Here is a 72089-nt window from a genome sequence, read left to right as displayed (position 1 = left end):
CCTTACCACCTACATCTTCGTCACTGCCGGCTACCTCTATGGTACTTTCACAATCTATATTTTTTTGTCATTTGCTATTCACATTCTTATAAGATTTGGTAATTGTTGATTATTTTTCTTTATTCCATTTTGGCATGAATAAAACTTGGGATTATGAGGCTATCAATGCTAGCAGAAGATTTATTTTGGCTCATGGGTTAGTTCATGTACGAGTGTTAGAATACTGCAGGTATATTATGGATTTTTTTCCCCATCGGAGAAGGTAGGTAGCTAAGTACAGTAAATAATTGTTTATAATTTGGTTTTGGTTTTTTTAGTTTGGCATTTGTTTGATGCTCATTTTGTAATAAGAGGAGTATGAGTTTATTTCTTATTCGTTTGTTTTTACTGAATTGCTAGTGATCTAGTTTGATTTGAATTCATTTGTTTAGACAATATTACTTTTGGTGTTTGCTCCTATAGAACTAACTTAAGAAGCCTATGAAGTGTTTGATAAAATGTCATATAGAAATATTGTCGCTTGGACAATAATGACTTATATATGGTATTTTACAAGTAGTATTTTCAATTGTTAAAAGATGATAAATCAATTTTAGACATTCGTAGGTTGAAAATCTTTAATGTTTTTCATCATGGGTTAAATTAGAGTCGTTTCAAATGTTAAACTTCGAAGAACAATAGAAGTATTTCTGAGCTAATGAGGCTTCTAAGTTGTGATGTTACTCGTTATCAATGTTTTATTTGAAAATGAAGATATTATGTGGAGGATATTTAAACTAGTTTAAAGATTCTAAAATAACATGTTTAGTAAAAAAATGAAGAATATTGGATATGTATTCTCTGTTCTTCTAGGGCCAATGTATTATCTAGTTTTGACTTAAATTACATAAATTTATTGCTCCGGCATTTTTTGATTAGAAATATCTAATTCAAGTTTATTAGAATAAGAAATGGAGTATTGATGGTTCTTAAAATTAGACGAGCTGGGGAGGTGATCTACAGATGAAAAGTAGAACTGCATCTAATGTATATGGCAAGAATTAAATGAACTTTTAATATTTGTGATCTCCATAAGTAGCTAAGCTTATTTTTCACCATTAAAGACAAATGTGAATTCTATTGTATTAATAAGATGTTCAAACATTCATCTTTTTCATTTATACTTGTAGTTGGATCGAGCATGGTTAAGTAGGTGAAAATATTGCTTTCACAACTAGCAGTAAGTATTCTGCGTTGCAACTCTACAAGCAAACTTGCAAGAACAAAAGATTTACAGCCATTTTTAGTAGAAATTCACTGAACTTGAGGAGAAAAAAAATTTATTACTGAGGAGAAGGGTACATTTGAACTGGAAAGGTTTCAAATGGTTTTATATGTTTGTCTAGTATTTTCCAAAAACCAAATCCAAGTTTACTTGTCTGAATGTATGTTTTACTTACTAACAGGAAGTTAGGAACTAGCATGTGAGCAAAGAGCTAGAAATGAGAATTTGACTAAAGAATCAAGGTTCATTTTATCCTTCATTTTTTACATTACAACTATAGATAAACTAATCCCATTTCATGAGTATATGCCTAAGTTTTATGCAACTTTATTCTGCAGTTTTAATTTAAATCTATAATCCACAAATTACATGGCTGCAGAATTAAAAGGAACAATCGACCAAGGACTCATATTCTATGATTTCTCTTTGCAACAACTGTCTATCATGTCTGGGCAGAGAGAAATGCAAGAAGATTTCAACAAAGGAAGCAAGAGGCTAGACAGAGAGTGAAGGAAATTGTAATACAGTTACATATTAAAGGACAGAGCAATTGCAAAATGGAAGAGTATACTAGATAGGTTAAATTATTACCCAACATAGATAGATTATAGCATAGTTTTAATTTTCCTAGAGAACTAACTCTTGGGTCCAAAAGAGTTAGCTGTGTATAAATCTTTACTTGGTTGAATAAAAAAGTTTATTTTGACAAAAAAAAAAACTTTTGTTCTGCAGTTCAATTTAAATCTACAATCCACAAATTACATGGCTGCAGAACTAGTATCCAATGGATGAAACTTGCTGGAGTCAACAAGAACTGACTTTCTACAGTCAATGAAGATGCTTTGTTCTAACTCATCTAATTATGATATCCTTGGACGCAGAAATTGACACAGAAAGAACTAGATTTGTCAGGAGGAGAAAAAACTATTGTTGGATTCAAATGGTGTATTTCTTTTTTTTTTTTTTTGTTGCTGAAACTCTAAAGTATGAACTTGTAATTATCTCTGTATATTATGAATTTAGTGAAACACCTTATTCTTCCTAGAATAAATATTTGCATATTTTATTATATACATTTATGTTATTATATATGTGCAGTTTTTGTTATTACCTTTATGTCGAAAAGGCTTATTGTTTCCCGACGATTAGCATTTGACAATTTATGCATAGTTTTACCGGCAATAAGAAAGGTCATTAAAAGATTTTCTTTAACGGCAAAAAAATTAATATTTACCGACCATAACAAATGCTGCTAAGACCAAATAGAAGGCTAGTTATGGACTAAGTTGCGCGGACTCTTCGATTTTGGTGCTGTTCCCGTCCCGATACGGGATAGATACGAATACGAGGACCGGATACGTCCTGGATATAGTCAACTGACTTCGGACAATTTGACCGGAGTCCATCGACAACTTTGGTAGAAAAACTGAGATTTTGAGTTCTCAAAATCAAAAATAAAACAAATTTAGAACAATGAAAGAATAATGTCCATCTTGGGAAATGAAAGATTGAATTGTGCAATATTTATGTAAGTTTTTCACAGAATATCCCTCAAAATTTATAATATTTTTATAGCTCTATTTTTTATTAGCCGAATCCCGCACCCGTATCCATATCTGGATCCGCACTCCCGAATTATAAAATTTAGATTTTGCCGAATTCGATACTAGGATTCGTCCCCGTATCGAATACCCACACCCGAGTCCGAGCAACTTAGGTTATGGGATAATTATAGTGGCTCTTGTAATTGCTAGTATATAAATGCCACTAAATGTCAGATCTTTTAGCGGCAATAAATGGGACATTTACCAGCACTCAGTCTATTTTCCGCTAAAACCTTTAGCGACGCTGGATACAACGGTTAATGATCAATTGCCGCTAAAAGTTTTTACGGCAATAACAATTGCTGCTAAAATGCATATCTATTGTCGCTAAAAAGCTTTTTTGTTGTAGTGAGTGTATCAAGCACACCTTATCTTGCCGCATGCGTTTCAATACCCAAACCTTATACCACCGCATGCATATCAATATCCCAACTTATCACAAATCGCACTTCAAGTGCCCAGTATCACAATGTGCAAGAAACCAAACAATAACAGAATTTCACAACAAGGAGCCCACGTAACAACCTGAAGAATAACTCAATAGCATGATATTAAACAACTTAACACTTTGCCTAAATAGAATCATAGCCCTTGCAACTCAATACCAATTTCAACAACAAGATATTCCAAGAAATAATAATTTCAATAAAGAATTTCATAGTTAAATAATGAATACGGAATAAAAGAAACAAGAATTTCGACTAAACATGTAGAGAAATTAGCAAGTAAGAGATAAGACAAGTAGACATGTGAAATTAGACTAAAAATGAAGACTATAACATGTTAAAGTAACTCAATTAACACATGAAAGAAATTTACATAGCTAAAAACTGGTAATTTCCACATTTAGTCCGTGTACACACTCGTCATCTTGCATACACGGCTCTTACACATCACAATTATTACAAGTAACATCAATCCTAAGGGGTATCTCCCCCACACAAAGTTAGACAAACCACTTACGTCAAATCATGCTAAATAAATTCACTAGAAGGCATTTTTCTCGATATTCCAACTCCGAACGGCTTAAATCTATACAAAATAATTTCATATTATAAATATAACTATAGAAAACTAATTCAAGCAATGAAATTATGATCTTTGCAAAGAATTGAAAAACCGACCCATAACATCAACTTGGGCCCGCATCTCGGAACCCGACCAATATTATAAAATTCGAACACCAAGTTGATATCGAGTCCAACCATACAAGAATTATTCAAATCCGGCCTCAATTTGTCTTTCAAAACTCAAAAACTTAGTCTAAGAAGTTCTACCACTTTTTCCCAATTTTTCCAACTCCAATCCCTAATTACATGATAAAACAATGATAAACTCGAGTAATTTAACCAAAATCGAATTAACAATTCTTACCCTAATGTTCTTTCTGAAAATCCCTCGAAATTTCGTCTCCCACCGAGCTCCCAAAATCCCAAAATGAATTATGAATACTAACCCTCAAATTTCCCATTTTTCTGCCGGTTAAATCGCACTTGTGACCTTTCTGCCGCATCTGCGGCTGCGCACCTGCGGAAAACTCATCGCAGGTACGGACTTCACTTAAGTCCAAGGAATTCGCTTCTGCGGAAAAGGGCTCACATCTGCGCATGCGCACCTGCAGCACAAGCGTCGCACCTGCGACCATTGTCGCTCCTGCGTTCCCCACTATTGCAGAAGCGAAGCCGCTTCTGCGGAACATTTTCTGCTCCTGCGCCCCTAGCTGGGCATGCCCAGCTCCACATCTGCGACCAAGTGCTCATTTTTATGAGCCTGCACCTGCAGCCAATCTCTTCGCAGGTGCGAAGACACCAGAAGTTGCCAACCTTCAGCAAAATTCAACAAATCCAATTTATTTCGGATTCGATCCAAATCACACCCGGGCCTCTGGGACCCCGTCCGAATATACCAACTAGTTCTTAGATACATAATGGACCTTCTCGAGGTCAAAAATCACATCCAATGACCTAAATTCTACGAATTGCAACTCAAATTCAAGCCTAAGAAATTATGAACTTCTAAATTCCGAAACCGATGTCGAATCATACCAAAACAACTTTGATTGACTTGAAATTTCGCACACAAGTCATAAATGATATTACGGACCTATTCCAACATCCGGAATCAAATTCCGACTCTGATATCAATAAACTCAACTCCCGGTCAAACTTTCCAAAATCCTCCAACTTTCCAACTTTTGCCAAATCACGCAGAAACGACCTACAGACCTCCAAATCAACATCCGTACACACTCCTAACCAAAATCACCATACGGAGTTATTAGAACCATCAAAACTCCATTATGGAGTCGTATTCAAACAAGGCAAACTATGGTCAACTCCTACGACTTAACCTTCCAACTTAGGGACTATGTGCCCCATTTCACTTTGAAACTCACCCGAAACCAAAACCAATCACCTCGAAAAGTTACATAACCACTATATAATATAGAGGAATCATAATTTAGGGGATCGGGGTTAAAATACTCAAAACGACCGGCCGGGTCGTTACATCATCCCCCTATTAAAACAAACGTTCGTACTCGAACAAGTATAGAGACATACCTGAAGTGGTGAAAAGATAAGGATAATGGTTATATATATCATGCTCCGTCTCCCAATTCACCTTCTCGACTAGCTGACCCCTCCACTGAACCTTCGCTAAAGCATTGTTCTTCGACCTCAACTTTGGATCCTTCCTGTCCAAAATGGCCGCCGACTCCTCAACATAAGACAAATCCTTGTCCAACTGGACTGAGCTGAAGTCTAACACATGAGATGGATCGCCGTGATACTTCCGGAGCATAGAAACATGGATTACTTGATGAACTGCAACTAGACTAGGTGGTAATACAAGCCTATATGCCACTTCTCTAATCCTCTCAAGTATCTCATATGGCCCAATATACCTAGGGCTCAACTTGACCTTCTTCCTGAACCTCATAACACCCTTCATGGGCGAACATGGAGCAAGACCCACTCCACAACCACGAATTCAATGTCGCGAACCTTCCGATTCACATAACTCTTCTATCTAGATTGGATTGTACGAAGTCGATCTTGAATCAATTTAACCTTTTCCAAAGCATCCTGAACCAAGTCTGCACCCAATAGCCTAGTCTCACCCGGCTCAAACCAACCCACCGAAGACCGATACCGTCTACCATACAAAGCCTCATATGGAGCCATCTAAATGCTTGACTAGTAGTTGTTGTTGTAGGAAAAGTCCGCAAGCGGCAAGAACTGATCCCTAGAAACCCCAAACTCCATCACACATGCACGGAGCATATCCTCCAATATTTAAATAGTGCACTCGGACTTCCCATCCGTCTACGGGTAAAATGCCATGCTCAACTCAAATCGTGCACCTAACTCTTGTTGTACGACTTTCCATAACCGCGATGTAAACTATGTACCCCGGCCAGAGATGATGGATATCGGCACTCCATGAAGCCTGGCAATCTCGCGATTATAAACTCGGGCTAGCTGCTCAGAAGAATAAGTAGTCACCATTGGAATGAAATGAGTTGACTTGGTCAACCTATCCACAGTCACCCAAACTGCATCGAACTTCCTCTGAGTCTATGGGAGCCCAACAACAAAATTCATAGTAATTCGCTCCTATTTCCACTCTAGAATCTCTAGCTTTTGAAGCAATCCACCTGGCCGCTAATGCTCATACTTCACCTGCTGACAGTTTAGGCACCGAGCTACATACTCCACTATGTCCTTCTTCATTCTCCTCCACCAAATAATGCTGCCTCAAGTCCTGATACATCTTCGCGGCAACTGGATGAATGGAGTACCACGAACTGTGAGCCTCCTGGAGAATCAACTCACTCAAACCATCTACTTTGGGCACACATAGCCTGCCCTACATCCCTAATACACCCTCATCTCCAATAGTGGCCTCCTTAGCATTGTCATGCTGAACTGTGTCCTTAAAGACAAGCATATGGGGACTGTCATACTGACGCTCTCTGATACGATCATGAAGAGAAGACCGAGAAACCACACAAGCCAAAACTTGACCTGGCTCAGAAACATCCAATCTAACAAACTAGTTGGCCAAGGCCTGAACATCCAATGCTAATGGCCTCTCCACTACCAATAGATATGCTAAGCTGCACAAACTCTCCACCTTGCGACTCAAGGCATCGGCCACCACATTGGCATTCCTGGAATGATACAGAATGATGATATCATAGTCCTTAAGCAACTTTAACCACCTTCTTTGATGCAAGTTAAGTTCCTTCTATTTGAACAGATACTGTAGACTCCGGTGGTCAGTGTAGATCTCACAAGGAACACCGTACAAATAGTGCGGCCAAATCTTCAAGGCATGAACAATAGCTTGTAACTCAAGGTCGTGGACATGATAGTTCTTCTCATGCACCTTCATCTATCTAGACGCGTAGGCAATCACCCTACTGTCCTGCATCAATACCGCACCGAGACCAATACGCAATGCATCACAATACACAGTATAAGACCCTGAACCTGTAGGCAATACCAACACTGGGGCTGTAGTCAAAACAGTCCTGAGCTTTTAAAAGCTCTCCTCACACTCCTCGGTCCACCTGAATAGAGCACCCTTCTGGGTTAATTTGGTCATAGGCTATGCAATAGATGAGAAACCCTCTACAAATCGATGGTAATACCCCGCCAAACCAAGAAAACTCTGGATCTCCGTAGCTGAAGACGGTCTGGGCCAACTCTACATTGCTTCAATATTCTTCGGATCTACAATGATCCCCCCACTCGACACTACATGGCCTAAAAATGCTACCGAATAAAGCCATAATTCACACTTTGAAAATTTTGCATATAACTTCTTTTCTCTCAAGGTCTAGAGTACAGTCCTCAAGTGTTGCTCATGATCCTCCCGACTCCGGGAGTACACCAAAATATCGTCAATAAACACAATGACAAATGAGTCAAGATAGGGCTGAAATACATTGTTCATCAAATCCATGAATGTTTCTGGGGCGTTGGTCAATCCAAAAGACATCACAGGGAACTCGTAATGACCATACCGAGTCCTGAAGGTAGTCTTCGGTATATCTGGCTCCCAAATCTTCAAGTGATGATAGCCTGAACGGAAGTCAATCTTGGAGAACACTCTGGCGCCCTCTAGCTGATCAAATAGTTCATCAATATGTGGCAATGGATACATGTTCTTCACTGTAACCTTGTTCATCTTGCGATAATTAATACACATGTGCATAGAACCGTCCTTCTTCTTTACAAACAAGACTGGAGCACCCCAAGGCGACACACTGGGCTGAATGAAGCCCTTATCAAGCAACTCTTGCAACTGCTCCTTTAATTCTTTCAACTCTATTGGGGCCATACGATAGGGTGGAATAGAAATGGGCTAAGTGACTAGTAACAAATCAATAACAAAAATCAACATCCTTATCGGGCGACATGTCCAGAAGATCCACCGGAAATATATCTGGATAATCCTGCACTATCGGAACTGACTCCATGGTAGAAGTATTAACACTGACATCTCTCACGAAAGATAGATAATCATTACACCTCTTCTTAACCATACACTGAGCCTTTAGAAATGAGATAACCCTACTAGGAACATAATCTAAAGCACCTCTCCACTCTACCCATGTAACCCTGGCATAGCCAGCGTCACGGTCTTGGCATGACAATCGAGAATAACATAAGAGGATGACAATTAGTTCATGCCCGAAATAATATCAAAATCTACCATACTGAGCAATAATAGATCGACTGTGGTCTTAAAATCACCAAGAACAACTAAACACGACCAATACACACGGTTAACAACAATAGAATCTCCCACGGGTATGGATACATGAACTAGAGAACTCAAAGAATCACGAGATACACCCAAATATAGAGCAAAGTAAGATGACACATAGGAATAAATGGATCTTGGATCAAATAAGACTGATGCATCTCTATGACAGACCAGAACAATACCTATGATGAGTGAGTCGGATGCAACTGCCTCCGTCCTAGCAGGAAGACCATAATATTTTGCCTGGCCTCTCCTTATATGGCAACCTCTACCTTCCTGACCTCCACCTCTAGTTGGCTATGCAGCTGGAGTGGCAACTGGTGCGGTCACCATGTCCTGAGGGCCCGGTGGAATACGCGGAGCCTGAGTGGTCTGTGGAGGTGCACCCCTCCTGAGTCTGGGGCAATCCCTCACCATGTGACGAGTGTCACCATACTTAAAACAAGCTCTCAGAGGACTTGGTTGTTGTGGTTGGCTAAAGCCTGAGCAGCTGGACTGACTGCTAAAAGCACCCCGTGCAGGAGGTGCACTAGATAATGGCGGTGCATAAAAGGGATCCTGAGGCCTAGGAGTGGCCAGAATACCGCTGGAAGCTGGAAGTACTGAATGAACAAAGTGACTCACATAGCCCCTACCATGACGAGCTGCAACTGGGGCACATGCACCACTATATGTGCCAGAATCTCGAGGCCTCTTGGCCCTCCTCTCCTCTCTTTACCAGGCCCACATACCCTCTAACCTCCTAGCGATCTCCACTACCTGCTGGTATGCAATGTTCATCTCCAAATCTCGAGCCATGCTAAATCTGAATCCGGGTTAAGCCCCTCGATAAATCGATGGACTCGTTTTCTAACAGTAGCAACCAAGGCTGGTGTATGCCTAGACAAATCACTGAACTGGATCGCATACTCCGATACGATCATAGAACCCTGGCGCAACTGCTCAAACTCTGCGCGCCATGCATCTCTAAGACTCTGGGGAACAAACTCCCTCAAGAACATATCTGAAAATTAAGCCCAAGTGAGTGAAGCTGCCTCGGTCGGACTACATAACTCATATGCTCGCCACCAATAATAAGCTGCTCCCTTAAGCTAGAATGTAGTGAAAACAACCTCACTAGACTCCACAATACCCATCGTACAGAGGATACGGTGGTACTCCTCAAGAAAACACTAGACATCCTCTGACGCCAAGCCGCTGAAAGTATGAGGGTTGTAATTTTGTACCTCTCGAGCCTGAGCTGCTCCCCCTCAAAAGTTGCTGCCCTAACCTCGGGCCGAACTGGAACGACCAACTGTATTGGTATGACCTTTGGGACCTGGTCAACTTGGGCCCACTGCTCTAGGGTATGGGTGGCGGAAGTATGTGCTTCTCCCCCAGCCCGAGATGTGGCAAGAGAAAGTGGTATCAACCCTGCCCGAGCTAAAGTATCGAACATGCTCAGAAATTGGGAGAGAGTCTCCTGGAGTGCTGGGTAGTAACAGACGTCTCAGGTGCCTGTTCTCCAACTAGAGCTACTGGTGGTTCCTCTGTAGCAGCTCGTGCAAGTGCTCTGGCTGCACCACATGGACGTCCTCGGCCCCGGCCTCTCGAGGCTCTATTAGGGGACGTGGGTGTCTCGACATCCGATCCAATTATACGTGTCCACATCATCTATGAGAGAACAGAAAGACAGAAGTTTAGAATCCCGAAGTCAACAATTTCGCATGATAAGGAATCAAAGAAGTGAAGCTTTTCCTAACAGTTCCATAGCCTCCCAAAGATAAGTACAGACGTCTCCGTATCGATCCGCGAGACTCTACTAAACTTGCTTGTGACTCATAACACCTATAAATCTAGAACTCTAATACCAACTTGTCATGACCTCGAATTTCCTCTGTAGGATGCCGTGACAACAACTAGGTGAGCCTAACAACATGCGAAATAATTGAAATAATAGTAAATAAACTTCTCAAACTCAATAGATATATATATACCAACACTTCAACACAGCATACACAAATCCTGAGGCCCGGTGAAAATACAAGTCACAATCTCTAAGTATGAGTATTGTATAATCATATGCATCACGAGTATATAATAAGGATGACGAAATAAGAGATCTAGAGAGAGGGGGACTCCAAAGCCTGCGGACACCGGCAAGTATACCTTGAAGTCATCGCAGTAGAATCCCAACTAACGCCTGGGCTGGTAGGAAGCACTTGGATATGCATAAAAATATATGCAGAAGAGTAGCATGAGTACACCACAATGATACCTAGTAAGTGCCAAAACTAACCTTGGTAGAGAAGTGACGAGATCAAGTCAGGCCCTACTAAAAATAAATAAAAGACTGAACAATATAGATAGTATAATAAGATAGTAATGAAAATTAAACAAACGAATAGCATAACAAGATTAGATACACGAAACTAAGCAAATAGTGCAACATAGAGCAAGACATTTAATAATATGCTAAGGAAAAACCGATCAAGACAAGAAAATGGGAAAATGTCAACAAGAGTCACTACTGAGGTACCGCCTCGTAGTCTCAAATCACAAAATAAATCAAAATCTTTTCTTATATCACCGCGGGAGTCTTTACATTTAGTTTTGAAAATTATTTTTCCCGAAATAGCATCCCGCGTTTCAGCCCACCTTATCATACCGCATGGATTCTAGTAGTTTCCTACTAACCATGCGTATCAAGACCACCTTATCTCACCGCATGTGTTTCAACACCCAAACCTTATACCACCACATGCGTATCACTATCACAACTTATCATAAACCACACCTCAAGGGCCCAATATCACAACGTGCCAGAGAAACCAAACAATAACATAATTTCACAACAAGGAGCCCACGACTCAAACACAATGTACACAAAGTCTCAACAATTAACAACCTGAGGAATAACTCAATAGCATGATGTTTAACAACTTAACACTTTGCCTCAATAGAATCACGGCCCTTGCAACTCAATACTAATTTCAACGACAAGATATTCCAAGAAATAATAATTTCAATAAAGAATTCCATAGTTAATAATGAATACGGAATAAAAGAAACAAGAATTTCGACTAAACATGTAGAGCAATTAGCAAGTAAGGGATAAGAGAAGTAGACATATAGAATTAGACTAAAAATGAAGACTATAACATGTTAAAGCAACTCAACTATGACATGAAAGGAATTTACATAGCCAAAACCGATAATTTTCATATTTAGCATGTGTACACACTCGTCACCTTTCGTACACGGCTCTTGCACATCACAATTATCACAAGTAACACCAATCCTAAGGGAAAGTTCCCCGACACAAAGTTAGGCAAGCCACTTACCGCAAATCATGCTAAGTCAATCCACTAGAAGACCTTTCCCTCGATTTTCCAACTCCGAACGGCTCGAATTCAGCCAAAATTTCATACTAAAATTATAACTATAGGAAACTAATTCAAACAGTGAAATTACGATCTTTGCAAAGAATTGAAAAATCAACCCAAAAAGTCAACTCGGTCCACATCTCGAAACCCGACCAAAATTATAAAATTCGAACACCCATTCGATATCGAGTTCAATCACACAAGAATTATTCAAATCTGACCTCAATTCGCTTTTCAAAACTAAAAACTTAGTCTAAGAAGTTCTACCACCTTTTCCCAATTTTTCCAACTCCAATCCCTAATTACATGATAAAACAATGATAGACTCGAGTAATTTAACCAAAATTGAGTTAAGGCTTCTTCTTACCCCAATATTATCACTGAAAATTCCTCGAAATTTCATTTCCCACTGAGCTCCCAAAATCCCAAAATAAATTATGAAAACTAAGCCTCGAATTTCCCCTTTTTCTGCCAGTTAAATCGTACCTGCGACCTTTCTACCGCATCTGCGGCTACGCACCTGCGGGAAAACCATCGCAGGTGCGGTCTTCACTTAAGTCCAAGATATCCGCATCTGCGGAAAAAGGTTCGCATCTGCGCATGCGCACCTGCGGCACAAGCGTCTCACCTGTTACCACTGTCGCTCCTACGTTCCCCTCCAATGTAGAAGTGAAGCCGCTTCTGTGGAACATTTCCCACTCATGCGCCCCCAGTTGGGCATGCCTAGCTCCGCATTTGCGACCAAGTGCTCGTTTTTGCAAACCCGCATCTGCGGCTAATCCCTCCACAAGTGCAAAGACACCAGAAGCTGCCAACCTTCAGCAAAATTCAATAAGTCCAAATTGTTCCGGATTCTATCAGAATCACATCCGAGGCCTCCGGGACCCCGCTCGAATATACCAAATAGTTTCAAAATAAATAACAAGCCTACTCAAGGACAAAAATCACATCCAATAACATAAATTCTATGAATCGCAATCCAAATTCAAGCCTAAGAAATTATGAACTTCCGAATTCTAAAACTGATGCCGAATCATACCAAAATAACTCCGATTGACTTCAAATTTTGCACACAAGTCATAAATGATATTGCAGACATATTTCAACTTTCGAAATTGGATTTTGACCCCGATATCAATAAAGTCAACTCATGGTCAAACTTTCCAAAAATCCTCCAACTTTTCAAATTTCGCCAAATCACGCCGAAACAACCTACAGACCTCCAAATTACCCTTCGGACATGCTTCTACGACAAAAATCACCATAGGGGCTATTGGAACTGTCAAAACTCCATTCCGAAGTCGTCTTCATACAAGTCAATCTACGGTCAACTCCTACGACGTAACCTTCCAACTTAGGGATTATGTATCCCATTTCACTCCAAAACTCACCCGAAACCAAAACCAACCACCCAGGCAAGTTACATAACTACAGTATAGCATAGAGGAAGCATAATATAGGGGATAGGGGCTAAAATACTCAAAACAATTGGCCATGTCGTTACAGTAAAAACAAGATGAGTTCAACTTACCATGATTCTTGGCCTCCCACCCATATTTAAGGGCAAATTTTTTCCACGTGCGGGTCTCGAGCATAGTAACATCCAAATTTTTTTGGACCCACTGATCCAAGCCTTCAACCCTAGGTGGTACCCACCGAGTTGCTGAAATAAGCTAAAGAAGAAGGTCCAATAACGATATGGGGCGATCTTTAATGAAAGAAAAGACAAATGATGAACTTATGAGTTAGGTTCCATAATTCCGAAAAGGATGAAGCCGTGGCCGGAATGATGTCGCTTGTGGCAACTATGATGAACCGTTCCTTCCACCCACGATCGTTATCATCATCCATGCTGGATAGCAGAGCATAGTGGCCACACTTGCTGAAATTTATCATTCTCCCACGGAAAATCTTGGGGGATCATTAATCGAGCCAAGGTTAGCTCTTCTCCTGTCTCCTGGCATAGACGCCTAAGACAAGCAATTGTCCTCCACACAGAAGGACTTACCTGCGCCAGGTATACCTGATAACGGATGCAAAGCTCCGTGATAACAGAGTTAAGCTCCCAGTTCAAAGAGAATGGCCCCAAAGTGAAGGGATACATATAAAAATACGTAAAACCTTTCTTGGGTAAGATTATCGACTCCGACAGGTCATGAGCGATGATGTTCAAATCAAGGCAATGTCGGTTTTCCTTCACAACAGGGATGCTGGAAGGACGAATAGAAGAAGGATACATGCCAACAACCCACGTGCATGAATTAACGGTAGGAAACTTCTCTTTGAAGTCCTTCGTTTTGATAAGACTCTTTGGGATGATGGTGCTCACCGTAAGAGGAGCAATGTCATCAACTTTACCTTTGTTCTTTGAAGAACTAAGGTTTCTGGAAGAAGAGGCCATTGCTATCAAAAAAGAGGAAAGGGTCTTCACTAAAAGAGAAGATTTGGGAAAGTTGAGGACAAGTATGAGTTAAACAAAAAGAGTTCGAGAGAGTTTGGAAGGTTATGAAGTGTAAATGGAGAAGTTTGATACGTATAAGTAACGGAATAGGCGGCAAAAATCGTGGCCATAATTACCTCGATAACCGACAAAAGTGGTGATGAATCGTGGGATGACGCGTGTTCAGGGCATTAAATGCAAAAAGACATGGGTCTAATCAGCTGTCAGAAACTTTTCGGCGGGGGCCAGAGAATTTTCCGCCAAAAAAGGTATTTCTACCAACTTCCCGTTGACACAAAGTTATGCCATCGAAAAGCAGGGGGGCCATATGTATAATGTAAAATGTGTTTATATTAAATGATCACATGAGAAAGTGACATAGAGCCGAAGATAGAAGGAAGTCGGATCCGAAGGCAACGATCTCGTCTGTTATCGAAGAAAATGATCCTCATGAAGGTGAAATAATTGTCTGCCACCCGGTAGCATTTAATAAAGAATTTTCTACAGCATTAAGTATGTGGACTGTTATAGAGAATATGACATTCATTGCCTACTGTTACACATTCTTCAATAGCCCTCATAATTGTCATTAAAGAGGGGCTTGATCCTAGGACCTTGTTCCCTATGTGCAACTATAATAATGAGCAATATTATCATTGTAAATGACACGAATTTTCTTACAAACATATGTTACACTTTGTTCAGAGCTCAATATAATTTTATCTTTTTGCTCATTTATATCGTGATTATTGTCCTCGGAAGCCCTGCTCCCGATATTACGATTTCTGTTGTTCTGTCTCCATATCAATGCTAAGTATTTTATGTTTGTCTAACTTATTCATTATCATGGGATCAAATTAATTTATTTGTCTATAAACTACTATATATATATACACACACACACACTAAAAGGCCCTCTTTTGCTTATCAACGACAACAACAACCACCTAGTAAAATTTCATCAGTGAAATCTGGGGAGGATAGAGTATACGCAGACCTTACCTCTTTGATTATCGACGACCCATAAAATTTGTGTCCTCACTTGCCTCTTTTCTTCTCAATTTCACAACTGAATTCATTATTTCTTAGGTTTATTATGAGGTGGTGTTCGGTCATAACTATATGTTTATGTTTTTTTAGGTGAAGGTTTTCTATCTAATTAAGTTGTAAAACCACAGAACTAATAACTCAAATCAAGTCGAATCGTCTAAAATGAAGTTAGAAATTTACTACTAGTATTCTGGATTGATTTCCATTTTGTATTTCTGAGAATATCACATATTGGTTCAATTTGGAAAATTTAGACGAAACATCTCCCACCAAAACATATTTTTAACAACATTTAATATATAATTACAAACTCTCCTAGAGAGCAAATTACATAATAATTTCGACTCTCCCATTAGGCCATACTAACTAAAGCAAACAAAAAAAAGAAAGAAAAGGAGATGACAATAAGACAGGAAAAAAGGGCAAAACAAACCCCAAAAAGGGGGGAAAAAGGAAAAAGTTATAAACACAATCTTTTTTTTTTATTAACCATTCGATAATTGAAGTCATTAATTCGATTGTTCAGATTTCATTGTAATATATAAACTCACTAAAGAGAAAACCGCTTTCATCTGAAAAGATTCTTTATTCTCAAGATTCGAACGTAAGCACTACTTACTTAAGAAATGAACTATTTGGGTCCCCAACAGATAAGATGCATGACTTTCTCAGCCTTCTCAACCTGCCTCGGCTTCTGATTATCCATGTATGCCTTCTTCCCGGCGTGTACCATGCCGGAAAACCATCTAATTCCACTTTTGTTGCCGGATTCCGCCGTGGAAATTGCCGGAGAATTCCTCATTCCGACGGTGGTGATACTGTCTTTATTAGTCAAACCCTTGAACTAGCTAGTGCGATCAAAACCTGTTTCTATTTTCAGCTTTTGCTTTGTACTATAGTATTAAGTTGTTGCACTTGGCTTATTAGTGGCTAAATTTATAAAACAAATATGTGGACATGGTTTAGTTGGCTAGTTTCACCACAAATGCTTGTATTTTGTTTCTATATGTGAACCTCGATGCATGGATATATTTACACGAAACTAGGTTTGATGGTCCCCTATGTCCCTTCACCTTCAATTTTTATCACTTAGCTCGTGTAATTTGGTGCGGTTATGTCGGTGCTCACTAAAAATTAAAAAAAGAATCATACTGAATCTTATAACTTACTTAAAATGATTTGATAAAGTAATTTTGATAATATACGGCTAACAAATTAATAGCTATATCATTAAAGTTGTAATAATGTACTTGAGTTGTGCTTTCACGGGTAGAATTTTGTTTTGCCAACTTTTTCACAAATTTACTTCTTTATATTTTAAATTACCTTAGTGAAAATTGTGCTCTGGCCATTAGAAAGAAGCGGTGTATTATTACAATTATCTTTTATTTTTTATTACACCATACCGAGGGAGACCGTCGGTAAACCCCTCGGTAAGTATTTATTTAAATCTTAGTGGTCTATTTATTGAAATTTACATTAAGTGAAGGTAATTACACAACTTAAAAATATATTAGTGGTAATTAGCTTAGTAATTTATAATTACACAAAGTAAAAGTGAATTTGTAGTATCCTTAACTACATTGATTAACCTATACATTAATAATTACACACTAAGAAGAAGTATATTAGTCGTTTTCATAAGAAATATTAGTGATGGTTTATCTTATAAATTGATAATTACTTTAAGTAGAAGTGTATTAATGGTATCCTTAAGTAACGTTAATAATTGATTATCATACACATTGATAATATACAAGCAAAAGTGTATTAGTTGTATTTAGTATGTAGATTGATAATTACACAAAATATAAGTGTATTAATAATATATATGTAAGTAATGCTAGTGATTGATTAGCCTATATACATTGATAATAACATTAAGTATTAGTGAACTAGTGACATCCTTATATAAGTAATGTTAGTGATTGATTAGCCTATACATTGATAATTATACACTAAATGGAAGTGTATTAATGCTATTTGTGAGAAATGTTTGTGATTGTTTATCTTTAGTTTGATAATTAAAGTAAATAGAGGTTTATTAGTGGTATCGTTAAGTAAAATTAATGGTATCATGAAGTAATGCTTGTGATTCATTAGCCTATACATTGATAATTATACTAATTAAGTACAAGTGTATTAGTATAGTCTTAAGAACTATTACTGATTGATTGGCTTATGCACTGAGAATTACACTAAGTAGAAGTGTATTAGTAATATCAATAAGAAATGTTAGCGATTAATTAGCTTATAAATTGATAATTACATAAAGTAGAAATGTATTAGTGACAATTAGCTTATAAATTGATAATTACACTAAGTACAAGTGGATTGGCCGATGATCTATTGAAAATTGATAATCACACCACGTAGATGCTATTTCATAGAAATATCCTTAAGATTATTTTGCAGCTTATAATAAACTATTGATAATTACACTAAGTGAAACTGTATTTGTAATAATTATATTAAATAATAATATAATACTGGTAATTAGCTTATAAATTGATAATTACTCTAAGTAGAAGTAGATTTGTGGTATTCTTAAATAACTAGTATTAGTACCCACACGATTGGTTATGCTTTAACACATAATAGCACATGTATAAGAAATTACATGTGATAAAAGCACATGTATAAGACATCACATGTTCATTAGTTTGGTGTAAACATCATGTGTGAATAAAAAAAAAATTCCATCACATTGGAAGGGCGAACCCACGTAAAAGGAGTGGGTGCCTGGCCCCTTTAGGCTCTTTGCTAAATTTATACATATGTTTATAGATCAACAACAACAACAACAAACCTAGTGAAATTCGCCACGTGGAGTCAGGGGAGGGTAATGTGTAAGCAAATCTTACCCCCCACCTTATGAAGTTAGAGATGATATTTCCGATAGACCCTCGACTCAAGAATAGTGAAAAGGGCGCAACGAACAAACAACAACAAAAAAGTAATAAGACATAGGAAGCAAATGACACAATGTGTAATAACAAAGATCTAGGAATACGAAACTACAAGAATAGTGTTAATACTGATGGTACGACTAGGAGAAACTTTCGACTACCTGCCAGCGCACAACCCTAATTCTCGATCTCCACACCTTCCTATCGAGGTCATGTCTTCGGTAAGCTGAAGTAGTGCTATGTTCTGTTTAATCACATCTCCCCAATTCTCTTAAGTTTCATATCTTCGGTAAGCTGAAGTAGTGCTATATTCTATTTAATCACCTCTCTCCAATTCTTCTTAAGTTTCTCTCTACCCTTCCTCTAGCCTTGCCATGATTAACCTCTCACATCTCTACTTATAATATTTTTCTGAAAATGACATTTTCACAAAAATATTACAAGTGGCATCCTCAATGATAGTAGTGAAGTCGAGCCTTAAGTTGCAGTGGGAATAAGTAATCTTTTTTTTTTTTTTTTTTTGAAGGGGAACAGAGAGAGGTTGCATAAAAAGCAGATAGCAAAGCAACCATTATCAAAGTTTCAACAACACAAGAAAAGGCAAAAGTTATCAGTATGGATGATCTCAATGTCTAGCATGTTATGTTCTGCTTTAAAACAATATTGGAGCCTCAAATCTCAATCAATTACAAACTAGAACAACAAGTTTATGTTGCGGAAGCCAAATGTATATAGTGTGAATAAGTCACAACTACTATACCAAAAATTATGACAGCCACCAAATAATAAATAAGACAATAAAGCAACAATAAAGGGAACACCAGAATTTACGAGGTTCAGCTAATTTTGCCTACTCCTCGGACACAACCAATATTTTATTTCACTCCAAAAATACAAGTGAAATAATACTAAAGAGAGAAGATACAAATGCCTTAAACAAATGAGAAGGCAAATGAGAGGTGTGTTTCAATCCTAAACATTAGGCCTTCTTTTATAGGGGAAAAATCCCCCCAAACTTAACTCCCAACCAATGTGGGACTTTGGCATTTTGCCAAACTTCAACAAATCTCCACCTTGGCAAAATTCCACATTTTCAATTCTCTCTCAATAACAAATTTTGGTTGTGTCTTCATCTTCAATCTTCAGTGTTCAACAATGTTGATCAAATCCAAACAATGTTGAAACTTGACCGCAGTCACCACCTTTGTCAGCATATCAGCAGGATTCTCTGTAGTATGAATTTTCTTCACCGTGACTCCACCTTCTTCTATGATTTCTCGTACGAAATGATACCGAACATCAATGTGCTTCGTCCTTGCATGATAAACTTGGTTCTTCGCTAATTGAATAGCACTTTGACTATCACAAAAAATTGTGATACCTTTTTGTTCAACACCAAGCTCCTTTAGCAATCCTTGAAGCCAAATTGCCTCTTTCACAGCATCTGTAATAGCCATGTACTCTGCCTCTGTTGTAGACAAAGCAACTGTTGACTGCAAAGTAGACTTCCAACTAACTGGTGCCTTTGCAAAAGTAAACACATAACCAGTAGTTGATCTTCGTTTGTCCATATCACCCGCAAAATCTGAGTCACAATATCCAACTACAGACTGATTGTCTTCCTGCTCAAAAACTAACCCGACATCTACAGTATTATGAATATACCGTAGAATCCACTTCACAGCTTGCCAATGCTCCTTCCCTGGATTGTGCATATATCTGCTAATAACTCCAACAGCTTGTGAAATGTCAGGCCTTGTGCAAACCATTGCATACATCAAGCTACCAACAACATTTGCGTATGGTACCTTTGACATATACTCTCGTTCAGCTTCATCCATTGGCGACATAGTAGTACTTAGCTTAAAATGGGAAGCAAGTGGAGTACTAACTGGCTTAGTCTTGTCATCTATGCCAAAACGTTGAAGTACTCTCTTCAAATATTCCTTTTGAGATAAACAGAGTTTCTTTGAACGTCTATCTCTAATTATCTCCATGCCAAGAATTTTCTTTGCCTCACCCAAATCCTTCATCTCGAACTCCTTCTTCAGTTGAATCTTCAACTTATCAATTTCTTCCAAATTCTTGGAAGCTATCAACATATCATCAACATATAGGAGAAGATATACAAAGGAACCATCTTTAAGCTTGTGCAAATACACACAATGATCGTATTTGCTTCTCTTGTACCCTTGCCGTAACATAAACTCGTCAAATCGCTTGTACCATTGTCTAGAAGATTGTTTCAATCCGTACAATGATTTTTCAAGTTTGCACACCATATTTTCTTTTCCAGCAACTTTGAATCCTTCTGGCTGAGTCATGTAGATTTCCTCCTCCAAGTTTCCATGTAAAAACGCAGTTTTTACATCCATCTGAACTAGTTCCAAATCCAATTGTGCTACCAAAGCCAACATAATTCTAATGGAGGAATGTTTTACAACTGGAGAAAACACTTCATTGTAATCAATTCCCTCCTTTTGAGCATATCCTTTGGCCACCAATCTTGCTTTGTAGCGAACATCTACTTGGTTAGGAAATCCTTCCTTCTTTGCAAATACCCATTTGCACCCAATTGCTTTCTTTCCCTTCGGGAGATTGGCCAATCTCCATGTATGATTCTGATGAAGGGACTGTATTTCATCATTCATGGCAATCCTCCACTTATCTTCTTCTGAACTTTGGACAGCGTCTTTATAAGTAGTAGGAACATCATCAGCTACAATTGAGGTTGCACAAGCAACCGTCTCTATGAGACGAACAGGTTTCGTTATTGTTCTTTTTGGCCTGCTGGTTGCTATTGATTCAAGTTGTTGTTGAGATTCCTGAGTTGGAATCTCCTCTACTGGCTCTCCTTCCAGAGGGTAATCTTCATTTGTTTCCTCCTCTGCTTCTTGTGTAGGAAAAATAAATTTTCCCTCAAACTCCACCTGCTTAGAAGCACCTTCATTTTGTTTGGTATCTTCTGTTACCTTATTTACCATAGCAAATTCATCAAAGGTAACATCTCTGCTGAATATTACTTTCTTTGTCATAGGACACCATAAGCGATATCCTTTGACTCCAGAAGTAATTCCCATAAAAATAGCCTTCTTTGCCCTTGGATCCAATTTTGACTCCGTCACATGATAATATGCAGTTGAGCCAAACACGTGCAAAGAGTTATAATCTACAGCAGGTTTTCCGTACCATTTTTCAAATGGTGTTTTGCCATCAATAGCAGCAGATGGTAGACGATTAATGAGGTGACATGCATATGTAATTGCCTCAGCCCAAAATTCTTTGCCCAAGCCAGCATTGGACAACATACACCGTACCTTCTCCAGCAAGGTCCGGTTCATACGTTCTGCCACTCCATTCTGTTGTGGTGTATGTCTAACAGTGAAGTGTCGGACGATGCCATCATTTTCACAGACCTTATTGAAATGATCATTTTTGTATTCACCTCCATTGTCTGTGCGAATACACTTGATTCTCCTGCCTGTCTGATTCTCCACCATCGTCTTCCATTTGAGAAAAATTCCCAACACTTCATCTTTGCTCTTCATTGTATACACCCATACTCTTCGGGAAAAATCATCAACAAAGGTTACAAAATAGTGCTTCCCACCCAATGAAGGTGTTTTGGAAGGACCCCAAACATCAGAGTGTACATAATCCAAAATGCCTTTAGTATTATGGATCGCTGTACCAAATTTAACCCTTGTCTGTTTCCCTTTAACACAATGCTCACAAAACTCCAAGTTGCAAGCCTTTACTCCTTTTAACAATCCTTGATCTGATAGAGTTTTCAAGGATTTTCCTCCAGCATGTCCCAAGCGCATGTGCCATAGCTTGGTTGCTTCTGCCTCTTTGTCGTCACTGGATGTTACTGTCGCTGTCCCAATAACTGTACTGCCACGATAGCGGTACATATTATTATTCTTCCGATTAGCCTTCATTACCACTAGTGCACCGGAGCATACTCTCATCACTCCATTTTCTGCAATGATTTTGAACCCTTTTGATTCTAGGGCTCCCACAGAGATGAGATTCTTCTTCAAATCCGGTACATATCGAACATCTATCAATGTTCTGATCATTCCATCATGGTTCCTTAATCGTATTGAACCAATGCCATATGAGGTAAGAGGGCTGTTATCCGCTGTGTGGATGACTCCATATTCTCCTTCTTGAAATTCCACGAACCAGTCCCTGTTGGGACACATATGATAGCTACAAGCCGAGTCCATCAACCATATGTCTGATGATGTTGATGACTCTGTTGTAACTAATGAGAAGTCTGAATCATCACAATCAGCTACATTTGAATCCATAATGGCCTTTCCATTGTTATGTTTGGCCTTATTCTTCAACTTCGGACAGTCTTTCTTCCAGTGCCCTTTTTCTCGACAAAAGGCACATTCATCTTTGCTGGGTCTGGATCTTGACTTGGATCTTCCCTTCTTTGTCCTCGTTTGATTTTGAGGACGACCCCTCACAAATAGTGCTTCTCCTTCTCCGCCCTTCTGTTTTTCTCGCTTTCTTTGTTCATAGCTGTACAAAGCCGAACAAACTTCTCTGAGAGAAACTTCGTCATTTCCATGGAGTAGAGTAGTTTCAAGGTGCTCGTACTCATCAGGAAGTGACGCCAACAACATCAAGGCCAAGTCACCATCATCATAAGTTGTATCCATATTTTGCAAATCTGTAACCAACTTATTGAAACTGGTGATATGTTCATTCATCGTGGTACCAGGAACATAGGTGAAGTGAAACAGTCTCTTCTTCATGTACAATTTATTTTGACTATTTTTCTTCAAAAATTTATCCTCCAGTGCTTTCCATAATTTACTTGCAGAAGTTTCCTTTGTGTATGGATATTTCTGCTCTCTAGCAAGGTAGGATCGAATGGTACCGCAAGCAACACGGTTGATAATTCTCCAATCTTCTTCTCCAATAACATCTGGTTTCTTTTCTTCAATGGCCAGATCTAGCCCTTGTTGAAAAAGGACATCTAGAACCTCGCCTTGCCACATCCCAAAATGTCCGGACCCGTCAAATATTTCGACCGCAAATTTCGCATTTGACACAATTCTTGTCATAAGCGAAGATGCCAATGATGACGTATTGTTGACACTTGATGTAGATTCTTCTTGTTTATTGTCTCCCATCTTTGACACAAATATTATTTAATAGCTGACGACACAAATCAAGATTATTTCCTTTCTGGTGTGGAAGATCAGACTAAGCTGCAACCACAGAGCATACTCAGACAGAACCTTGACTCAGTTACCAAGATAAATCTTTTCTGATGTGGAAGATCAGACTATGCTGCAACCACAGAGCATACTTAGACAGTACCTTGGCTCTGATACCAATTGTTGCGGAAGCCAAATGTATATAGTGTGAATAAGTCACAACTACTATACCAAAAATTATGACAGCCACCAAATAATAAATAAGACAATAAAGCAACAATAAAGGGAACACCAGAATTTACGAGGTTCAGCTAATTTTGCCTACTCCTCGGACACAACCAATATTTTATTTCACTCCAAAAATACAAGTGAAATAATACTAAAGAGAGAAGATACAAATGCCTTAAACAAATGAGAAGGCAAATGAGAGGTGTGTTTCAATCCTAAACATTAGGCCTTCTTTTATAGGGGAAAAATCCCCCCAAACTTAACTCCCAACCAATGTGGGACTTTGGCATTTTGCCAAACTTCAACAGTTTATACAATCAAATCTGCAACATTCAGTGTATTTCTCCAGGAACTGACCGAATGTGATTCATACGCAAGTGATATGTACATTCTTAAACAACATAAACTGATGTCCGGCTTGAACTGCTGTAACCGGATAGTGTCATAAACATTAAAAAGTCACGAAGCATGCCAGCAAAACAGTAGAAAACAAGCACCACCTTCTAAATGGGGTTGAGCACATCAAATTCGGCTTGAATCTCTCCCGAGAATGTATCTTCTTGCCCAATCAGCAACCACTAAATACCTCGTGCGCCAGCTAACTTGCTTGCTGAAATGCATATAAAGCTACCGGATTTAGACTCTTTCATTGCTGAAGGATATAATATCAGAACCAAGTCATGTTCAAGAAAGCGATCAACTATTACCTAGCGTACACGGAGTACCATAGCCACTGTGTGCTATGGCCCATAGAAACCCAGTCTCCAGGAAGTTCTGCTGCTGCTTGCTCCCCACCTAAAGGGGCAAATGACCCTAAATGACGATACCTGAAATGCAACATATTGTCAAGCAAAGGATCACTGAGCGAGAGAGGATTTGATGCCTCGGTTGAAACCATCAGACATTCAGTCATGCTAGTATAAGGATATTCATTGTGAATGAGGATGTATCTTTGGAAATTCGGGGAGGAGAAAACTCTCAATCTCTCAAATTTTCTTTTTAGACAAGTGAGGAAATGATTCTTCTTTACTTCACTCTACTTGCTTACATAAAATGGTTAAACTACATAGGTATTTATGAGTTTTTTTCCTAACAAGTACCTAGTCTACTACATGTACCCTTTTTTATAAATAAAAAAAAATAATTACATCAGGGGAGGAAGGAGGGGGGAAGGGGAAGGGCATGCTACTTTACTGATGGGGTTTGAACCCTCTACCTCAACTGCAGAAGGCAAAGAGTTCACCAAGTGAGCTAGCTCTCAACTCCACGTGTACCTTAATTAATACTACTAAAGTTTTTCCTCCTCCCTAGTTCATGAACAAAACAATACATGTATCATTAAAATAATTTCCTAATACATGAACTAAGATAATCCTTGTATCACAAAAACCAAAGTCTTTTCTTCTTCCAAAACAAAGTTCATTTTTTCAACAGTATCTATTTACCAATGGGAAAGGAGGCTAGAAACCAAAATCAGAGAGTACCAATAAACTACATGAGCAGCTAATAAATTCAACGAAGTTGCTGACAAGTATAAAGCGATGATTCTCTACACTAAACACACCGCAGAAAGAAGCAGAAATGATAGTGTTTAACCAAAAAATGGGATTTTGGTCAAAGATTTAATTTAGAAGAGCTCGGGTTACTGATAATCAAAAGAATTTATGAAAGAAAGTAATTTGGCTAGCAATAATATAATTAGAAGAAAAACAAGTAAATCAATATATTCAGATAGTATTTCGTGTCCTCACAATTGATCAGTTATCTCCCTTTTATAGCTATTTGGGAGATATGCGTTTTGCCCTTGTCATAATAAGGCTATTATGAGTAATTAAAGACATTGAATGCTACGTTACACAATCATTGTATTTAATACAGATTTTCTAACGTATTCGGTATTTAATGCTCACTAAATACTGTATCCGTACTCTTATATATTGTCAGATTCATTCTCCTTGATTCCTGGACCTAAATGACTTAAATAGATATGGGCGCCGAGTCCTTTGAATATATGTCCGTGCCTCTTCCTTTGCCTTTGCTCGTATCTGTTGCAACTCGTGTCTCTTTGCCAGCTGTAACTCTTTGACTAGTCTACGTGTCTTGACACGTCATCTTTATTCCACTTTAATATGTAAACTCAATTTTTCCCAACACAGATAGTCCCCTCATTTGCCATTTATTCATCAATTGAATATTTGGAAGTGGATTTCATTAAAACGACAATTTTTGTCACCATTAATGCTATGACAAAATTGACGCTTCAATTGTCACTTCTATTTAATGCTCTTCACATGTGTCACCTTTTTATTAGTTCTGCAATTTTGCATCCCTTTTTAAGGCTTTTTCATGGCTCCACTATTCACGAAGCGTCAATTATCATTATTATGGTACTTCCATCATTACACTTTTTCCTTCGGCGGTCGCTTATCAATATAAATATAATTTCTTTCTTTATCTTTTCCACATAAAGACTGAATATTCAATCTCTCAAATCCCTGTTTGCTTCTTCATCGTATCATCCTTCTTCATCATGTCTTCTTTAAATTCTAACCCTAGAAGGGTTCCCATAGTTGATACCTTCCCTAATGCCCCCATTAGAAGCAGAAGGGGAGGTAGGCTTCGTAATTTAGGATCTGTTCGCGGTTCTTCCACTTCTTTACCTAGTTCTGGCCCTTCTTCTAGAACTAGGGGTTCACTTTCACAAAGATCTTCTTCAATAGGTAAGGAACCTTCTGAACCTCTTCGTGAGCCTACAGTAGAGGAGATAGTTCCTATGGAACTATCTTTTTATCATGACAGAGAATCTCTTAGGAACCAAGTCTCTGGTTTAGATCGTGCTGATATTTATCCCACTCAAATTACAGAAGGTTTGATTTCTGTAGTTCATAGAGACTGTCATTGGAGTAGTGATTTTCCTATTATTATCCCTAGTCCAAATCAAAGAATCACCTCTTACATAACCAGGTTTTCTTTTGTTTATACATACCCTTTCACTTTAGGGTTTGGACCATCTATTGACCCTGTTATTCTTGAGTTCTGTCGTTTCTTCGATGTTTGTTCCCAATCATGTGGAGGGTTGTTGCCTATTTGAGGCATTTGACCAACACAGCCGGTGTTCCCTTTACTTTCCCTCATTTGATTCACCTTTACTCCCCTAGACTCTTTCGCAATGGTGTTTTCACACTAGTATCCAGGAGCAAAAGAGTTTTGGTGAGCCCTGAGGATGACAAAGACTATGGCTGCTATGCCAGGTTTGTTGCTACCCCCACTGTTGGTTTAGTGGGTGATGATAATGTTTCCCTGAGAAGTGGAATTTTGCACGTAAGTCCTTTTAACTTTCTCGTACCTTTTTTCTTGAAGTTTGTCAACTTTTATAATTTTGCTTTTTTTTAGCAACCATGGGAGTTGTGGAAGACGTTCCCAATTTCCGTGATTTTTTAGACAAATTATTGAGGACCGCACTAATGGATGGTAGGTCTTGGAAGACACTTTCTAACCGTTTTGGTTGGAAAGTAAAAACTCATGGTAAGAGCTTTTATTTTATTTCATCTTTTCGTGTATATATTTTTTTTATTGCATTAATTTCAATCCATCTTTTTATCAGGATTTGCTATTCGTGGAATCACTGCCGAGGCAGTCACAGCTTCCCGCATCTCTTTGGAAAAGTCATTTCCGTTGAGGAACAAGACTCTGAAGAGGAGGAAGACAGGTGATCTTTGGTGACAACGACACGAGCTCGAAGACGCATCATTTCTGATAATGAAGCAAAGGTATCCCCCCCCCCGTCGTTCTATTCCTCTTACCGAGTCTGCTGAGACTCCGGTACTGATTCTTGATGATGACGTTGCTCCCGCTGCTGCTCATGACTTTGTTGAGCAGCTTTTTTTAGCAGGTTTGGTAGTGAAGGTTTAGGCCCTATTTTAGATGAAGTACCCTTGGCTTCTTTTTCGTCACCCGTGTCTGTAACTCATTCTTTGCCAGTCTCGATTTTTTCTGTTCCTCCCCAGACTATTTTTACCACCTCTTTTGTTCCTCCTTCGACAATTCCTCCTCCAAACATTCATCGCACTGAAGTTGGTTCCTCAAGTAGGAGTGCTGCTATGAGCCGAGTAGTCATTGAAGTCCCTTTTGAGGGCAGTCTCTTAAGGAAATCAGGTCAAGCGGATGTATGGCTAGAGCCTTTAATTGGCCCAATTGAGAAAGCTAAGCTAGAGAGCCATAACTCCTTGACCCTGATGAACGATATTGTGCATGCCACTTTGAAGGTATTCCCCTTCTCTTTTTTCTTTTTCTATTTTGAGGATTCTTATTTCCTTTTCCCCTTTTTAGGCCAACCTTATCGGCACAGAGATGATGAAAAGAGTTGCCCACTCAGATCAATTAGTGTGTGATTCTCAAGTTAGAGGCGTGCAATTGGAGGGAACAGTTTGAGAGCTTGCAAATTGATGTGGAGTATTTAGAAGAGAGTAAGAATACCTTAGAGCAGCAGGTACGGGCTTTGACTTCGGAGTTGGCGGTTGAAAATGCTTCCTCAAGCCAAACAGATAAAGAAAAAACTCGCCTTGAAACTTCCTTCTCAGAGTAGCTGTCCAAGGCTAGTGAAGAAATCAGAGAGTTGAAGGCTCTTTTGAGTAAAAAAGAAGCTTACGCTGGGGAGCTCGTACAAAATTTGACTCAGGCACAAGAAGACCTTCGAGCTTCTTCTGATAAGGTGCGTGCTTTAGAAAGCTCCCATGCCTCTCTCCAGACTTCTTACACATCTGCCTTGGCTGAAAATGAAAAGTTAAAGACCGAGATAGCTGACTGGGAAAGGGATTATGAGATCCTTGAAGATAAATCTGCTATTGAAGTAAGTTGGGGGGTTTTTGAATTCACGCCGTGATATCCTACTTGAAGCTGGCCAAGAAAAATTCAACTTGGAATCTGAGTTGGCTAAGATCAATGAAACTATTGAGAAAGCTCAGCAAACTCAAGATTTTCCTTCTCTCGAGGCCAAAGCTTCCGTGAATATTGAAGTCGATACGGGTATCCCAACTATTTCAAGCCTAGTCGAGCCTGTTGCTGCAAGTCAAGTTGAGCCCGCAACTGTTGATACTCCTGCTTCAGTACCTTCAACTTCTCAGTGACCAGCTTTAGTTGTTTGAATATCTTTGTTTTGTTTTATTTGGAAAATTGTGATCAAACCCTTGGTTTCATTTGAGGGTTTATTTTGGAAATGCAAGTCCCCAGACCTTTTCATGGGGCAATTTGTACAAACAATTCATAGCTTTACAACTAAGTACGTACTTAGTCTTAAGTTTTTTTTTAAATATTAAGAAGTTCTTTTGTTATTATCTTGAACTTCTGTTTACTTTATTCTTGCCTTTATTTCTAAAGTCTTACAGAATAATTTGCATTTTTATTCTTCAAAAATGCTTCTGTTAAACTTATGACTAATTAATTTAAACATAAGTTTTATAGAAGAGGACCCTTTTATATTCAACATTTAATGAAGAAGACGTCTCAACTTCATAATGGTGATTAACATACAGGAAAAGAAATAGGAACACACATGTTTCTTTGAAATAACTTTGACAAGTTTTTATTTGAACCTTGTCTAGTTTTGAATAACACTTTACATGCATTTGAATTACATCTATAACTTTCTCGTAACTGTTTTTCTTGTAACAGATTTAAAAAAGTAAAAATAATAAACACGGGGTTTTTATTTATAACCTGTTTCAGTACATAGCATTTACCCTAACTATAGTAAGGTTTTCTTTGGCCTTAGTTCGTGACTTCGTGACTTTTACTCTGCACTTGACTTCTTTGCCTTCTTTATACACATGCCTTGTGTATATTATGTAGTCCCCCAAGTGTTTGAGTGTTGAAGTATGAAGCCTCGAGCACTTGATTATTCCTCTCATTTGGTCCTTTCCCTGAAAAAGGAATAATATACGGGACTCGGAGGTGCGATTATAGATAAAGACTGCTTAACCCATTTTGAATTTCTATCAGAATATTTGTAACCCTAGGCCAGGAAGTTTAATGTATTCCACGTGCCTTGCAGATCGTGGCTCATCATTTAGTATGGGCTAGCTTTTTGCCTATTATCTAAAATCGTTAGTAAAATTTTAACAATTCGAAAATAGAATTTTAAAACATAGATATCTGACCGTGGGTATTCCTTAGAAGTAGTATCTCTTCAAATGAACAGCATTCCAATGTGAAGGTAGTATTTTGCCATCCATTGTTTCCAGTTCATATGCTCCTTTACCTGCAATATCATGAATTCTATAGGGTCCCTCCCATGTTGGACTTAATTTACCCGCATTAGCTGCCTTCGTAGATTGGAAAATCTTTTTGAGCACGAAGTCCCTAATTTTGAAGAATCTGAGGCGTGTTCTTCGGTTGTAGTATCGTTCTATGACTTGCTTCTGTGCTGTCATTCTTATTAATGCAGCTTCCCGTCTTCCTTCAAGTAAATCAAGATTTACACGCATTTCTTCGTCATTAGACTCTTCTGTTGCCTGCGTAAACCTCGTACTTGGCTCTCCTATCTCAACGGGAATTAAAGCTTCTGCTCCATAAACCAACAAAAATGGTGTTTCTCCTGTGCTTGTTTTTGCGGTTGTGCGATATGCCCATAAAACACCAGGTAACACTTCTGGCCAATTACCTTTTGATTCCTCTAAACGCTTCTTCAAATTATTGATAATGACTTTATTTGTTGATTCTGCTTGCCCATTACCCACCGGATGATAAGACGTAGACGTGTTCCTTTTAATCTGCTAACTTTGAAAGAATTCCGTGATTTGAGCTCCTATAAACTGAGGGCCATTATCGCACACGATCCCCTTTGGTACACCGAATCGGCATATGATATTCTACCAAATGAAATCTTTCACTTCCTTTTCTCGCACCTGTTTGAATGCTCTTGCCTCTACCTATTTAGTAAAATAATCAGTGAGTACGAGCAAAAATTTTACCTGTCTTTTTGCTTGTGGTAATGGACCCACGATATCCATTTCCCATTTCATAAATGGTCACGGTGCAATGACCGGATGTAGTAACTCCGCAGGTCTATGCATATTGTTACCGTACCTTTGACATTTATCGCACTTAGCCACGAAACTCTCTACTTCTTCTTCCATTTTAGGCCAATAATACCCTGCCTAATTAGGGTTCTTACCAATGATCTTACTCCTGCGTGATTCCCACAATGGCCCTCGTGTATTTCTCTCATTACGTACTCCGTTTGAGAAGGTCCGAGGCATCTTGCTAAGGGACCACCAAACATTTTTCGGTAAAGATTGTCTTGCTTTAAGCAACACCGAGTAGCCTTTTTTCGAAGCGCATGAACTTTTCTCTTATCTTCAGGGACGATACCATACTGCAAAAAAGCAACAATCTCGTTCCTCCAATCCCAAGTTAAGTTATTAAAATTTACCTCATTCTTATCGAGATCGAGAACTGAATGAAACAAATGAATAACTGAAGCATTTTCATTGCTTGCCACGTCTGTCGCAGATGCAAGATTAGCTAGGGCGTCAGCTTCAACATTTTCATCCCTTAGTATTAATGTTACTTTCCAGGTTTGAAATTGCTTTTTCAAATCTTGTACCTTCGCTAAGTATTGCTGCATCCTTGCTTCTCTGGCCGTATAAGTCCCCAGCATTTGATTGACTACGAGTTGTGAATCGCTTTTGATTGTAATCTGATTTATGCCGAGTTCTCGTGCCAGTTCTAAACCTGCAATCATAGCCTCATATTCTGCCTCATTGTTAGTTATAGAATGACCTTTGATAGCTTGTCGAATGGTTTCACCCGTAGGTGGTACCAATACGATCCCTAAACCTGCACCTTTTACGTCAGATGAACCATCAGTGAATAAAGTCCAAGTTCCTGGGTTAGCTCCATTGAACACCTGTAATTCTTTATCTACTTCTAATTGCATCCCTTGGCTAAAATCAGCCACGAAATCAGCTAACACTTGAGATTTTATAGCAGTTTTAGGTTGGTATGTGATTTCATATTCACTTAATTCTATAGCCCACTTAGCCAATCTACCTGATAACTCATGCTTATGAAATATATTACGTAAGGGATAAGCAGTTACTACAGTAATAGGGTGACATTGAAAGTAAGGTCTTAATTCCCTATATGTCATGATTAATGCAAGTGCAAGTTTTTCTAATTGAGGATATCGTGTCTCTACATCTAACAAAGATTTACTAATATAATAGATCGGAGATTGTTTACCTTGGTCTTCTCGGACTAAAACAGCACTTACCGCTACTTCAAAAACAGCAAGGTAATGAGAAGTCTTTCCTTAGCCTTTGGTTTTGCCAGCAATGGTGGATTTGATAAGTACGTTTTCAAATTTCTGAGCGCCTGCTGACATTCCTCATTCCATTCAAAAAGATCCTGCTTTTTAAGAGCTGAAAAGAATTTAAAGCACTTTTCTGATGATTTGGAAATGAATCTTCCGAAGGCTGCAATTCTTCCTGTTAATCTCTGAACTTCTTTTTTACTTAAAAGCATATCAGAGATTTTTTCAATGGCCTTAATATGTGCGGGATTTACTTTAATACCACGGTTAGAAACAATAAACCCTAAACACTTACCTGACGCAACACCAAATGCACATTTCTCAAGATTTAACTTCATATTAAATTTGCACAGAATTTGAAAAGTATCAGACAGGTGTGATATGTGATCTCTCGAATACTGAGTTTTAACGAGCATATAATCTATATAAACCTCCATGGTTTTTCCCAAATGTTCTTGAAACATTTTAGTAACCAGCCTCTGGTATGTTGTACCAGCGTTTTTGAGACCAAACGGCATTACTTTATAACAGTAAGTCCCTCTGTCTGTTATAAATGAAGTTTTTTCTTCATCTCCAGGATCCATTTTGATCTGATTATAACCTGAATATGCATCTAAAAAGCTTAATAGTCCATGCCCTGCAGTTGCATCAATCAGCTGATCTATACGTGGTAGGGGAAATGAATCTTTAGGGCAAGCTTTATTAAGGTCTGTGTAATCTACACAAACTCACCATTTACCGTTCTTCTTTGGAACTACGACAGTATTGGCTAACCAATTAGGATACTTTACCTTGCGGATGGATCCAATCTTCAGCAATTTTTGAACCTCTTCTTGAATCACCTGATTCTTGAAAGTTCCTTGCTTTCTTTTCTTTTGATTGACAGGAGGGTATGATGGGTCTTCATTTAATTTGTGAGTCATCACCTCCGGTGGTATCCCTGTCATGTCAGAGTGGGACCAAGTAAAACAGTCTACATTAATTTTTAAAAATTCAATTATCTTACCTCTCATGCCTTGGCTAAGATTGACCCCTACGTAAACTTTCTTATCAGGCCATTGAGCGAATAACACAACAGGCTCCAATTCCTCAATTGTTGTTTTGATATTTTCGTTTTCTTCTGGTTCTTGAATGGTGTCAGGCCTTGAATCCACATCTGTTCGTCTCTGTTCAGTTGAGGTTTGTGTTGTGGTGCCCTCAACTGTCTTCTGTGATTGCTATATTCCTTCATTTTTCGTACTTGAATCTGCTACATAATTGATGCTTCTGGATGTATGTTGATCTCCACGAATTTGACATACTCCCAGGGTGATGGAAATTTAATGACTTGATGTAAGGTTGAAGGAACAACATCCATTTCATGGATTCATGGTCTCCCAAGGATCATATTGTAAGCCATCTCCATATCTACTACTTGAAACTTTGTATCTTTGACGACTCCTTCTTCGAATGTGGTGAGTGTTACCTCTCCTTTCGTCACAACACTAGAATTGCCAAATCCAGATAGAGTATGCCCCTTTGGTATTATTCTATCTTCTGCTTGCATCTCACGTAATACTCTTAGCAAAATAATGTTCACGGAACTACCTGGATCAATCAAAACTCGTTTTACATTAGTATCATGTATAATTAGAGATATTTCCAGTGCATCATTATGAGAGGTTAATACGCCATCTGCATCTGCATCATCAAATGTAATGCTTTCTTCCTCTATGACATGCCGCACTCGTTTCCCTTGGGTGATTGTAACTTTGGAAATTTTGTTAGCTGTAGTGTATGATATGCCATTGATGTCTTCACCTCCGCTTATAACGTTGACGGTTCTTTTGGGAGAAGGTGGCTTCGGGGGATCCTGCATGTTCTTCATGTAAGCTTGCTTACCTTTCTCACTGAACAACTCAGTGAGATATCTTTGTTTTAATAAATGATCAACTTCACTTTGTAAAAACCTACAATCTGCCGTTTTATGCCCATGGTCATTATGAAACTCGCACCAATGATCAGGGTTGCGCCTGTTTGGATTCGATCTCATCTCTTTTGGCCATCGTACCTTATCTCCCATGATTCTCAAAACAGCTACGAGCTCGGAAGTGCTCACGTTGAAACTATAACCGCCAAATCTCGCCTTCAAATTTCTATCATCATCTCGTGACTCTAGGTATTTCGATCGTTTCTAGATCTTGACGAAGAACCTGACTCTCTATTCCTTGATCTGTGATAATACCTTTAATTGTCCTGCTTTGATCGTGAATCTTTTCCCGCAGGTCCCATGTATGGCTCGTACCTGTTTTTACCGGATCTTTTTTCGGTCTCCGCACGTCTCGAACTTACCTTTTCTTTTTGAAGTCATGGAACAGTATCTTCTTCTATCCTCAGTTTCGTGCTATACTTGTTGCAAACGTCATTCCACGTTGTAGCTGGGAATTCACGAAGGCTTTCTTTGAGTCACCTCGTAGCTTTTGAGCTTTTTTCATTCAAATTGCTTGTGAAAGCTATAGCTGCCCAATTATCTGGTACACGTGGTAATGTCATTCTTTCACGTTGGAATCTGTCCACGAACTCTCTAAGCAATTCTGAGTCCCCTTGCTTGATCTTGAAAATATCTTCCATTCTTTTTTCGACTTTTTGAGCTCCTGAGTGTGCTTTAATGAAAGAATCTGCAAGCTCAACAAAAGAATTTATAGAAATTTCGGGTAAAAGAGAATACCATATTAATGCTCCCTTGGTGAGTGTTCACCGAATTTTTTGACTAATACTGATTCAATCTCTTGCTTGGTCAAATCGTTGCCTTTTACGCCTGTTGTGAATGCAGTCATGTGGTCTCGTGGGTCTGTTGTTCCATCATATTTTGGAATATCAGGCATTTTGAATTTCTTTGGAATTGGGAAGGGAGCAGCACTTGGCTTCCAGGGTTACTGTAAATATTTATCCATATCTACCCCTTTGATTACGGGCGGCACCCCGGGTATTTGCTCTATGCGGTCATTTTGCTCCTTGAGCTCTTTCTGTAATGTTAGTACTTAATTTTGTAAATCAGAATTGATTAAATTACCTGATTCTCTCTCCTGTGGTTCACTGGGAGTTCCACCGCTACCTGAGTTAACAAGCCCGGAACGAGAGTTCTCCAAAGTGTTGTTATTTAGAGTGGGTGTGGGTGTTGCAGCAGGTAACTGGTTAACAAATGCCTCAAGAGCTTTATTGACATGTGCAACAATTAGTTTTTGCAAAGCTTCATCGATAGCCTCAGCATTTTCAAATTGAGTGTGTCCATTCGTATGAGACCCCTCAGGAGTGCCCTCACGAGACCACAAAGGAGAATCTCTTGGAGAAGAGACCAGGGTGTTAGTATTCTGTGGATCACCCTGATGTTGTTGGTTTTCTCGGTTTCCTTGAATGTCGCCATTGTTGTTCGACATGGTTGATACAACAAGAGAAGTTAAGCTAAAAGAGAATAGATTATCAGATTCCCGGTAACGGAACCAATTTGTTTAACCAAAAAATGGGATTTCGGTCAAAGCTTTAATTTAGAAGAACTCGGGTTACTGATAATCAAAAGAATTTATGAAAGAAAGTAATTTGGCTAGCAATAATATAATCAGAAGAAAAACAAGTAAATCAATATATTCAGATAGTATTTCGTCTCCTCACAATTGATCAGTTATCTCCCTTTTATAGCTATTTGGGAGATATGTGTTTTGCCCTTGTCATAATAAGGCTATTATGAGTAATTAAAGACATTTAATGCTACGTTACACAATCATTGTATTTAATAAAGATTTTCTAACGTATTCAGTATTTAATGCTCACTAAATACTATATATGTACTCTCATATATTGTCAGATTCATTCCCCTTGATTCCTGGACCTAAATGACTTAAATAGATACGGGCGTCGAGTCCTTTGAATATCTGCCCGTGCCTCTTCCTTTGTCTTTGCTCGTATCTGTTGCAACTCGTGTCTCTTTGCCAGCTGTAACTCTTTCACTAGTCTACGTGTCTTGACACGTCATCTTTATTCCACTTTAATATGTAAACTCAATTTTTCCCAATACAGATAGAGGGACGGGACCACATTTCTGTTCTTTTCTTAAGGAACATAAATGTGTTCTTAACAAAACTTCTGTTGTATGCAAGACCAATTTGTAGAGAACAAAATTCTGGTCATACTTCAGTTTCATCCCCCATAGAGGATGTGGAAAAAGTTAGCACGAGCCATGTATAGAAGTGTAACAAGAAAATAGCAGTTAGTTTTCCCAGTATGCTTACATGTAACAAGCTAGGACAATATGAAAAGGAAAGGTCCGAGAAGGTTAAGCTATTACCGGAAGGGTAAAAATTCATGACGACCAGAACTTTTGAAATGGCGGGGGCCTTCAGGATTACTTTTGCATTGCTCCCAACGGTTAAAGCAACCAGCAAGATACGTACCTTGTTGAGCAGCAACCTAGCATGTGAAGATAAATGAAACTACAGCAAAACATGGAATGAAATGAGAGGGGGGGGGGATGAAAGAGGGGAGGCGAGGCGAGACCCGAGATATGGAAGTACCTGAGCAGTGGCAGGTAGACTCTTCATCTGTGAATCGACATGAGAAAGGGCTAACTTAAACCCTTCAATATCTACCTCCTCTCTTTTATTTCCCTTTGAATCCCTGAGTAAGTCTGTCGCCTCTAACAAATGTTTGCTCTTCCGATACAAGTCCACTTGAGGATAATGAATAATTATGTCTTCCAGGACATCTTGGAATTCCTCAACTGATAAACTTCCATTATTATCCTTATCCGCAGCTCTAAAAATCGCAGAAATGTCTTCCTAAACCACATAGTTCCATGAAAATAATTATTGGGAGTAAAGGAAATAGAAATTTGGTACTGCATTTACTAGAAAGACTATACCATATAGGTCAATAATTGATTATACTATAGATCAAGAATTGATAAAATATCTCAGCACAGTTATTTGAACTAAGGCTTCTTTACCATTATTTTACGTTGATCTACAGTGGCGCAATCACCAAGTCCGTAAACATTGTTACATCCCTTTACTCGCAACCATTCATCAGTTGCTAGAACGCGTCTTTTACCCTGCAAGAGGAAAATGAAAGTTACATCGACATAACTAATTAAAACTTGCAGTTCCTGCAGGTCAGAAACTTTTTATCTCAGAATATGGCAGGCAAAAGCATCGACTTTTAAGTACAGCATTTAGTGTAGAACAAATGTTTCTTTTAAGCATAGCATTTAGTCGACTTTTAAGCATCGACTTCCTGTTTGTTGTTTCTTAAGCCGAGGGTCTTTCGGACACAGTCTCTCTATATTCACAAGGTAGGTGTAAAGTCTGCGTACACACTACCCTCCCCAGACCCCACTTCTTGGATTACATTGGGTTGTTGTTGTTGCTATATTTAGTGCAGAACAACTCATGAAAGAGTTAAACAAAAGGGAATGCAAAATACCTGGCCAATTTGTTCCATAAAATCCTTCACAAATGGTCGGGTACTAACTCCAGTTGACCATAAAACCATTCCGTAGGGTACTTCAACATGTTCTCCTGTAGATTTTACGTTCATGCTGATAAAATGATCAGAGACACTAATGACGCGGCAACCTGTCATAACCTCAATTCCATCTCTTTGAAATTTCTGTTCAGCAAATGAGCTTATTCTTTCATCAAATCTGCTTAGACACAAAATTGTGATTTTAGAGGGGTTGCAAGCAAGATATTATACTCTATTAACTGAAGTGTTGCATGCAAGAAATTATACTTTAGTATAGAAGTGCATGCAAATTATAATAACAGTAAGCTCATTATTTGATATTAGGTAAATCTTTTAGTTTCCACTACTATGTGATCTGTAAAGCCCCCTTCCACTATATTTATACTCTCGCTCTTCGTTCTGTCCCGCTCCCTACCTTCCCATACTCCCTTGTTCAATAACCATTGACACCTTGTAGGATGTTAACTTGCCTGCACCTCGACTATTCTACCGGAGTACCTGCTACCCCGCACCAGCATAGATACCAGATAACTATGTTCATATGCTAAGGAACCATTTTATCTTCACTAGATCTTCAAGATCAAGCTGTTGTATCGCGACTTATAAGTTTCTCACCGAATAGGAGGTCCAAACTAGAATCAAGCTTTGGTATGTCCTCTGTCCTTCGTCACTTAAACCATCTACACCATTTCCTCATCCAACCCCACATAAGGGATTGTGCTCTCTTCCGACCTGTCTATCTTCCTTAGTCTCAAATCTTTCAACACCATATTGACGACAAACAGGCTATAGCATGCATTAAAATCAGTGGAAAAGTAAATCTAGAAATAAATCTAGCTAGGAATCGTTGCATCTTACGTATTCAGGATATGATCTCCAGACTGGATAAGTGTGATCTTCACTAAATCCTTAACTGATGGATATATTCTTACTAAGTCCTCATGAACAAAGTCGTGTAGCTCAGCAGCAAATTCCACTCCAGTTGGACCCCCGCCAACTATAACAAAATGGAGGTTTGTTCTTCGCTCTTCGTCAGTTTGGCCGGGAATGACAGATTTCTCAAAACAATCTATTACAGTCCTCCGTATCCTTTGAGCATCTTCCACTTCCTGTACGAGATATGATTCATTTATTTTCAGACAAGGAAAATTTAGCATCTCAAGAAAAATATGAGATGTCACAACCTGATCAGGTTCAAAATGCATAAAGACACCCTCTCTAACAGGAGCAATGCCACACATCTACAGCTAAGTCAAGATAGGCTTTATCTAAGTTTCTCAAACTCAGGTGCGGATGTCCCGATACTGGTGCGGATCTAGGGATCGGATCCTTCATGCTCTAATAACAAGATTCGGGGTACGGATCCCGGTATGGATATGGGTGCGGGGGGTTCGGCTAAAAGTAATTCAAATATCTAAAAATAGAGTTATAAGATTATGCTAAATTATGAAACATTATGTGGAAAACTTACATGGTGCTTGTAGAGTGCATAAAGTTTCTCTTTTATTCTCAATTTCACCCTAGCTTTTGTATTGATTTCAAAATCATTGTATATATATGTCTTGAATTTCTCCGTCGATTTTGGTCAAAGTACCGAAAATCGAATGGCTAGATCTGGTACGGATCCCAGATCCACATCCATACACACATCGTGCAGACACAGATGCGGCAACGAAAGTAACGAGTCCGAGCGACTTAGATCTTTATGGAAGAAAATCCTACCTTTAGAAAGTGGCAATGTTCCATGACACCCGGAGTGTTAAAAGTATTTACTTGAGCTCCCACTGCTATGATCAAATAGTCATATTGTAGGGAGAAATCATTATGTCCCACCAAATTATCATTGATACCGGAGCGGCAAAATACTTTGTTGTTCTCTGGATCAATCTTTAGACATTGTGCTTCGCAAAACTGAATTTCTCCACTTGTCTGCCACACCAAATAACATAAATTAAACAGGAACAGAAAGAAAATCTTCAAAGGAGAACTATAATAATATATACAGTCAAACCTCTTTATAACAACCTCATTTGTTCCGGAGTTTTTTGAATGTTATAGTGAAGTGCTGTTATAGAGAACATATATTATAAATAGCATAAAAATTGGTTCCATAAAGAACTTGGCTTTTATAGTGAACAGATATTATATAGCGATGTTGTTATAGAGAAGTCTGACTGTATTATTTTTAGAAAAGCAAGATCTTGAAGAAACTTAGCATATACTAAAAGTTAAAATTTCCAGACTAGGTTAGAACAATCGAAAAAAAGAACGATAAACCAAGCGAATTTGGAAGCATTGAAGGGGCGAAAGGATCATTCTAAGAAGCACTGAAGCAGTGCACAAAGCTATGCAGTCATACCAAATCTTGTGAGTACAACATAAAATTATAAATGACATGAAAACAAGAACTGGAGATCCAGATTGGCTCCAAGTGACTTCTCTCAAACCTTGTCTTACCTTCTTTATTATGTTCCGAACTGGCTCAACGATACTTCGTGCCTCAACTGTTCCACATGTGACACTAGGTAACAGTGGTGTAAATGCAAAATAATTACGCGGCGAAACCACTCGAACATCATATGAAGAAATGTCAAGATCCTTTAGGAAGCTGGTACCAGCCCATCCTGTTCCAAGCACCACTACTCTCTTCTTCGCTGATACTGATTGATTCTCTTCGACGACTTGTTTTCTGCTCTCTACGTTCGATTCTGCATATACCAATAGACCTCCAGTACTGTAACAACCAGCAGAAAAGTATAAGAAGCAAAATCCTCTATCAAATATGGGAGAAAAAAACACGACATTTGATTCACTAAACATCAATGCTTTCACTGAATCCGGACTCTGATTATGTATAATTTAGTAGGTCGGAACTGTTAATAAGCATTTGTCCCCACTGTGAATTCTATAAACATAACTCACTTCATACGCAACTTAAGAGGAACATACCTAAAACTACAAGAAATGCAGACAATGATGTAACAAACCCGAAAGAACATCTTAGTCAAGAGACCGAAGTATTCAAAATCAAACCAGTTCATGTCTAACTTCTTAAAAGATATCGTTATTTGTCAAGCATGGATCATTAGAAACTCTGCTCCCACTTTTGAATTCATCGGACATAGTTCCCTTCATCAAATTTATTTGAGCTATATTCCACAAAAATTAAAAAGAAAGATCTTCAAGAGCTTACATCATAATATACAACTCAACATTCTAAAAGAAAAATTGTCAAAAAGCACACCAATCCTGTTATTTGCCTATTTATTTTGATGCTTAACTTGAAAAGAACTGTCCTTTTCCTTTCATTACCTTTGTTGCGCCTAAGAGTATATGCAGCCTAAATTCATGGGTTCAATTGAAACCAATACTTTCAATTGAAAAAGCCACAAATTTCAACAAATATCAGATTTTGGACCCAGTATATTCAAAAGTACAATGTATTCGATACTGAAAACCTTAAAAGGTTGACTTATCAAGTTTATATTTTGGATCCGACCTCTGTGTAGTAGAGACTTCCGACTTCGATGAAAAACTTCAATGCAAGGTAGAAAAAGAGGATAAATATGTTCAATTGTCAATATAAATTAACAAATTCTCCTTCACTACAAAATCAAGAACCCAAAAAGAAGAGCAGAAGAAAAACACAAACAAAAACAACACCATACCCAGTATATTCTCACAAGTGGAGTATGAGGAGAGTAGTGTATACACAGACTTTGCCCTTACCTTATGAAGGCAGAAAACCTGTTCCGATAAACCCTCAGCTCAAGAAAAGCATAATCACAATAGTTTAGATAAGGAAATATGGCAAAGGAGAATACATGTAAAAGAGAAGCAGTAACCACAACCAGAAAAAGGATAACTGAAGCAAAAAAAACAGTAGAAGAAAAATGAAAATCAAATATAAAGAATCTAGCAAAAGCAATTTCACACAATTCACACCTTACTGGCGAGGGCAGCCAGATGCACTAAGCTCCCGCGATGCGCGAGATTTGGGAAAGGACCGGACCATAAGGGTCTATTGTGCGCACTCTACGCAGCCTTATTTCTGCAAGAGGCTATTTTCACGGCTCGAACCCGTGACCTCCCGGTCACATGGCATCAACTTTACTAGTTACGGCAAAATCCTCTTCACAATTCACACCCTTACTAAAGGTTTTAAAAAACACAACATTGAGTGTCAAATAAACAAAGAATTAAGTGAAAAATCAGCAAGCAAACTTAAAATTCACAAATTTGGGATGAAAATGAAGTGATGATCAAACAGAATACATAACCTGACAGAAGAGAGAAGCAGAAGTCTAGAGTAAGAAGAATGGCTACTAAGAAATCTGGTCAGATATGTAAAACCATTCATTTTCTTTAATTCAGCTTCTTCTTTTTTGCAACGCTGATCAAATTTGTTTCAAGATTGACACCTTCTCAGTATTGTTAGTGTAAAGTGAATATCAGAAGTTGTCTGAAAAGGTTATAAACAGAATGTCAACTCTTTTTGGTCCAAACCTCAGGATTTGAAAATTAGTTTATCAAGTCGTCTTCTTTTAATATATGAAATCTTCTTTGTTATCCTAGTTTACATGTGGCACATCTTAAGAGTTTACAAAAAAAAAAAAAATTAAAAATTTAGTTATTAAACATGGTACGAAATTTGCGTGGCTATTATTTTATTATAAAGAATAAAATAATAGTATAAAGTTAAATGACTTTTAAGTTCAAAAAGTGATTATATTATTTTTATTACAGTTTAAAAATAATAAGGTCATATAAACTGAAGCGAGGTGAGTTATGACAAAGTCCATGCGGAAATCAATTTACTTAGTAGAACGTATTACTACATAAGTGAATTTATTATTTTTTAGCTTAAATAGTATATATAAAATGTAGTAGAATATCATTGTTATTTTGAACTTGATGGACTTTAATCCTAAATTATTTTAGATTTCTGACCTTAAAAAATACCATAAGTAATAAATCGAATCATTTATTTGGTTTTTTTCCTTTTTTGTCCCATTATGAAATACTCATCGCTATTCATTTTGTCATTATAATTTATGATACAACTTTTGTCACGATCCAAATTGGAAGGCCGCAATTGGCACCCGATACCTTATCCAACCGAGTACCAACGTAACGTATCTTTCTTATCATATCATCATGGGTAAATGGGCCGGAAGGGCCGTCATGATATAATCAGAATAAAACATAAGGGACTACTTGACATAAGACGACTCAACATGTAATACAAACTTATACATGTGATATACCTTTCTATAAGACCAAAATGAACACTCGTACATTGAACATAGGCCGACAAGGTCATACAATCTTTCATATACATGACATCCGTCTACAAATCTCTAAGAGTACATACATATCATAAAGGTCGGGACAGGGCCCCCCCTATACCAATCAATACATGTCCAAATCATACTGACCAAATAGGCAACTCCGGAGCAAGTAGAGTGCACCAACACCTTCCGCTGAACTGATAGCCTACAAAGAGAAATGTCAAGCTGTCTATCGGGACCTGCGAGCATGAAACGTGGTGTCCCGTCCGAAAGGAAACAGTCAATACTTCTTCATGAAATTTTCTTTTTATATAATTAAGAATTTCGCAAAATCCGTTTCACTTAAAAAATACTATATCTGGCTCGTTTAAATTTCCTATTTGATTCTAAGCAAATTCTACTATTCTATAGGAGAGAGTTAGCAGACACCTTTCGGTCAACATCCCTGCTTATCGTGAGGGCATTTTTGGCATTTTGTTGTTTATCTCCTTTCAGCTACAGTACTTGAAGCTCTATCACTTATACATAAGGGTGACGAAATGTTTAAAAGAAAATAGTTAATCACCCATATTATCTACTAAAAAATTGGTTGGATAATGAACTTTTTAAAAACGGGTCAAATATGGATAATCAATGGGTCTAACTTTTACATTTGTAAAGCCTCAAATTGGGGATTCCTCAAGTTAGAGTGACTAAAAATTCTCCCAAAAGTGATCATATGCAAGAAGTCATGGATAATATAGTTAACCATATTATCCGCTGGTTAACCTGTTTTTTATCCGTAATAAATTTTGGTCAGGTAAAATAATTGATCCGTTTTTTCATTACTCGTTTTAGACCCGAACTATATCCGACCCGACAGGCTTGTTTGCCGCCCCTACTTATACATATTTGCTGAGTTTGGTGATAATATAGGGGCCAACCTCAATTCCTATGCCACGTGTTTAGAGGAGCATTTGAAATTGCAACTTCCGATCACGTGGACCCCTCTTTTAATATTTCTAACTGTTCCAACAGTTTATATTTCTAATTGTTCCAACAGTATCAAATGGCTTATATCAGCTCTTTTGTGCTCTCTTTTTGCAGCTATGTTCCACCCAAAGTACATCAATTTCCATTTCCTTCCAAAAAAAAAATTGTTATTGTTCTGTCTGCAAGTTTTTATATTACTTGCAGTTATTTTACAACACTTTAGTGGATGAAAAAATTGAACTAATTGTTTGATGTCCAAAAATATTATAATACAAGGTATTTATTGGAATAAAGAAAATTATTTTTGTAATAATAGATTATAAAAATTTATCAAAAATAAAAGGCAAGGTGTATTAGACAGACTTTGAAAAAGTTACGCGTGTAAAGTGATTTTCGTTCGCAAAACATATGTTATGAGGATTTGGTCTATAGTTCAAGGGGTAAATTATGTATTTTGCCAAAATAAAACTAACATACAAAACTAATACTCTAGAAGTAATACAAGACTATTCCAAAGAAGTAAACATTACTAGGAATTGGGGGCTTTGCCCAATCTTCCGGATAGCCAGTTCAGTATGGCATTGTACAGTTTTACAACTTGGTAATAAATATCTTTATTTACCAAAAAACAATATTTTTTATTCAATAATTTATAATAAAGGTAAAATGAATTAGGCATACAATACTGATATGTAAAAGATCCAAATTGATTAACTTTATAGTTTAAAATGAAGTATTAACAAACAACGCGATTAGCTTGGTGCAAATTTAGTGTGATTTTGTTGGAAGTATTAGTTCTTTACAATGATATTGAAGACGTATTTCCTAATCATTTACAGTATCTTAATAAATTTATAAAAATTAAGCAAAAAACCTTAAATTTTACAGAAGAATTACGAGGAAAAGAAGGTTTTAATTGGGATCTGAGAGCATTGATGGATCTACAAAAATAAAAAAAACAAACGACAAGAACATTAAACTCTATGCTTCAACTTTAGGAAAAAGATATTTTTATTACAAAAAAAAAAAAAAAAGAGTAAGGTTTGGGTAGAATTATTGTACAAAAAGAGAGGATACATGTAATTAAAATAAAATTATTTAATAATAAAAAGGTAAGACAAAAGAAAAAAATAAGGTAACAATGTGACCATATCAAATCGATCATTACATAATCACTTTTCGTCGTTACATAACGACAGATCTAACGATATGATATTATAAATTTAAGTAATAATCAAAATAAACATTGTATTTGAAGTAACAATACGATACTAACACAATAAGTAACAATCATGCAAACAAGCTGTTAATGTTGGACCTTACTGACAATTTATTATATAATCCCTTATGACTTTAGTATCCTTTGAAGATGAACTCGGTCTAACTCTAGCACACACATCTTTACGGCTTCAATATTTAGGTAATAGTGTTATTGGGCCCATGCGTGACATGGGCTATCCCTTACTAGTACTATTATAAATACCATTTATTCAGGGGAGAAATTCGAAAATAGCCATAGTTACAAGTGGTCATTCAAAATAGCAACAGTTTCAAAAGTAATCAAAATTTAGCCACTAAATCTGAATGAAAACACTGTTCAAAATCCAAAAAATACTCCAGCATAATATACTTGAGTTCCAGCATTAGTATACTGGAACTCCAGCATATTATATTGAGTTCCAGCATAAGTATACTAAAACTCCAGTATATTATAATGGAGTTCCAGCATAAGTATACTGGATCTCCAGCATAATATACTGGAGTTCCAGTATAATATACCGGTCCAGTATAATATGCTGGAAGTTCATACACATGTGCTCCAATCTAGGGCTGTGCATTTGGATCGGATATCCGAAATCCGATCCGATCCACTCTATTTCGGATTTCGGATTTCAAATTTCGGATTTTCGGATTGGTATGATTTTAATCCGATCCGATCCGATATCGAAATTATATGTACCTATATAAATACACACTAAAATTTTAGGGTTATGCTTATTCATTTTTCACACACACCCTCACTCACTTAGATTTTTCCGCCTCTCTTGCACCTCTCTTCTCTTCAGTGAAGACTAAAAGAGTCTCAATGACTCAAACTTCCGATTTTACTTTGATTTTATGTCTCTTTCTTCCGCCTCTCTTCTCTTCTCTTCTGTCTTTTATGTCTATTTCATGTTCTATTCTTCAACTTTTGATTTTATTTTGATTTTTTTGTTTGTTTTGGTAGATGGAAGATAAGATAGAGACACCGAATGAACTTTAAATTGTTGAAAATTTTTGTGACAATCCGATCCGACAATCCGAAAAATTATCCGATCCAAAATTTAAAATCCGATCCAATCCAATGTTAATTCGGATCAGATTCGGATTGCCCTTTTCAGAATCCGAAATCCGAAATTCGAATCTGAAATAGGCTAAATCAGATCCAATTCGATCCGTGCACAGCCCTACTCCAATCTCCAATATATTATGCTGGAACTTTTCGCGTGTTGGAGTTCCAGCATAATATGCTGGAAGTTCATACACTGGTGCATTGATCTCCAATATGCCATGTTGGACCGGTCCCCGTTGCAGCAAAATAGTGGCTATTTTTCAATGATTTTGCAAACGCTGGCTATTTTTCAATGACCAGTCCGAAAACTGACTAGCCGTGCTATTTTAACTTTATTCAGCAAGAAAGATAACTGTGAATTTAATATACATTTTTATAATTTCTCGCCTATTTCTTATATAATTAGACTTTTACTATGGTATTGGTAAATATATTGAAACTTTATCATTTTTGCATATTTGTAATGTTTCTCTCGCTTTCTAGTTTTCTTTCTAACGTCAAGTATGACTTTGTAAATAGGGAGCAATTAATCGGAATATTGTGCAAGCATAATTTATATCTACTTGATGTAGACCTTTTTTTTTTGTTTATTCATTTTTCACCTTAAAACATTAGTTAATTTTAAATTAATGCTTTAAATTTATGAAATTTCCTTTATCTGAATTCTAGGTTTTAGGACGATGCATCTTCTTTTACCCCATTTTTGGGCATTTTCTTTGAGTAAAACAGCAAAAATACAAATTACCTAACGTAGGAGAGATATAAAATAGTACACATTCCAAAAGGCAAAATATATAAACACCCCATTAAACTTGTCCAGCAAATAGGTTTGAACACTTAAACTAAATGGTGATTTTTTACCTCCCTAAACACATTGTGAGTGAATTTTGTTCCACCCTCCATGACACCTGTTAAAGAGTAATGAGTGTGAGCCACACTCTTTTTGGTGATGCCACGTCATTGATGAAGTTTGCCATTTTAATGACCCAGTTCATCACTAATAAACCCATCCGATTAAAATACCCGACCCATTTTGTTTAATTTTTACCCTAATTTTTTAATTCCAATCTCATTTCTCTCTAAATACAAACGAGAAATGGTTTGATGAACTCAAAACCTAGAGTATATTTTCCCCATATCTCGTCTATTAGAGCGTAGATACTGCAGATTGTTGATTTCTCTCGTAGGATCATCATCTTCTATGCAAAGTCTAACCAAATTAGTTGACCTCATTATGTGCAAAACAGAAAATCAGATAAAATCCCTCAAATAAGAAGAAATTCGAACCACTCAAAATAAGCCCTAAAATCATATGAACAAAAAGATTATAGAGAAGAATAAAACTTTGATTCAAATAAAAGGATTTGATTTTGTTCGAAATTTCATATCTTTGCTAGAAATTATGACTAATTGAAGGAGAGGGAGTTTTAAGGTTCTTGAAAAAGAGAAGAAGAATTGGATCGGGTAATTCACTTTTCCCGTTGGGGTTTCTTTATAAAGTATGTAATTTTAAAATATTTTTTCTTTGATTCAAATTTAGTCTGGTGTCATGAAGGGTGAACAAAATTCACTCACAATGTGCTTAAGGGGAAAAAAAGTCACCCGTTTAATTTAATGTTCAAATCTGTTTTTTGAACAAGTTTAATGGAATCTTTATGTCTTTTGCCTATTCCAAAATAATAACAATAAAGAAATCAAGAACACAAGGTTGTTAAGACGTGAAAGGAGCATAACCATCCATATTAATTGATAACAACTTGTTGACTAAGATATGAAGTTGGCTTAATATTTTAATTAGGTCCACCTAGTAAACTAAGTTAATTCAAAATATAAGTCATTCTAGCAAAATGATTATAGAAAATGTTGCTGAATTGCTGGCACTTTGTGAGAACTCAATATCCAAAGTGATCACTTTTGAATTTTTTACATAAGTAGAGTATATTATTTATACTAAAGCTCCCGCTGTGTACGATTTTGAAAAAAGCCAAACCAAAAAGATTTATTATACTATTTTCACAGCTCGAACCCGTTATCTCCTATCATATTATTTAATACTAGTTAATAATAATTAAAGACAAGGACCATGTCCATCCAGCACTTTGACCGTGGAAGGGTAACTTAAGGTTCTAAAAAATACAATTGAAAGTCATGATTATACTTAATTATGCACATAATATACATAAATTATACAAACAATATAACACTTGCTATTATTAGTTTAACTGGTTCAATGAATGGCTATTTGAGTCAATTCTTCAAAAACGAAAGTACTATTGATTTTCTTTTGCAAGGAAGAGAGTTGTCTTTAACTTGCTTAAGGCATCTTCAACCATATGTTTGGTCCAAGCTTTCTTTTTTGGCAAAAAGTGCTTTTTTTTGTCAAAAATACTTTTCGCTAAAAATTGAGGTGTTTGACCAAGCTTTTTGAAAGTAAAAAAAGTGTTTTTGAGGAGAAGCAAAAGCAGTTTTGAAAAAGCACAAAAAAGTAGCTTCTCTCCAAAAGCACTTTTGAGAAAAATACACTTAGTTTTTTAAAGCTTGGTCAAATACTAATTGTTGCTCAAAAGTGCTTTTCAAACTAATTAGACAAACACAAACTGCTTCTCACCAGAAGTATTTTGAAAAAGCACTTTTGTAAAAAATAATTTCTCAAAATAAGCTGATTTTTACAGCTTGGCTAAACGGGCTATATGAGTCATTAATCTGTAACTTGTAAACAATATAAATTTTATATTCTGGGTAGGTCATCATTTTACTACGTTCTGCATTGCCATTTCTCAATCATATATGTTGAGATGTACTTTAAATTTTGAGATGCAAGATAAATTATATGTCCGAATAAGTAGAATCTGTAAATTGATGAAGAACAATTGATTTGCCGAACAATTTAACAACATAGATAGTAGACAGAACGTGTGTCAATTTTAACAAAATAGGTCAAATAAAGATGCAGTAAGTCTTACAATCCGACAAACATTTAAAGACCAACTGAACAAAAGTTCATACACTGTCGTTTAGAGCATAGCCAGTGTTTGCTGTACTCTATCTAAAGTTAATTTTTTTCAATTCAAAGCTAAAAAATTATGCCCCAATGCTCAAATTAATGTCCCTATAGTACAGTTTTTTAGTCAAAATTAATAAAAGATAGTATCATAGTTCATTTTTCAATTCAAACAAAATGCAAGAAGAAACGTCTCATTTCAGAAACACACTTTCTTATACATTACAGTAATGAATCAGACTAATTTTAAGCGTATGGACATTTTTGCCAACTTCTGGAGTATTTTCTCATAATACACAAGTACTAATCTGGAAATGGGTGTGTTGAGCAAGCTTTTCTAGTTGAAACCACAAGGGCCAATTGATACAATTGCATGCAAGATAGCAACTTGTTTAATCATCACACAAAGATCCTTTGATCTTTGATAATTGTTCATCACATTTCTTTGTTGTACTTAATCAAGGCTGCTAACCAAATCTGGCATGTGGGGAACAGTGACATAGAGCACTGGAACTCAATAGTGCTGTGATTGGTTATAAGAGGTGACATATCAATAATCAACAAAAGTACAAGAGAAATAGGTACCAGAAGCAGTCTTAATCCTTCAAAATACTCCAACATCGGCTAGGATAAAGTATGTCCAAAACAATTTAGAACCATTTTCACTACTTGCTCAAAGAGTAAAAGGTGATGATCATATTTTGTTAATCATCAAATAGTGAATATGGTCCTAAACTGTATCAGATATACTTGATCATCTTTGATCAGACTACAATAATATTGCACATTTGACAGTCAACAATCGCAACTCCAAATAATAAACAATCACAATTTCTTCAACTCTAACAAATAAAAGGAAATTAGATGGAACTAAAAACGCAAAAAATGTAGTGCTTTTATTTGACTCCAAACATGTTTGGTACAAGTGAAGAAGCTGATGACAGCACTTAACTATATGAGTTTTTCAGACCCTACATCCACATTTAAAGAGCAAGGGTATAGTGAAACTCATTTTTTCAGCATATTAAGAAATCAGCAAGAAAGAAAATCCCATTTTGAAAAAACTAAAAAAATTATAGCTTCAGAAAAATCCAATATGATCATTTGTAATGTTGTTTCGCCAAGAGGTTCCCCCTGCAAAAGCAGGGACTTGGATCCACTACACCTCATATAAAATAGATTATATCATCATCAGCAACTAGACAATAAGCCTTAGAGCAACAGTATAATTCTTAGTTGTCCCGGCTTCAAGCCCTTACTAAGGGCCTGCATGAACGCAAGATGCTTTGTGCATCACTCTGCCAAATTCTGCCAAGGTTTAAGCAATAAAAAACAATACTTTTACTAGCTATAATGCTATTATATTACTTTAGTCACCTATTGAACAATAATGTTTTATAAGGAAAAATGAGGAAGATTAAAGAGGCCTCAGAAATTAAGGTAAATTTAAAATCAAAGGAGCCGTGAAGCTCCTCATATGGTACGGACAATTACCATACATCACTGGCCTCTTATTAACAAAACATCAATCGTTCATTAATTAATAAACAATACTCCATTAATTATCACACTTAAAAACATTTTTCTCAACCTTTAATATTCAAGAAAATCATAAAATTGTTACATTTATCCAAATTCAACCACTTGTACAATTAAGACAGGTCAACTATTTGTATACATAGCTAAACATAACAATAAATAAAACATTTTATACGTAAATAATTATACTTAAAGCACATAAATTAAGACAAAACTATGTGAAAAACGTAATTTTCTTAATGAAATTGAGGCTCAGAGAAATAAACAGCTCTATCAATCACGGAATTTCAGAAGCAGAACTGGCTTTAAAGCTGTATTTATATATCATCACTGCCAAAAACCAAATAAGCTGAATAATTTTTGTTTTGTCAAAAACTCACTTAATAGTAAGAAAAAATTAGAAAACATAGGCTCATATTAAGAAATTCAACCATTATTTTATCGTATACTTCATAGATTGCTCTCAGAAGCGCGGATAAATTTTTAAATCATAGCCAACATTTAAAAAATCCCAAATTAGAAAAACAAATATTTAGAATATAGCAGTGGACTTAGGAGTAAAACAGTAAGAAAAATGCAATAAACCCCACGTTGACACTGCTATTTTAATTTCAGCCTCGTTGACTAGCTTAGTTTTTTCACTGAGTAAGAAGAAAATAAGCTAAAGGTGATATGAGGCATTTTTTGGTTAAATTAAAAAAAAGAAATTAACATAGAAATAGTGTAAAGAGGATTTAATGTAGCCGTTGATTTTGACACAGATAAAGCCAAGGGTAAAGAAGGTACAAAAGGGCTAAACTGCAACACTAGCGGCGGTAGATATAGCACGAGCTTTGGGGCTGCTAACTTCATGTAAAAATTGCTCAGACGAGCCCGGGAGGCTACGTGCAGACTTACAATTTACTTAGCTGAAATGAAAAGAGAAAAATAAGTGCACAGATAAAGGTAAATGATCTCAGATCAATAATTTGAAAGTTCATATCGTGATTTTGAACAGGTGCATTTGCTCGGTTGAGCGTCAGAGAGGCTCGGGTGTGATTCCGACGATTATTACAGACGCCATTGGAGGAAGAGGAGAAGAGGCAGGGTATTATAAGAAGGAGAGCTGTGGCTTAGTTTTATAGAAGACAGGAGGGGGTCAGTGAAACCCTAATTGCGCCGTTCTGGATCTGTGAAGCTAATGGGCTCTTCTATTCCACAATTAAAATGTAGGAATATGAATTCATATATTGATTATTAAGAGAAATATATATTTTTTGTATATAGGTTTATTATATATATGTATAAAAATTTATACATTTTTATATAAGAAATACAATTAGTTTCTGTCGACCTACTAGTTTTGTATTTTGCCCATTAAGTAATTTTATTGTCTACTCTAAATATTGAAATTTTAGATTGTGCTAGTTATTTTTTCCAACCACGGAGTTTTAAGTTTGTGTGGAAATGACACCAGGTAGCCACTTTTAAGCATGTTATTTAAAATATATCCACAATTTACAATGTATTTAAAGATTAGTCAATTTCGCTCAAACTTTAGGACATCGTGTCCTAAAGTTCAAAAATTGTGTCCAAAAATTCGAATCTTATGTCCTGAGTTTTAAATTAGTAGTTCATAAATTTAGGACACTTAGTCCTGAATTTTAAATTAGCAGCTCAAAACTTCAGAACATTAAGTCCTGAATTTCTAAATTCAGAATACTTAGTTCTGAAGTTTGAGTGAATTGACTAATTTTTAAATACATTGTAAATTATGAATATATTTTAAATAACAGATTTAAAAGTAGTTATTGGTGCACTTTGCCTTGTGTTTGTGCAATCCTATTAAATCTATTCTTGACATGGTAAAAGTGGTTTATATTCGTGCTTATTCACTAATTTTTCAATATGTGAACCTTCATTTAAAAGGAAAAAGGTCAAATTTTTCGTTGAACTAAGAGAAATGATCTACACTTGCCCTTAAACTTTGCGAAATTGTTCAAAATTGATCACTATTTCTTTCGACCAATATATTTCATCCCTCTAAATCGATCACCATTATAACGATTAATATTTTCCACTTTTAAAAACATCACGTGAAGATCATTGTTACTCCACGCCTGCTTCTAACTCCCACGACACTCCAAAAAAGAACAACAATAATTTTCATACAAAAATCATTCATTCAAATAAACACTGTCATACTTTCAATCTTTATCACTTTTTTAATTACTATTTTTTTTTGGAATCCCAGAAAAATTTGCAGCTGCTACAGTCTCTGCCTTTTGGATAAGCACTCTGTGCGTAATGGGTAAACCCCCACTATGTAGTAACTTGCAAACCACACAGGGGATGTAAACCGCACTAGGCAAGTCCCGTACAACAGACTCAGACCCAGAAAAGCATAGAGTTAGTTTCGAACCGGCGTCATCCGTGTGGATATCGCACTCCAAACCCAACTGGGTCGTCCCTTCGGGACTCTTAATTACTATTTTACCTCCACGAAAAGACCACATTTCTGTTGCAAATGATTTAGGAGTTGATTTCTTTGTGCCTGAGTTTATTTTAGCACTAGGAGGTCGATGTGGAGCTCTGACATCGCTATTGGCGATCTAAGAAAGATTAGTGATGGAATTGTATTGATGAAGTTCCGATATAATTGAGGATTAGATTCGGTCGTACAATTGTAGTTTGAGCTCCATTTGGACTTATTTAAAGTCTGAGGGTGGTTTCTTTAAGCTTGGGGATAGAAATAAGTGTTGAAGAAAATAGTGGTGTCCTCTCGAAATAGTGATCATCTTCAAAATTTAGGGGCAAATCTGCATCATTTCGCATAGTTCAATGACAAATTTGATTTTTTCCCTTTATAATAGAGGACCACGTTTTGGAAAGCTTCTACCATTAACCAATATAAACAATCTAGCCCATTTTGGTAACGACAAGATAAATGTGACGCAACTATTAATAATGGGGAAATCTGCTATTTCACAAAGTTAAATTACTTTGACACCTTTCCCAACTAAAAGTTATATTCTGAACACGATTTAATTAAAATTTGAAAGACAACTTACATTGTTTACTGAATGACTTCAATTAGATGTATTGATTTTTTTTAATCACGATTTACGTTGCTGTAAAATAGGTTAGTTGCAGTGTAACAAAAATTTAGTCATCTGACAAGTTTCAATCAAATTCACAATTTTATGTTTTTTACCACGCCACTCTTGCAAAATCGCACACATATCTGAAATAGCCAATATCATTGAGTGTCTTGCCTCTTCTACATTGTAGTTGCATGTATAAAAGGAAACAGAAAGAACCAATAAAAACTGCAACTACAGTGGATTTTAGAACATAATTTGAAAGAAAAATAAGCTCCGTAAAAGATAACTTGTACAAAAGAACTGGACAGGCAAAAAAGAGAAAGAAGCAGCAATTTTGCCAAATGAAAAAACATGTTGCCACTGTAGAAACTAACAACTAAGAATGCTCTATCAGCGCGGACAAGGGGCAGACTTGTTGCATATCAAACAATCATCCAAGTCAAATGCCGATAACCAGCCCATTTTGCAGCAAGTCGAACGCCAATGGCCAATGCAGCACATATCAGAGGCAACGGGACCTTCCTAACTGCACCGGTAGTTTCACCTTCACTTTTATTCAAAGGCATCGTAGAATGTTGCATAACGGCCAAAGCAGCATAAGAAACCATTACTACCATTCTAATCCAAGGCTCTCCCACAGCAGCTAATACAGCTGCAGCAGGCAATGCGGAAGACACATAGTCTCTTTTTCTAATAAATCGAGCAAAGACAAACAAGCCCACAAGTAGAAACCAAAAGAACAGCTCAGAGATATAACCTCTCACAGCAGCGAATCCCATTATTCCAGCTGCAGTAAGAAGGTACGGTTGGCTGTTCACAGAATCTGGAACAGCCGCTTCAGCAATGGCAAGTACACAAGATGCCAAAATTATGATTGTTGTCAGCTCTTGAAGTGGTGCATATGCAACTACACCAGAGTAGAAAGCTCGAATGGAGTAAATTGTTGATTCAATAAATCTAATTACAGCTGTGATCTGATCCCCTATGAAGTAGTATATAAAGGACAATGCAAGTTTCGGGATGTAACCAAGAAATCGGAAGATAGCACCCACAGCTTTTTTCCAATTAGACAGTTCCCACAAGACAGTTCTCCAGGCATATAGCAGAAAGGCCAATGCTGCATATCGACAACTTACAGAGTTAGTTTAATACTCTATCTATATCTATTGAACACTTCTTCATAAATAGAGGGCAGGCCACACAAGAAAAGTGCAGAACGAGGAGGCGATCCATTACTTAATGAGAACTGTAAGGAACACAAATGATCAACAACTATATGATGCTTTTACAACAGATACATGTCCTGGCAAGTTGCCCGCCAAAACTACACAGTATCTTGGGCTGCTTTTAACTAATATGAAAAAGCCAAGCTTACAACGCAAAAAGACAAACATAGAAGAGACAAGCTAATCCTTCTTATTTACCTACCATGTAATCCAGACAAAGATATAACAGTAAACCAACATAGAAGAATTCTGAGGAATTCTTCAAAATTTCTAGGAATTCATTGGAGTAAGAGAACAGTGACCTTGTTACCCCCTAAGGAAGGCTCGATAAAGTAGTTGCACTACCACTAACATCACTCAACAACTCAGTAGCAGTTATACTCCTTTTTTTCCAAGCAGCAGCTATACTATCAACTACGCAAATCTCCGTCCTAGACTGGGGCACTCAGCTAAACTAATGACCAAGAATAGAAAATTGACTGATTCTATCAAGCTATACCACTCAATCATTATGTATACTCAGATGATATTTTAGGTGTATTATTGACCTATCCCATGGCTTAAGATTGAAATTTCTAGATCTCAAACTTAAGAATATGCCGGTACTGCATAAGTCATAATCTATCTATGGAAATAGATTGCCTGAATGAATACATTTGTTGTGTGGGTCTTTTCTTTAATGTTTTTTTTTTTGGGGTGGGGTTGGGGGGTTGGGGGGGGGTGTAGGGGTTGAAGAGTTGCATAATGTGTATTAAGGTAAATTTCAACAGTCATCAAATACACATAGAAGTTAATCATACTGGTAGCACCCTACATCGTCAATTCACAGGGATTATCAAAGAAACAATGATCACAATTAACAGTACTGTTGCACAAAGCAGACAATCCTGTAGTATAGTAAAAGAGGAGAACCTTAGAAGACTAGAACAAAAGAAACTAGTACAAAATTAAAGGTAACCAAGGCACCTATAATGGAGTGTAAATAGTGAAAAAAGATCCTGAAGGAAAATAATAATGACAAAGCAGAGCAAGGCAATGAGATTGTATCATGCGATTGACTTTGTTTAAGGTTGACTGTTGCAACCACTTTTGACTAATGTATTTGTTAACTTGCAAGAAGAGATTGAATCTCCATGAATGGAGATGAGAAAACCCTAGGTTCTAGTCGGTGTTAGAGAGAAACTAAGAAACTATCGGGTAAATAGAAAGAGAGGAAAAATGATGTATATCTTCAATAGACTTCAATCAAGTATATTAGTATGTACATCGTAGTCCAATAATCAATAATATCCGAACATGGGCCGGTTCCCAGTATAAGAGAAAGGAAAAGAGGCCCAACTATACAAAGGCCCAATAGAACAGAAATAAAAACTATCCTGGGTTTATGTCCAATAATTTCTTTAGCCTATCACCCCCCACCCCCCCAAGCTGGAGGGTGAGTGCACACCCAGCTTGCACAAGAGCTTATGATGGGGAACACCTGTCAAAGCTTTGGTCAGAACATCAGCAAGTTGATCAGCAGAAGATACATGTTCAAGAACAATAAGCCCAGAAGAAAGCACATCTCTCACATAGTGACAGTCCACCTCAATGTGTTTGGTTCTCTCATGAAAAACAGGATTTCTAGCAATGTGGAGGGCAGCCTGACTATCACAAAAAATAGGGACAGGAGCAGTAATAGACAGCCCCATGTCAGCCAACAGCCTTGTAAGCCAAACCACCTCAGTAACAACCTTCCTTAAAGCTCTATATTCTGCTTCAGCAGAAGAAAAAGAGACAGTAGGTTGTTTCTTAGATTTCGAGGAAATAGGTGAATCATCAATAATCACATAATACCTAGTCACAGATCTTCTGAAAATGGCGCAAGCAGCCCAGTCAGAATCTGCATAAGCCTTTAAGGAGAAATCAGGGGCAACACTCAGCAGAATGCCTTGGGTAGGATTATTGAGGAGGTATTTGAGAACATGTAAACCAGCCAGCATATGAGGAACTCTAGGAGACACAAGAAATTGACTGAGATGTTACATTGAATAAGGTATGTTGAAGGAAATTCAGTTTGCCAATTAATCTTCTATAGACAGTAGGATCAGGAAGAGCTTCCCCTGAGTCAACAGATAATTTGACATGAGGATCAAGGGGTGTGAGAGCAGGTCTGACCTCTGAAAAATGGAATTCAGAGAGGAGCTCCTTTGTGTACTTCTGCTGGTTGATAAGAAACCCTTGTTCCACCTTAGAAATCTCAAGGCCCAAAAAATAATGGACACTCCCAAGGTCTTTGATCTTGAATTGATGATCAAGGAAGGACTTCAGGCTTAGCATTCCAGCATCATCATTGCCATCCAAAAGAAGATCATCCACATAAACAGCAAGAAGGACAATAGAAGTTGGAGTCACTTTAGTAAAAAGAGAGGAGTCATTCTTACTAGGAGAGTAGCCTCTTGAAACAAGAGACTCTGAAAGCTTTGCAAACCATTGCCTAGAAGCTTGTTTTAGCCCATAAAGTGATTTCTTCAATTTACAAACTAAAGGAACATCAAAAGAGGTGGATGCAACAGACAGACCTAAAGGGATCTTCATGTAAACTTCTTCATTAAGATCACCATGGAGAAAGGCATTGTTGACATCCATTTGGTGTACATTCCAATTGTGTTTAATAGCAAGGGTAAGGAGGCATTTGATTGTTGTGATCTTAACAACAGGGCTGAAAGTTTCAAAATAATCAATGCCCTCCTTTTGAGAATCACCCCTAATTACTAATCTAGCCTTATACCTTTCAATGGAACCATCAAACTTTTGTTTGATTTTGTACACCCATTTACAAGGGATTGCCTTTTTCCCAGGTGGAAGAGGCACAATGTCCCATGTGGAGTTAGCATTAAGGCCTGAAATTCCTTTTCCATGGCTTCCTGCCAGGCAGGATGTGGTGCAGCTTGCTGATAGTATCGAGGTTCAGAGGGTAAAAAGGCAGGGAGTTGAACAGAAGAACAAATATAGTCCTTGAGATAGGTTGGAGCATGGGAAACCCTGGTGGACTTCCTAAGGGGGAGAGGTTGTGCAGTAGGAATGAGTGGAGGAGAGGAAGGATGAGAAGAAGACTGATTTAAGGAGTGAGGTGATGACTGACTGAGGAGGTGAGAGGACTGAATGGGAGAAGGAGGAGGAGCAAAAGAGGGAGGAGAACAAGAAGAAGCCTAAGAGTCCACAAAAGGATCAGAAATGGCAGGGAAGCCAGAAGGAGGTGAGGATGAGTGGTAAGGGAAAATGTGTTCATGGAAAACCACATCCCTAGAGTAGAAAATGGAATGATTGGCTAGATCCAATAGCTTGTAACCTTTTTTTCCTAAAGGGTACCCCAGAAAAAGAGAAGGGGAGGCTCTTGGCTGAAGTTTATCTCTTTTGACCTTTGGTATAGTTGCAAAACATAGAGAGCCAAAGGTTCTTAGATGAGTATAAGTGGGTGGATGGCCATGTAGTTTGTGATAAGGGGAGAGATTTTGGAGGACAGTGGAAGGAAACCTATTAATGAGATAGGTAGCTGTGAGCACACAGTCACCCCAATACTTAATTGGAAGCTTGGATTGAAATAGTAATGCTTTAGAAGTTTCCAGAAGATGCTTATGCTTTCTCTCAACCACACCATTTTGTTGAGGAATATGGGGAATGGTAGTTTGGTGGAGAATGCCAAACTCAGCAAAGAAGGAAGAAGCCTTGGCACTAGAGCCAAGTTCAAAGGCATTGTCTGACCTAATAGTTTGTACATGGAGGTTAAAGTGAGTTTTGACCATTAAAACAAAGGCCTTAATGAGATCAAAGCATTGCTTTTACAAGGAAGTAAGTGTGTCCAAGTTACCGTTGAAAAGTCATCCACAATGGTTAGAAAATATTTGAAACCATTATATGTTCTAGTATGATAAGGACCCTATAGATCAATGTGTACTAATTGAAAAGGTTTAGTGGATTTAATAGAACTATCCAAAAAAGGGAGTCTCTATTGTCTGGCTAAAAGACATACAGGACAAATAAAGGATTGTTTAGAAGACAACTTATCAGATAAGAAGTCAATAGATTTCATTCTATGAAAGGGCATATGTCCTAGTCTTTGATGCCAGAAAAGATCAGTTTTATTAATAGGGCAATCAGGATTACAAGTAGAAATGCAAGCACTATAATTACACAAAGTAACTGATGCTTTATTTAAAATGTTATTTACAACTCATGTAGACTCTGGTAAACTGACTGATCTTTTATTTGTGATGCTATGTACAGATGATGTAAGTGCTGGTAGAGTAGCTGCAGAATCAATGACATAAAGTTCATTTGCTGCTCTACCAATTTCCAATGGCCTCCTCAGAGAAGGGCCCTGTAAATGACAGAAAATTTGGTGAAGAAAGCTGTGCAAGTAAGTTGATCAACTAGTTGAGGCACAAAGATTAAATTGAATTCAAAGAAAGGGACTAAGAGGACTTTTGATAAAATCAAATCATCACATAGTTGTAATGAACCAGTGTAATGAACTTTGACCTTATAACCATTTGGAAGTGTGACAAGATAAGGAAAAAGCAAAATTTGGATGTTGTGTAACAAGCGTTTATTAGGTGTCATGTAGTTGGTTGCACCTGAGTATAGAATACAGGTGTTGATTTTTAGTTGTGATGCACAACACAAAGCAAGAGATTAAACAGCAAGACTACAGACCACACCTGCACAAGCAGCCATTGCAGTAGTGTTGCCAGTTGAATCTTGAGAAGGGGAGATGTGAGACTGTTGAAATAAGCTCATGAGATGCTGGTACTGTTCCTTGCTGAACCCATGGACAGGATTGTTGGTGATATTTTCAGAAAACTGTTGATCCTCTGATGCAGAAGTGTCAACTTGAGCACAAGCAACAGACTTTCTGCCCTTTGTGAACTTGAAATCACTTGGGAACCCATGAAGTTTGTAGCATTTGTCAACAGAATGCCCAGTCTTTTTATAGTATTTGCACACAATAGTTGTCCTTTTGATGTCAAAATTGACTTTCTGAGGAAAGGATTTAGGACCATTAGTGAACTGAACAGGGGCAGATGTAGATTTCACAGAAAAGGAAGCTGACTCCGAGAGAAATAAACCACCAGATGGTTGAATTTCTCTTTGACTCTCATCATGAAGAAGAATGGAGTAAGCTTTACCCAGAGTTGAAACAAGATACATCATAAGGATATTGCTTCTAGCATTTGAGTAGGTCTCATTCAACCCTGTGAGGAAATGAATAAGTTTCTGACCATCACTGCATTGTGGCTCAGCCCCACAAGTGCACGCTGGACCAAATGCAACAGTCTTCAACTCATCCCAGAGTTTCCTAAGCCTAGTGTAGTAACTAGCAATATTGGAAGAACCCTGAGATACCCCTGCAATTTCCCTTTGTATTTGATAATACCTACTAGCACTAGATTGTCCATACCTTTCTTCTATATCCCTCCATAGGTCCCTAGCAGTATCACAGTGTAAAACATTGCCTGCGATGTCTTTGGATAAGGAATTGCTTAGCCAAGCAAAGACCATGTCATTACATCTTACCCAGTAATCATAAAGAGGAGAAGTAGGTGAGGGTTGTGGAATTCTACCACTGATCAACTCAGCTTTATTCTTAGCAGACAAGGCAATTAGAACATTTTTTCTCCATGAAGTATATCCCGTCCCTGAAAAGGGAACTGACACTAACAGAACACCAGGATTATCTGATGGATGAACATAGAGAGGATGAGAAGAGTCAATAAGCGTAGGAGGAGACTGAAGGACAGGAGAGGAAGTGCTCGATTCTGTACCCATGGTTTGAAACAACAATTAAGGGCAAAATTTGGGACTTAACACTACAACACGTATAGAACAGGTTACAGAGAAAATTTCAGCTAAAATCAATTACACAAACAGTAGTTTCACAAATCGTTCAATTAGATCACAAAACCCATTTAGCAAGGGATGAACAGATAGTACCGTATCTCCTTCACAATACTCGAAGGAGTAGAGCCTTGTTGACTTAGAACAAGGAAATGCTGAAATTATCCTCAATTGACGCCGGAAAAAGCCCAAATTCCCCGAAAAATCGCAAACCAGATCCCATCGAATACAACGAAAAAACTCAAAATTGAGAAAACTGAACTGATAGGATGAACCGGCTCATCGAGTACGTCAGGAATCGTCGCTCTGATACCATGTTAACTTGCAAGAAGAGATTGAATCTCCATGAATGGAGATGAGAAAACCCTAGGTTCTAGTCGGTGTTAGAGAGAAACTAAGAAACCATCGGGTAAATAGAAAGAGAGGAAAAATGATGTATATCTTCAATAGACTTCAATCAAGTCTATTAGTATGTACAGTGTAGTCCAATAATCAATAATATCCGGACACGGGCCGGTTCCCAGTATAAGAGAAAGGAAAAGAGGCCCAACTATACAAAGGCCCAATAGAACAGAAATGAAAACTATCCTGGGTTTATGTCCAATAATTTCTTTAGTCTATCAGTATTTTGTAATTATGTAAAGTTCATTTCCTCCTTCTGGTGCTTTTCTAATAAAATCTTATTTACTAAACAGAAACAAAAGAGAGGCTAATAGAAAAATCCACAATTCAGGCTTAAGAGGACTTGAAATGTCTATAATTTCCATTTTTTATGGGAGTTAACCACAACCAAAAGTAGTTCTTAAGTTACCATTAATAAGCCATAGGACTGCTACTAGGAAATAACAGCATTTAATATTATAAAGATTGCAATATTTTTGCTTCATTCAAATAAGAGCAGTGTTCGCTCAGATTTTGTCCATTCCAGAGAATGATCTCTACCCTCATCTCAATATTCTCTCTATGAATTCTCCAATTATCACAACTAGGAAATAATATAAGTTGAAACATCAAACATTCAAATTAAGTGAAACAGAGAAACAAAAGCTGACTTCTCTTCTTTTTGTAAGAGCAATCCAATTCAACTAGGCTTACTTGGGGTTGACTATACGAATAATTTTTTTTTGTTCTGCTTTATTTGGGAGCCAATTTCATTCTAAAAAATACTAAGTAAAACAGAAAAATCAATCAACTATGCTTGCTCACGGTCGACTATATGAATCATGTATATCCATTCTGCTTTATTTGGGGCCAATTTTATTCCAAAATAAAGAATACTAGTCTCTTCGTCCAATTTTATGTATGATGTTTGACTGAGCACAATTTTTAAGAAAGAACCAAATGCTTTGAAAACAAGCCAAAGATACTCGTGTCCCAATTGATTATGAGAAGTTTAAAGTTAAACTATTTCTAAATATAGAAAGATATTATTCTTTAAGTAAGACTAAAAAGGAAAAAGTATCACATAAATTGAGACAAAGGGACTATATAATAGACTTTTCTATAACAACCATCCTCTGTAACAGTTCACTTTAATAACCAAGTTTGCTTTGGAACCAATGTGTTATGTTATGTTATAGTATATGTTATATGTAACAACAGTTCATTATAGCAGCCAAAAAATATTGGAACAAACGAGGTTGCTATAAATAGGTTTGATTGTATATAATAAACCTCTCTATAAAAGTCACCCTCCATAATAGTTCACTATAACAACCAAGTTTGCTTTGGAACCAATTTGTCATGTTATGTTATAGTATTCTCTATAAAAGCAGTTCACTAGAGCAGTGAAAAAATATCGGAACAACAAAGTTGCATAGAGAGGTTTGATTGTATATAATAGACATCTCTATAACAGTCATCCTCTATAATAGTTAACTATAACAACCAAGTTTGCTTTGGAACCAATTTGTCATGTTATGTTATAGTATATGTTTTCTATAACAACAGTTCACAAAAAATATCGGAATAAATTAGACTGTTATAAAGAGTTTTGATTGTACATACCTATGAACCAAGGCCATCTAACAGGATTATCAGGAGCTTCTTTGGTCAAATACCTGAATCTATCTGGCATTGTGCTCTCTCCACGAGCCTCGTTTTCAGCTTTCTCAACACTTTTTCCATTCTCAGCTTTCACAATAAACCCATTTTCCTTAATTAACGAAAATCCAAAATTACTACCAAAAATCCCAGAATATCTTTTTTGGGTCAATTCAAGCTCGTAAGGTTTAATTCTGGTTATAGATAAGGGAAAAGCTATATTCTGATTACGAGGGCAAGCATTTAAAGGAAAATGTGAGGAGGAGATTTTATGGGGTTTATTGAGAGATGAGATTGAAGATGAGAGAGCTGAGAGTGTAATCGGCATTGTTTTTGGAGGTCAGAGAGGTTAAGGTTTGGAGTTTTTAGACTTCTGCCATTGCTGGAAAATTAGTTACTCACAAGAGGGGGGGTTTGGGGTTTTGCAAAACTCGGTAACCCGATTGAGCCCGACCCGCAATCAATTCATACAAACTATTTTTCCCGGGTCATATTGTAACTGACTTTAATGTATATCTATATTATATTAAAAGGAGAGTAGTATGTATTGTGGTTAAGCCAAGTGACAAGCTAAAATGAAGTCACTTGAAAATTTTAGGACAACATTGATAATTAGAAATTATAAATGAAAACATAATCAATGGAAGTAGTTTAATGAATCTTATACATAATCTAAATAGATCTTAGACAAATCTAATCTATATATATATATATTTGTATCTATATATTGATCAACTCATAGATTTTCTTCTATATTAGCTAGAAATATGGAGGTAAAAAATTAATTAAAAAATTATAATAGAAAAAAAATAAAAATATAAAGATACGTAAATTGAGATAACCTATGAATATTTATATTTTGGAGTAAGTTAAAATATAAATAAAACTAAAATTTGCTTAAAATATTAAAGATTTATTGAGTTTAAAAATTTAATAAATTCAAGCAGCAAAATAAGATCTTATGAAAGTATACAAATTATTTATAAGGTAAGAAAAAAACTAAAGAATCAGTAAAAAAATATTTTAATAACAATAATAATGAAGTCATATTAATATTGATAAATCGAGAAAACAATTATCTTATACGTAAATATTACTATAACATTTAGATATAGTGTGTTCAAACAATTAAGAAAAATACTTTTGTATGATTAATATTTGAATTGAGTACAGTTAATTTAAGTTTGAAAGCATAACATAAATTTTTGAAAATGCGGTCCAATCTAGAAAATAGAATGATAAAAAAATATTTGAATTTGAGATGAGAAAGTTATTTAAGAATATACCAAATTTCAAGAATAAATATTTATATTTATTAAGGACTATTAAAGGATAATAAGCAAGACATTAATTTAATTATTAAGCTAATAAAAACTTATATGATAGTATAATAATATTAATTAATAAATAATACAATAACTATAAGAAAAGAACAACAAAAAAAAAAGAATTTGCATAAAAATGATGTGATAAATAAGACATATTTGACTTTCAGTCTTTCAGATAAAAGCAAAGTGATAGTAAGAATTTTGTTAAAATAATATTATCTAATGTGCTCAAACAAGACAGATCACAACATGACATGTTTAGTTTTCTTTAATATTGACAGCAAAATGAAATGCAAGTACTACAATTAAGGATTATGCTAATATATATATATATATATATATATATATATATATAATAGGTTGTCCACTACGAGATTTGAACAATAATTTCATATCCTTCTTCATAATTAATATCTAATGTTATATAATTTTTATCTCAGAGGTTTATATTTTAAGGTTATTCGCACATAATTCAAACAACCTACATCACAATTTGATATGATTTTTGTCTGCGCATTGCGCGGGTACTAATACTAGTTATATTACTAATATATAGAAGAGCGAGAGAAGTAGCTGAAGGTCGTCATGTCTGCTTGCTGCTAAAGGGTATTTAGGCATTTTCACATACCTTCTATTTCCCGCTGCGCTTACACGTGCGCTGAACTTTGCTGAGTAAGTTGCATATGAGATGAGAATGCATCTACAGATACATGTCGATGTTTTCTACGAAATTTCATCGGATTTTACTCCCAGCATCTCTCTTCCTCTGTATCTTCTATGGAATTTTCTCCGTGAGCTTTTGCTGGATTTCTCAGTAACAACACGAGAATTTCTCCATCGTTCTTCTTTACTCACTGGTATTTGATTAAAATTGGTCGGTGTTTAAATTAGGGATATCTGTTCCACCTCACAGACTGAAACACTTCTGAAATCTTCGATTTTCTATCTCTGTCAGTGTAATTTCCTTACCAAAGAACTCAGCTTTTCTGATCTTTAATAACAACTTATTTTGCATATCCATAAGTGCAATTTCTTTATCTTTTTTGCTGATTGTGCTATTGCTTTCGATGTTTTTGAATTCGAATTCTACTGAAAAATTCAAAGTTTTCTAGGGCCAAAAACTGAAATGGAATATCAATATTTTGTTTTTGGTTTTTTTTTATAGGCTGTATCATTGTGAAGAAACGATGTTTATAGCAAGAAAAAGCTACCTGTAGCTTAAACCCCAAAGTTAACTCCTTCTCACTGTAAGACCTTCTTTGCCACCTCATTTGTATTCTTTATGATTATTTTTAGTTGAATATTGTATTTTGCTCTGTTAATCAAAATTTGATTTTCTTAATGGATATTATGCGTAGTAGGGTTGTCTTCATGTTGATTTTTGTTTGACCTAAACCTGTGGTGCTGCTGTTGTTTACTCTCTTTGTCCTGTAAGTGTTTGATAAAATTCTTCTTTCAACTTTATTGTGTTTTTTCCTGTTCAAAGCTTCAACTACACTTAAATTCTGTGCTAATGCCCTTATGACAATGGTGAAACGACTACTTGAGATTGTATTTAATTGTCTTTAATACACTGCATGAGTGAAAATAATATATAGGCTTCAATTATGGAACCAATTACAATAGAAACAAATAAAGATGCGGACACACGCACGCACGCAAAAGAAGAAAAATTGAAACTGACTGCTGTCACACCTCCTTTTTCCCCTACACCCCGCAGGGGGGCGTAAAAGGGAGTTTTTTCAATTAAGGGACAATCTAAACGGGATTTTATTTAAAGATTCAGAGTCGCCACTTGGGAGATTTATGGTGTCCCAAGTTACCGGTTGAATCCCGAATCGAGGAAAATATTGACTCTGTATTACAGTCCGCGAACCAGAAATCCGAGTAAGGAATTCTGTTAACCCGGGAGATGGTGTTAGGCATTCCCGAGTTCCGTGGTTCTAGCACGGTCGCTCAACTGTCATATTCGGCTTATTTATATGATTTTTTATACATGTTGAATCTATGTGCAAATTTTAACTGTGTACCGCTCTTATTATTATTATTTTTTTACTGAGAATTGCAACATCGTGAAAATACATCTCGAACCACGTCACATCAATGCACCCGTGGTTATTGACACATTTCAACTCTGTTGAGATTTGGATTTGGGTCACATAAATGTGCACCCGAGTTTAAGAAGATAACATTATTAAATACGCGCCTAAAGCGACTAGCGTATCATTATTTTGGGTAGGGCCGTAAAATTTTGCTAAACGGCCCATCCCGAAGTCTAAGTAATTTTACCAACATGTATAGAGGGTCCCGCAGCTTGTGTATTTTTGTTTGTCGAGCCTCGTCTCATTCATTATTTTTAAAAGGAATTTGCAACATTGTGGAAATGCATCTCGAACCACGTCACAATCAATGTACCCGTGATTAGCGACACATTTCGACTTCGTTGAGATTTGGTTTTGGGTCACATAAATGTGCACCCGAGTTTAAGAGAGTAAATTATTTAAAGCGCGCCGGAAGTGACTTGCACGTTGTTATCTTTTGGGGAAGGCCGTGAGATTGGCTAAACGGCCCGTCCCTAAGTCTAAGTATTTTAAAACAAATATTTATTGAGGGCCCCGCAATTCTGTATTTTTTATTTGGCGAGACTCATCTCATTTTTTATTCAAGGATATCCTAAAGCGACTATGATTTTCTATTTATTGGTCTCTAAGAATAAAGAAAAATCCTAATCAATTAGCATTAAAAGTTCGGGCTTCAAATTCAAGTCCGGGTCCAAACAAAAGAAAACAACTTCTAGTTTGAACCCGCTACCTAACTTAAGATCCGCCGCCTGTCGTTGTAAATATTACCAAACCAGCTACCATTTCGATCCAGTTCAACTTTAGCTTCATTATATGAATTGGATTATTGGAGTTAACTATGTGGAATATAAAGCCATTTTGAGCTCTTTTTACGATTTGTTGAAAAATGCATCAATGCTTAAAACTGACATCAAGCTAACATGAATCACTAACATTCGAGAACTAACATTAGTTACTAACATTATTTACATTGCTATTTAAAATGATGTTATTTACTCAAGTGAACTCGCGATTTCAGAATTAGACCTATTAAACCAACATGCTGATTTTCATAAACTATTTGAACCTGTTTTGCGACATAAACTATTTGAAACTGTTTCACGACTACTGAACAAAAGAATTAAATACAGTATATTTCATAACTAGTAATCACCAACTAAGATTAATTACAATTGATATTCCATGTTTGTAGATTAATTACAATTGATATTCCAACAACTCTTTACTTCCTTTCCTTTAAATTTGAGAGCTGTAGAACATGTACCTGGATAACGGAAATACAAGAAGACGAAGGAGCATTCAGCAACAGTAATAACACAGCAACACAGTGACAGAACAACCCAGTGACAGATTAAAAAGGAAGGAACCAGCAGAGTTCCAGCAACACCTAATGAAAACAGTAGCCAATAACCAATACAAACTCAGGAAGAACCAATTGAAACCCTTTTCAGTTTCTTAACTCTCCAAACACTGAACCTTTTAGGATTAAAAACCAGCCTCCTTTTTTTTACTCTCAAATTACTGAACTTTTAAATGTTAAAAATCCAGCCTAAACTCTCTGGAAAAAAAAAGACTGAAAGAGAACTGATTTTTCCTTCCAAAAACCAACCCCCTTTTCTGTCTTGAAATGACCCTATTTATAACCCAAAACAGGTATGGGCAACATATTTTAATCAATCCTTTTTAAGCTTTTCATACCATTATGTTTTGTTCCCACACTTGCATGTCTTGTTCCCCACTAGCAAATGTCTTGTCCCCCACTATATTAAACAAATGTATTAGTTCCCACTACCACATGTCTTGTCCCCCACTATGTATTAAATAATGTATTATTTTAATATTATTAGTGCTTAGTGGACAGAGCACTCAAATTAAAAATTTTAAATCCCGAAATACCCTTGAAACTATTGAAATTACCATTCTACCCCATCAGCTATATCCAATCCTCCTAAATTAATTAACCAAACTACAACAGCTATAACCAATCTTAAGTGAGAAATCCTGACAATTGACTAATTAAAACACATGAAACTAACTCCCAATCAACAACATCAGGACAATTCAACAAGGCCAGATTCATATCAGAAACAAACTTAACAAAACAAACAAGTATATCCAAATCACTAAACACAATCATCAATTGAACTCAAAATAGTAGGAAAAACGTATACACATATAATTTCAACGAATATGCAGTAGGATACTTCATGCGCAGATTTTATCAAAATGAACCCACATTAAAAACGAAACCACAAATAGGTCCGTGAATAGCATAGATTCGAGGTAAGAGATATGACCTTTACTACTGCACTTTCTTGCTCTGTTACACACAGTGAAAACGAAATTCCAAAGAGAAAGCAAACAAAAAAAAATCCGTGAACAAGTTATGGCTGACCTTTATGCTAATGATTCGACGTCGAACAATGATGAACTTCCGATGAAACACAGCTTCGTTCATGACACTGTTTCGACGCTTGATTAACAGACACGGACTCAAACGGAACCTCGACGCACTGTTTCGACGTACGACTGAGCCCGACCTCGGATGGCTGGTCTCGTTTTGGACTGGAGGGTAGTTATGGAGAAGGGCTGGGGACTCTGCTGGGGTCGTTGGCGTGACAGTGGAGCTGGAGTAGCAGTGGCTTAGAGATGTTATTGCTCGCTGCTGCTCGATGGAGAGGCAGCAATGAGTGTCGAGGGAGAAGGAGAAGGGGGCAGCCATGAGGGGTGGTCGTTTGGACAAAGACGAAGAAGAAGGCAACCATAGGGGGTGGTCGTTCTGACGAAGATGAAGAAAGAAGCAGCCATGAGGGTGGTCGTTTGGAGCTGGAGGGGTCGCTTGAGGTAGATGGTGGTGAGGGGGAAGGAGGGCAGCCATGGGGTGTGGTCGTTTGGACGAAGACGAAGAAGAAGGCAGCCATAGGGGGTGGTCGTTCGGACGAAGATGAAGAAGGAAGCAGCCATGGGGGTGGTCGTTTGGAGCTGGAGGGGTCGCTTGGGGTAGATGGTGGTGAGGGGGAAGGAGGGCAGCCATGAGGGGTGGTTGTTCGAAGAAGAAGAAGAAGAAAGAAGAGGGGGCAGGTGTTTAGGGTTTTTTTGGTTATGGGTTTAGAAAAATGAAAATGAAAATGGGGAAAGGGGGGTTGGTTGTTTGGGCTATGGGGCAGACCGGGTCGGGGATGGGGTATGGGTTGGGTATCCGGGTTTCAATTTCAAAGGGGAAGAAAAATTATTTGGACTTTAAATTGATTTGGCCCAAATATGACTTAATACTCTTTTATTTTGCCTTTCTTTTCTTAGACTAATAAAACTAAAAATTCCAAAAATCCTAAATTAGCTTATAGGACCAGATTAATTTACAAAAGTACTACTAACTTTTTAATAACAATTAACACACATAATCAAATAAAATCACATAACTTGAACATGAAATGCAAAAAATACATTATTTTGTGATTTTCTTTCTCTTAAAACAAAATATGGTTCAATTAATTCCTAAGTGCACAATTAAATCTTAAATGTGCATGCAACATATATTTTTTGTATTTTTTAATTAATTAAAACAAACTAAACATTCACAAACAAAAATAATTATCCAAAATGTCACGCAAAGTTCTCAAAATTGTACCCAAAAGCAATTTATTTTATTATTCGATTTCTTTGGGAGTTGTTTTCGTGAAGCAAAAATCACGTGCTCACAGCTGCCCCTCTTTGTCCGAAAACACAAAGAGTTTTCGTGCAAAGACAGTGAGCGGATACGAGCGATTTTTGCCTGTTGGAATACTCCGTGTGAAGCATTTTTGAAAAGATTTAACCGAACCTTTGCTTCAGAGGTTTCCTACATATCCCTGGCTAAAAGGGAATCAGGTCAATGTAGTACGGGAAGTTTTGGTAGCTGGGCCTTCCATGGGACTGCAATGTTACTGCTGTTGCATGCTGTTATTACTGCTTTCCGACTTCCTTATTACACCATGCTGAAAGAAAACAAGAAGCTAGACTAAACTATAGTCTATGAATTACAAAATCTTACCTAGATCTTCAGCCGTGCTCTTGTGTCTCTTGTTGCTTTGATGTCTCGGTGACTGGTGTTTCCTCTGATGTTTCTTTCTTTCTGTCTTGACTCGTAGTCTTCTCTTGATTGCCGAATTTGAACTGCTTATTTCCTTCTTGTGAGCTCCGAATTATTTTTCCTTCGAAGCTTGAACCGCCTTCTTCTGGCTAGTGTTGCCCTTCTTCCGACTTCTGAACTTTAATTTATGCTGGGGATCTTTGTTGTAAACCTTCGCCCTCCGGGCGGGCTCCTGACTTCAACAACTTATTAAAAATACAACACCTCCATTCTCCAGGCGGGCTCCTGACTTCAACTACTTCTTAAAAATATAACACCTCCATTCTCCAGGCGGGCTCCTGACTTCAACTACTTCTTAAAAATGTGTTTTAATCGATGTTGTTCCTTCCTGCCTCCCGAACCAATTTCCTTCTAACGTAAATCATCCTCTTTTAATTGCTTCCCTCAAAACTGGCGTTTTATTCCTCCGAAAACTGCTGGGGATAACACCGGTGTTTTATTAAAAAATATGTCATTTTCCTACTTCAAAGACTACTTTCTTTAAAGCTGGCGCTTTCCTTCCACTGGAATTACTTCCCTCCGACTGGTGTTTTATTCCTCTGAAAACTGCTGGGGATAACACCGGTGTTTTATTCAAAAATATGTCATTTTCCTACTTCAAAGACTATTTTCTTTAAAGCTGGCACCTTCCTTCCACTGGAATTACTTCCCTCCGACTGGTGTTTTCACTTCTCTGAAACCTGCCGGAAATAACATTGCTGGGGAATTATTTTCCCTCTTTTAAGACTAGTTACTTTCCTCCCTTTAACAATGGTGGTGATGGCACTGATTCACGGACCACTACCCTTAAAACTCGGGTTATCTTGCTTCTTCCAAGATTGTTTTCTTTAAAACTTGTATCGCCTTCTCTCGTATACTGCTGGGGATTTTACTTCCTTTAAAACTTGTGTTATTTCCCTCTTCCCCAAGTGGCTATCTGATTTCAAGAAAATTTTCACAATGAGAGAAACTTTTCTGCCCCAGTTTGATAATCTTCTTTGTGGCCATGTCTTCCCGCTGTCAATAACATTTCCTTTCCCTGCTTCAAATTAAAGAAAAATTTGTTAGTTCAAAACGTGGTGAGTGGTCGTGCCACTCCTGCTGGGGATGGTTTTTCCCTTCTTCCTTCCCTGCTTTGCGCTTTATTACAAAACTTGCTGGGGATGATATTATTTGCTGGGGATAATATTCCTGCTGGGGATGGTTTTTCTTTTTTCTTCCTTCCTCGCTCTGTGTTGTTCGACCATCGCAGAACTTGGTCGATAATCTGCCGGAGTTGTTCCTACATCTCGCAAATCTGCTGGGGATCCTCTTGGAATTTAATCCATAACTTTTCAACTGTTGTTTTTTCTGTTTTTCTCCAACTTCCCCTGGAAATTCGGTCCTCTTGGAATCTAGACCCATTCATCATTTGGTCTTGCGACAAACTTCTTTTCGCTTTGTTGCCTTATTTTTGGCCTGTCCTATTCGCATTTTGCTTTGCACCATTTTGGCAACTGGTGGTAAGCTCTGAAAATCCTTTTCAAAAACAAACTGCTGGGGAGGTAAAATCTTTAAACCAAGAAATGAAAAAGTGATGATTT

General features: G+C 37.1%; 3 protein-coding genes, 1 long non-coding RNA gene and 6 other non-coding genes across 12 annotated transcripts in view; 1 reads left to right on the top strand and 9 right to left on the bottom strand.

Annotated features, from left to right (window-relative positions):
* The window catches only part of LOC104213742 (uncharacterized), a 2500-nt gene extending 199 nt beyond the window's left edge, over positions 1 to 2301 (top strand). Inside the window, exons 1-4 of one of the 3 annotated variants that reach the window (XR_011401511.1) lie at positions 1 to 262; positions 1446 to 1506; positions 1644 to 1842; positions 1997 to 2301. The exon at positions 1 to 262 is cut by the window's left edge and continues 199 nt beyond it. This is a non-coding gene — a long non-coding RNA (uncharacterized lncRNA). The other 2 variants (XR_707736.2, XR_707734.2) reach the window with 2 other exon arrangements.
* Positions 2302 to 5388: 3087 nt separating this feature from the next.
* On the bottom strand, positions 5389 to 5820 carry LOC138874695 (uncharacterized). The gene has a single exon (XM_070153474.1). The coding sequence runs from the start codon at positions 5818 to 5820 to the stop codon at positions 5389 to 5391; it is 432 nt and encodes a 143-aa protein (XP_070009575.1).
* An 18203-nt stretch (positions 5821 to 24023) lies between these two features.
* Positions 24024 to 42144, bottom strand: LOC104213743 (external alternative NAD(P)H-ubiquinone oxidoreductase B1, mitochondrial-like). The gene is made up of 10 exons (XM_009763287.2): positions 41906 to 42144; positions 40083 to 40359; positions 39348 to 39554; positions 38484 to 38734; positions 37584 to 37803; positions 37108 to 37212; positions 36677 to 36940; positions 36451 to 36572; positions 24526 to 24645; positions 24024 to 24428 (listed from the first exon to the last, which is right to left on the bottom strand). The coding sequence occupies exons 1-10, from the start codon at positions 41983 to 41985 to the stop codon at positions 24341 to 24343; spliced, it is 1734 nt and encodes a 577-aa protein (XP_009761589.1). The 5' UTR covers positions 41986 to 42144; the 3' UTR covers positions 24024 to 24340.
* A 7960-nt stretch (positions 42145 to 50104) lies between these two features.
* On the bottom strand, positions 50105 to 50210 carry LOC138876694 (small nucleolar RNA snoR97). The gene has a single exon (XR_011402034.1). It is a non-coding gene; the product is annotated as a small nucleolar RNA snoR97 (small nucleolar RNA).
* An 89-nt stretch (positions 50211 to 50299) lies between these two features.
* Positions 50300 to 50417, bottom strand: LOC138876678 (small nucleolar RNA Z278). Its single transcript, XR_011402020.1, has one exon. It is a non-coding gene; the product is annotated as a small nucleolar RNA Z278 (small nucleolar RNA).
* Positions 50418 to 50644: 227 nt separating this feature from the next.
* LOC138876705 (small nucleolar RNA snoR117) lies at positions 50645 to 50730 on the bottom strand. The gene has a single exon (XR_011402044.1). It is a non-coding gene; the product is annotated as a small nucleolar RNA snoR117 (small nucleolar RNA).
* A 275-nt stretch (positions 50731 to 51005) lies between these two features.
* On the bottom strand, positions 51006 to 51099 carry LOC138876675 (small nucleolar RNA Z223). Its single transcript, XR_011402017.1, has one exon. It is a non-coding gene; the product is annotated as a small nucleolar RNA Z223 (small nucleolar RNA).
* A 69-nt stretch (positions 51100 to 51168) lies between these two features.
* LOC138876699 (small nucleolar RNA U36a) lies at positions 51169 to 51257 on the bottom strand. Its single transcript, XR_011402038.1, has one exon. It is a non-coding gene; the product is annotated as a small nucleolar RNA U36a (small nucleolar RNA).
* A 238-nt stretch (positions 51258 to 51495) lies between these two features.
* On the bottom strand, positions 51496 to 51651 carry LOC138876706 (small nucleolar RNA snoR134). The gene has a single exon (XR_011402045.1). It is a non-coding gene; the product is annotated as a small nucleolar RNA snoR134 (small nucleolar RNA).
* Positions 51652 to 53980: 2329 nt separating this feature from the next.
* On the bottom strand, positions 53981 to 63423 carry LOC104213744 (uncharacterized). The gene is made up of 2 exons (XM_070153049.1): positions 62954 to 63423; positions 53981 to 54960 (listed from the first exon to the last, which is right to left on the bottom strand). The coding sequence occupies exons 1-2, from the start codon at positions 63315 to 63317 to the stop codon at positions 54266 to 54268; spliced, it is 1059 nt and encodes a 352-aa protein (XP_070009150.1). The 5' UTR covers positions 63318 to 63423; the 3' UTR covers positions 53981 to 54265.
* Positions 63424 to 72089: the final 8666 nt, after the last annotated feature.

This window comes from Nicotiana sylvestris, chromosome 8 (genome assembly GCF_000393655.2).
Source record: "Nicotiana sylvestris chromosome 8, ASM39365v2, whole genome shotgun sequence".
Lineage (NCBI taxonomy): Eukaryota > Viridiplantae > Streptophyta > Magnoliopsida > Solanales > Solanaceae > Nicotiana > Nicotiana sylvestris.
Note: the sequence above shows the minus strand (reverse complement) of the source record. Positions and strands in the feature narration are given on the sequence as shown.

Excerpts from the sequence above, each read along its gene's own strand:
- LOC138874695 (XM_070153474.1), bottom strand. The coding sequence starts at position 5,820 with ATGAAGGGTGTTATGAGGTTCAGGAAGAAGGTCAAGTTGAGCCCTAGG.
- LOC104213743 (XM_009763287.2), bottom strand. The coding sequence starts at position 41,985 with ATGAATGGTTTTACATATCTGACCAGATTTCTTAGTAGCCATTCTTCT. Across the intron at positions 36,941-37,107 it reads TAGATCAACGTAAAATAATG|GAAGACATTTCTGCGATTTT; the intron begins GTAAAGAAGCCT and ends TATGTGGTTTAG. Across the intron at positions 24,429-24,525 it reads TGGTACTCCGTGTACGCTAG|CAAGCAAGTTAGCTGGCGCA; the intron begins GTAATAGTTGAT and ends TATGCATTTCAG.
- LOC104213744 (XM_070153049.1), bottom strand. The coding sequence starts at position 63,317 with ATGCCGATTACACTCTCAGCTCTCTCATCTTCAATCTCATCTCTCAAT. Across the intron at positions 54,961-62,953 it reads TAGATGGCCTTGGTTCATAG|CATTGGCCTTTCTGCTATAT; the intron begins GTATGTACAATC and ends GTCGATATGCAG.